General features: G+C 34.5%; 3 protein-coding genes and 2 long non-coding RNA genes across 13 annotated transcripts in view; 2 read left to right on the top strand and 3 right to left on the bottom strand.

Annotated features, from left to right (window-relative positions):
• LOC140039365 (uncharacterized) overlaps positions 1–1,690 on the top strand; it is a 3,805-nt gene extending 2,115 nt beyond the window's left edge. Inside the window, exons 2-3 of the mRNA XM_072084970.1 lie at positions 1–1,042; positions 1,153–1,690. The exon at positions 1–1,042 is cut by the window's left edge and continues 631 nt beyond it. Of these exons, the coding sequence (XP_071941071.1) occupies positions 1–1,042; positions 1,153–1,690 (1,580 nt within the window). The remainder of the gene's footprint in view (positions 1,043–1,152) is intronic.
• A 134-nt stretch (positions 1,691–1,824) lies between these two features.
• Positions 1,825–2,559, top strand: LOC140039364 (uncharacterized). Its single transcript, XM_072084969.1, has one exon. It carries the CDS (start codon positions 1,825–1,827, stop codon positions 2,557–2,559), a length of 735 nt encoding a protein of 244 aa, XP_071941070.1.
• A 9,372-nt stretch (positions 2,560–11,931) lies between these two features.
• On the bottom strand, positions 11,932–36,673 carry LOC140040722 (fibrocystin-L-like). Of its 9 annotated transcripts, none has more exons than XM_072086865.1 (20): positions 36,644–36,673; positions 36,160–36,249; positions 35,824–35,935; positions 30,831–32,943; positions 30,579–30,661; positions 30,049–30,393; positions 29,009–29,052; positions 28,096–28,253; positions 27,482–27,970; positions 26,861–26,999; positions 26,344–26,509; positions 17,497–17,727; positions 16,252–17,285; positions 15,901–16,102; positions 15,644–15,729; positions 15,170–15,514; positions 13,926–13,964; positions 13,471–13,518; positions 13,322–13,355; positions 11,932–12,741 (listed from the first exon to the last, which is right to left on the bottom strand). In XM_072086865.1, the coding sequence occupies exons 9-12, from the start codon at positions 27,566–27,568 to the stop codon at positions 17,640–17,642; spliced, it is 480 nt and encodes a 159-aa protein (XP_071942966.1). In that variant the 5' UTR covers positions 27,569–27,970; positions 28,096–28,253; positions 29,009–29,052; positions 30,049–30,393; positions 30,579–30,661; positions 30,831–32,943; positions 35,824–35,935; positions 36,160–36,249; positions 36,644–36,673; the 3' UTR covers positions 11,932–12,741; positions 13,322–13,355; positions 13,471–13,518; positions 13,926–13,964; positions 15,170–15,514; positions 15,644–15,729; positions 15,901–16,102; positions 16,252–17,285; positions 17,497–17,639. The 9 variants fall into 9 exon arrangements, with proteins under 9 accessions (XP_071942966.1, XP_071942965.1, XP_071942964.1 ...); XM_072086864.1 differs by lacking the exon at positions 36,644–36,673 and having other exon boundaries at positions 16,252–16,593; positions 17,071–17,285; positions 36,160–36,625; XM_072086863.1 differs by lacking the exon at positions 36,644–36,673 and having other exon boundaries at positions 30,831–31,532; positions 31,872–32,943; positions 36,160–36,625.
• A 5,528-nt stretch (positions 36,674–42,201) lies between these two features.
• LOC140039773 (uncharacterized) lies at positions 42,202–47,081 on the bottom strand. Its single transcript, XR_011842585.1, has 3 exons — positions 46,751–47,081; positions 46,402–46,513; positions 42,202–43,360 (listed from the first exon to the last, which is right to left on the bottom strand). It is a non-coding gene; the product is annotated as an uncharacterized lncRNA (long non-coding RNA).
• A 2,749-nt stretch (positions 47,082–49,830) lies between these two features.
• LOC140040721 (uncharacterized) lies at positions 49,831–63,320 on the bottom strand. Its single transcript, XR_011842764.1, has 6 exons — positions 62,987–63,320; positions 57,529–57,635; positions 56,403–56,568; positions 55,993–56,082; positions 55,648–55,759; positions 49,831–50,906 (listed from the first exon to the last, which is right to left on the bottom strand). It is a non-coding gene; the product is annotated as an uncharacterized lncRNA (long non-coding RNA).
• Between the last annotated feature and the right edge of the window lie 8,769 nt (positions 63,321–72,089).

Here is a 72,089-nt window from a genome sequence, read left to right as displayed (position 1 = left end):
GCCCAGACAAGAAAAGTACGCCACTTCGAATTGTGTTCAACTCGTCAGCCATATACCAGGGACATTGCTTGAATGAATATTGGATGAAAGGCCCTGACATGTTGAATGATCTGTTCGGATTGATTCTGAGATTCCGTGAGAACGAAACAGCCATAATTGGAGACATATCCAAGATGTACCATCGAGTACTTATTCCAATAAGAGACCAGCATGTACATCGATTCTTATGGAGAAACTTAAATATTGATTCAAAAATAGACGTCTATTTGAAAACCGTGTTAACATTTGGAGATAAGCCGTCGTCAGCCATGGCTCAAACAGCACTAAGAAAAACAGCTGAAGAAGGACGTCACCAGTTTCCTAAGGCCGCACAAGTACTCAAAAGGAATACTTACATGGATGATTTATGTGAGTCTGTAACAATTGTTGATGAGGCGAAAGTTTTAACGAAGAATCTTGATAACGTTTTGAAAAAGGGCGGATTTAAAGTTAAGGGTTGGTTATCCAACAGGAATCTGACGTCAACGGAATCGGATCGAGAAGTAAAGATTAAACTGCTTCAAAATTTGGAAGAGGAGAAAGTACTGGGAACTGTTTGGGAGCCCATATCAGACAAATTGAAGTATAGAGTAAACATCGAATTAAATAATTCAGAAACAATGTCAAATTTAACAAAGCGAAAAATCTTAAGTCAAATTGCAAAGATTTTTGATCCGATCGGGTTTGCAGCAGCCTTTTTGATTAGAGCAAAAATTGGAATGCAACACTTATGGCAAAAGGGTTATGACTGGGATGAAGATTTACCAACTTCGGTTCAAGATTGGTGGGTGAAGTTATTCAAAGAAATGAAAGAACTAAATACTATCAGTTTTGATAGGTGTCTAACGCCACCAACAACAACAGAAGAGCTTATACTATGTATGTTTGCAGATGCGTTAGAAGACGCATTTGGGTCATGTGCGTATATTCGCTGGAAAGTAGATAATAATCAATTTGATGTGAAATTTGTAGCAGCAAAATCACGAGTAACACCGCTCAAGAAGTTAACCATTCCTAGGCTTGAATTGCAAGCAGCATTGGTAGCTACGAGACTTCATACGATTATAATAGACAAAACCAGAATCAAATTCAATAAAGTAATCTTCTTAACAGACAGCATGATCGTTTTGGCATGGATAAGAAGCAAGCGAGAGGTTTTAAGTCATTTGTATCAAATAGAATTGGAGAAATACAGAGCATGTCAGAGCCGTCGCAATGGAGACACGTCCCCGGTGAACATAATGTAGCAGACGATGTATCACGTGGCATACCAGTTAAACAGCTTAACGGAAGATGGCGAATTGGACCAGAGTTCTTATACTTGCCTGAGGAGGATTGGCCTGTAAATACATCGATTGTTGATCAGAGGGAATTAGACAGAGAGAAAAAGACAGAAAGGAATGTTTTTCTAACTCATGCTTGTGTAGAAGTAATTGATCCAAGTAGAATATCTTCATGGAATAAGTTGATCAGAGTAACAGCATATGTACATCGATTCGTGAGGAACATGCGTTCTAAACAAACAAATGAGCTAGTGTTCACTGGAGGATCGCTTATACCTCAAGAAACGGAAGACTCGGAAAGATTTGGATTCGCAAATCGCAGCATTCGCTGCGCAGTCGAATACAGAAGGGAGAATTCAAAACGTTAAGCCCATTCGAAGAAGATGGCATCATTTACGTTGGGGGTAGAGCTGGTGGTGCAGAAAATAAAATTGCCTACGATAATAAACATCCAGTTCTTCTGCCAAAAGAACATCGTGTATCATATCTTATAACTTGTAAAATGCACGAACAAGGACATAATGGCGTTGCAGTTACGGCTGGCAAAGTGAGAGCAAGATATTGGATTATAGGAGTTGCTAAATTAGCGAAAACTGTTAAATTTAGATGTGTGAAATGCAGGAAAATGGATCATAAAACGGAAGATCAATTCATGGCTGAGCTACCTACTCAGCGTTTGGCACCATTCACACCACCGTTTCTTTACACTGCTTGCGATTATTTTGGGCCATATACAGTTAAAGTTTGTAGAAACAAAACGACAAAACACTACGGGGTGATATTTACATGTTTGAATACGAGAGCGGTGCACCTAGAAGTTGCGGTCGATTGTTCTTCTATGGAATTTCTTCAAGTATTACGGAGATTCTTTGCCATAAAAGGACGGCCATCTGTAATTTTAAGTGACAATGGTACCCAATTTGTGGGAGCGGAAAAGGAGTTAAAACAGATGGTAAGGGGTTGGAGTGAAAAAGAGTTAAAGGAGTTTTGCGCCGAGAAAAGAGTACAATGGAAATTTACAACGCCGTTGGCACCGCACCAAAACGGATGTGCCGAGTCACTAGTCAAGAGCTGTAAACTTGCTTTAAGAAAAGTCATTGGGCAACAAACCTTGACGCCGTTTGAGTTGCAAACTTGTTTCATGGAAGTTAGTAACTTAGTGAATCAAAGACCAATAGGAAGAATTCCAAATGACCCGGACGACGGTAGCTATTATGTCCAAATGATATTTTGTTAGGACGAGCATCAAGTGGAATATCAAATGGACCATTTCGACACCGATTCGAGTTTGTGCAACGCATCGTTGATAATTTCTGGAAATGTTGGATAAGAGACGTGTTCCCGTTATTAGTACCTCGGAAAAAATGGAATACTGAAAGGAGAAATGTGAGAGTTAATGATATCGTAATAGTTTCTGATCCCAATACAATTAGAGGAAAATGGATATTGGGAAGGATCATAGAAGTGTATCCTGGTGCAGATGGAAAAGTTAGAAATGTACAAGTCAAAACTCAAACGGGAAAATATCGAAGACCAATTAATAATGTAATATAATGTGAGTTGTTGAGGTACTAATGAAAGACTCTTACTCGCTTGACTGTCGTAACACATATATTATTTATTCAGTATAATACTTCAGTACAATATACAACTATAAGTATAGATAAGGAACGGACGATCAATGATGCTGTCAGTGAGGTGTGAAGTGTGTAGGTCTGCTTCTGAAGAAGTGGCTGTGAGGTGTAGATGTTCTTCTGAAGAAGTGGCTGTGAGGTGTAGATGTTCTTCTGAAGAAGTGGCTGTGAGGTGTAGATGTTCTTCTGAAGAAGTGGCTGTGAGGTGTTTGCTCCGTGAGGTGGCTGTAAGGTGTGTGCTCCGTGAGGTGGCTGTAAGGTGTGTCTGGGCCCTTCTGAAACTTGGGAGTATATTGGCTCAGTTTATTTGCATAATGTCATTACATCATTTATGGAGCTAATGATTGGTCCTAAGTTGATCCAGGGGTGTTTAAGTGGGAATGATTAACGGTATAATAAGGTATTTCTGTGATGGATGACACTGTCAAATCTGTACTTAAATAGTGTCAATCACTCCTGGTTTAACGATGGGAAAAGTCACAAAATTAAGCTAAGTGTTTTCTTTAGGGATTCTATTATAAACTAAATGGTCATTAAAACATCTGGACAAACTCTCCTCTGGACTTTCTGGGTCAAGTTTGTGAACCTATTTGAATTCCGATACAAAGGTCAATTTCTTAAATAGAAAAGTATATCGTTATATTACATCCCTCTGTTTCCCTTTTTTTTTCTAATCTATTTAACATATAAAAATGGTTATAATAGTGGCATGCAAAATTAAAGTTATATAAAAGAAAAAAAACATTATTATACATATATGCAAAATTGAGTTAGCCAAAACCATTGACTCTGAAGTGTAACCTTATCACTTTCACTCTCTCTCTCTCTTCTCTCTCTTAAAAAAAATTAAAAATGAATTTGGTATAAAATTAGCGTAAATCAAACAAAAATCGGTTAAAAATAAAAATACAAAACTTAAAAATAGAATGTTACATTGAACATACATCAAATTCGTGCGACAACTCATCGCGTTCTAATGGCCTTCAAACATAAATCATCAAATTAAAACATAAACTCATGAAAACTGTGGCTGATTAGCCTAAAATCAAAATATCAAACTTAATCACTTAAAACTTTAAAGAAACAAATGTGTGTGTCCCGTTGACACAAACTTATCCACAATATATCGTTATCATCACAACTTTATCGATTTAAGCATTTATATTCACAGGTAATTACGATTTCAATCAATCGACAAATTCGACTTTTGTACTTAATGTAAAAAAAAATTACAATTAAAAGTACTAAGAAAATCTTCTGTTATTGTATATCAATTAATTAATGCTTGAGATTAACGACTCAAAGGTTAAACAAAATATTTGTTACAAAATGCTTGTCGTTCTTTTCAATATCTCAATATATCGATCATCAAAATTCAAATTTAATCTTTATCAAAAAAACTCGTTACAAAATCAATACTTAATCAATTTTAATTCTCTTTTAACTGAAATCACATTATTATTGAACAAATCTCATCAAATACGTAGACTATGCTATCATTAATTTAGCAAATGTCGTAATTTAAAAATAATCTTGCAAAAAAAAATTTAAATCAGTAATTCGTTGCATTATACAAACGTTTTATGAATCGTTTTGGCGATCCACTTATCGGTATCTGTTTATCATTAATGATCTCTTTAATTAATTTATCTGTATCGTTATATCTGTCAATATTCCACCAAAATTTGCGATCATTAGATTCGTGTTTTGTTTTATCAGTGTTGCGTTTGGCTGAAGTCGGTTTAGAATATGAAACTAAAACTTGGAAATGTCCTGCTTTAAATCTACCTCGGTTTAATGTCATATTTGAATCATTAGGTGCTGTCATAATTAGATTAGTTTGTTCCTTAATTTCTTCCTCTTTCATTTGGAATGGGGCTGCTAATCCCATGTTATTCTCTACACAGTCAATGTAAGGTTGTACGTTAAGGGGTTCTACTTTAGTTGGATGTGTAAGGCCAGGGTATCTGATTGCAATTGGGTTGGTGTCCTATCATGTTCGTTGACAAATTAAACATTGTTTTCGTCATTTACTACGTTAACGGTGTTCTGAATTTTCTCATTATTATCGGTGGGTTTATTAAACAATTATTTTAACAATTTAAAAAAAACCATTTTAGTGTATATATATGTAAACTCTCACTTTTTCAATCAAGGTTACAAATCAAAAATCAAAATGGTTTTGACTTACCCCAAATGCTTCGGATCCAATTAAAAATGAATTAAAGGAATGCAAAAAGTGTTCAAAAATGTTTAAATGTTCAAACAACGAATTAAAGAAATGTTAAAGTGCTCATCAATGTTCAACTTTTCAAACAACGAATTAAAAAAAATGCGAAAGGTGTTCAATGTTCAAAATGGTCAAAAAAGTAAATGTTTAAAAAAAACGATAAAAAAAAAACGGCGTGAAGTTGAAAGTGTCCAAACGAAACGGTTCTTGTCTGCTTACTTCTGTTTTGATTCTTCTTGGGTCTTCCTCGATTATCTTCTTTGTCTTAATCCAATGGTTATAATTTGATAAAATTTCTGCTTGTCTCGATCTCATTCAAATATAATTTCAGCTTGTCTTTTGTGTCTTCCTCGATTATCTTCTTTGTCTTCATCCAATGGTAATAATTTGATAAAATTTCTGCTTGTCTCGATCTCATTCAAATATAATTTCAGCTTGTCTTTTGAGTCAAAGTAAATTTCTGGTTTTCTCCTTTCAAACAAATATGGTTATTTTTGTCTTCGTCTTCGTGTCTTGTTAAGTGTTTATTTCTTGTTTTCTCACTCTGTTCCTTATGAAATTTGGGTCTTCCACCATGTAATATAATGTGAGTTGTTGAGGTACTAATGAAAGACTCTTACTCGCTTGTGTGTCGTAACACATATATTATTTATTCAGTATAATACTTCAGTACAATATACAACTATAAATATAGATAAGGAACGGACGATCAATGATGCTGTCAGTGAGGTGTGAAGTGTGTAGGTCTGCTTCTGAAGAAGTGGCTGTGAGGTGTAGATGTTCTTCTGAAGAAGTGGCTGTGAGGTGTAGATGTTCTTCTGAAGAAGTGGCTGTGAGGTGTAGATGTTCTTCTGAAGAAGTGGCTGTGAGGTGTTTGCTCCGTGAGGTGGCTGTAAGGTGTGTGCTCCGTGAGGTGGCTGTAAGGTGTGTGCTCCGTGAGGTGGCTGTAAGGTGTGTCTGGGCCCTTCTGAAACTTGGGAGTATATTGGCTCAGTTCATTTGCATAATGTCATTACATCATTTATGGAGCTAATGATTGGTCCTAAGTTGATCCAGGGGTGTTTAAGTGGGAATGATTAACGGTATAATAAGGTATTTCTGTGATGGATGACACTGTCAAATCTGTACTTAAATAGTGTCAATCACTCCTGGTTTAACGATGGGAAAAGTCACAAAATTAAGCTAAGTGTTTTCTTTAGGGATTCTATTATAAACTAAATGGTCATTAAAACATCTGGACAAACTCTCCTCTGGACTTTCTGGGTCAAGTTTGTGAACCTATTTGAATTCCGATACAAAGGTCAATTTCTTAAATATAAAAGTATATCGTTATATTACAATAAGATAGTAGTCATTTACCCTACAGAAGGTTATATGTAATAACTCCTTTTTCTGTGAGGGGGGAGGATGGATCGTTATAGAACGATCGCTTGTATCACGCATGCGTAGAAAGGAAGAAACATTTGTATAATTAAAAGATGATTTAAGTTTTTAGTTGCAGCAAGTCATATGATAGGCAATAAGGTTGTCACTAGAAGGGTGATAGACAGCCATAATGTATAGTAATTTTAGCTATCCTGCCAAAGAAGTGAGTCTAATTATGTTAGTTAGTAGAATCTTAAGTGTGATTTTATTAAGCCGAGCTAGTAGGCTAGCCTCGATCATACTTCATAAGCTACAGCGCGAGTAGGCTCATACTGTGATTAACGCTGTTGTGCGTTGACGGCGTCGCATGTATTATCAAAGATAGTGTAGTAGGAAGATGTTACACTTCCTATTCGTTCAATGCAAATAAAAGCGAGACAACATGGAGCTAAATTTAAAGGGCGCCTCGCACGTCGAGTAGGGATACGGAAGGTTATTGTATAGGAAATAGGCTATTATAACAGAAGAATAATATGACTGTAAAATTAGGATTTAATACGAATTAACATATAATTATAAAATGTACTGTTATCTTTATAGAAAGGGCAAATGAATCATATTTTTGGAATACAAATTTGTGTTTCAATTACCTGGAATTGTTTAGGTACCTGGAATATCTACCATATTTTATTTCTTTTATATTTTAATGTTTTTATTTGCAAATCAACTTAACTTTTTAAATATTATTATTTACATTTAATTGTTAACATTGGACAGAGATAAAGAATGTAATACCTAGCTTTAGAAACACTTTTTTATCAGAGTGAATAAATATATTAGGGGCCTATTAGTAATAATAATAGGCCTACAATGTGTGCCTGGCCCTATATAATAATCGATTACGTATGGTTTATTTCTAAATGGGTAATAAAAGAGAAGGTAGTATGGTAATATGTGTAATCAATCAATCAATCTCTATTGTAATCAATAATATTATACAAATAGTCGTCTATAAGAGGAAACATATACAATGAATACGGTACCAGTAGACCGCAACATCCAATAGATAGGAATTTAGGACTACGGGTATGTTTTTTTTACTTTAAAAAAAAACAATTATTGTTAATTATCTATTAATTTAAATAATTTAATAATAACCAATAATTATTATATTATACTTGTAACACTCCAAACTTTCGTGCATTCATCGTAATTTGCCATGATTATGTAATGCCTAACATTATCGATAATTATTAATTATAAGCCGATGAGTTCATTAATATTGGTAAGGTATATCAAAGAAAAAAATATCCGTGGGAAGGCCTACTTTACCCCCTTTTATTATACTACCCTTACAAAAAATGTTCTATAGAATCTATATATAGAAGTTTTAGAATTCTATATCAATCTATAGAAACAGATAATTTCTACCTACCCCTAGAGTTTTTAGAAATTGCTGTATAGAAAATATTGAAATTGCAGAAGAATTGCTATCATTTATTCATAAATCATATATTGTTTGCCAACAACAATACTGTATACTGTAAAATTTGCATTATGACTTCAGACTTGACTGGGGTTTACCAAGATGAGTAAGAGTTTTTATGGGTACGGGTTGGTTTGGGTATGAGATGACCAGCATCCATTCATGATTGCGTCTACAGGCGCGCGTGAGCCTCCTCCTGATCCTAGCTCAGTGTTTACAGTCATGTCATTCCAAAACTCACTCCAAATAAATGTATTAACAATTAAAAAGATCCAAAAACAGTATGAAAACATCATATTAATTTTTAACTTTGTATAATAAAGAAAAAAAAAAGTTTGATGTTTTTTGTGGCTTATTTTTACAATTTATTGCCGAAAACACCATTTTCGTTGGGATTTGCCATTGCGCTCCTCATCTTTCAGATTCGTCTATCCCTACTCGTCGTGAGAGGCGCCCTATCTCGAGCTGTTCTCTAATTTTTGAGCGAAGTGTAATATCTTCCTACTACACTATCTTTGGTATTATGGAGCGACAATTATGCAAGTTAATTGTTTGATTGACGATAGTTTGTTTGTTGCATGATTCGCTAGAGTTGAGGGCGTACGTTAAAATTGTTATTATTGTTGTTCTGAATACATTTTGTATGGCTTATTTCTGTTTACTTACAGATTGAATAAATACACAAAGCTTATAAAAGGCTTTATATACAATTAGCAGGAGTTGTTGTTTTCTTACGTATTGAGTTTCCCTGACGTACCAATAATTTTGATATGATTTTGGGTCGTCCCTTTGGTCTCTTAACTTTTCTCATTGTTCCTCGAGCTGGGATATCAGAGTCTAGACGAAGTAGGTGTCCACAATATGTCAATATACAGTATGTATTTAACAATTACAAACTTTATTTTGTATACGAATAGAGATTATGGCACTCCTCATCTTAGAAGGTAGTGGGTTAAATAGAAGGAGACCTGCATTGAAAATTTGGTGTGGACTGTAGTCTTCAAAAAGAAGTTGCTCTTAGATTGGATACGTCACTATAGTCTGCAATTGATGGTGATTTTAGAATTATAATGCAGTATTAAATATAAGATCGATGGTTAATTAGAGAGAGAACTGCATTGACAATTTGAAAATGACTTATAATTAATTAAAAAATCACCAACCTTGGAATCCAGATGTTCTGCAATATCCATTATAAAATCTTCAATTAGATTAAACTGAACATCAAATTTCTCAAAAACTTTTCATTGATTGATACTGTTGATCTGCGATTGATATGTGGAAAACACCCTCAATGACAGAAAACTCCGTTGAGTTGATACCTTCTAGCGTGGATGTGTTAGAATAAACAATGCTGAATTCCAAGAAGTATCCACTTCCCGACAGATTAATGGCAAGATCAGTGAAGTTGGCCGAGTTATGGATTATATCTACAGTGTTGTTGCCGACGAGCTCTGCATCAGATAATATAATAATAATAATAACACGTACATTAGTAGGCGCCTTAAGGGGAAAGTGTGTAAATGTTGACCTTAAGGGGAAAATAAGGAAAACAACCGTTTTAAACCAAAATATCGGCTAAATATAATCTTTTTTGCGTTTTAACATATATTTTAATGATTCTAATTACGATACAATCGTTTGTTTTCATTTTGTAGGTAAAATGGCAGATATAACCTTTTTGGCCTTTCCCCTTAAGGTTTTCATACCACAATCGATGCCTTAAGGGGAATTTATTATATTACCCTTAAAGCCATTTTACACTAAAAAGGGGGAAGTAAAATCAACCGACTGACCCTATCTATGTTTATTTTGAGTGTCAATCCTTAAGGCTACAATTTATATAGAACAAATAATTAAATGTTTAAATTCTGTTTCACCAAATTTATAATAATTCTAGGTCCTAGAGACATGTATTTTAATTTTCGGTCAGTGTCTTCTATTCTAGGCCTAGCCTAGGTACGTCTAACTAAGTGATGCGGCTTTTGCCGCCTGGCTGGGCGTGAGGTGAGTTGGTACCAATTTTAAACAAAATGTTGCATAGGCCTAGTCAGCTAAGCTAAAAGTTAGGCCTAGCTGGACTATTATAGTCGCCGCATAGTACGGTATATCGCTATTAATTAGGGCCAAGATTAAATAACTAGCCTAGGCCTAGTCTAGGGGCCTAGCTAGGCTTATATTTAGCTTATCTTAGGCTATGGCCCTAGCCTAAAGCCTAACTAGGCCTAGGCCTCTAGCTAGCTAGCCTAGGCCTAGGTAGGCCTAGAATAGTAGATTTTCGCCCAGGATTCGCGTATGGTGTTAAAGTTAAACAGATGATCGGGCCCACTTTTGTATGCGCACCAAACAAAAGGAGGCCTCCAAATAGCCATAAATAAACACAGAACTAAATGGCCATTAAACTAGGCCTAGGCCTAGTAGAGGTATCAGCCGCGCAATGTGCCAAATACATTTTTTGCCGTTTGTATAGATTTAAAATTATATTATTTATTTACCAAATACTGTGGTCAAAATGAAAATGTATTAAATTTTTTATTATGTTAGTCCCAAAAAAAAAGATGCGCATGCATAAAAATGCATATTGTTTTATGAATATAGGGCCTAGGCCTAGTAAATATTAATTATTAACAGCCGATAAATACTATTCAATGTGTCGTAAATACAAAACAAAATTTTACTAATCTAACATCTAGTTTTAATGTTTTGTTCACTATAAAATTAATCGTAGGCCTATATTTCTTTTCTTTTTACGTCTTTTCTTATTTCTGCATATCATTATTATACATACCCCAAACAACAAGGCTCATCTCATAAACACAATATTTCCCGTTTTTTAATTGTACTTTTCCATTTCTTATGCACTTGGGAGTTTATAACAATATGTGATCCCAAACGTATTAAAATGTATGTTTGACAGACAAAAACAATTAGCTTGATAGGCGCGGCACAGAACCAATATTTCTGTTATCGATAAAATGAATATTACGGTAATTATTAATATTGGTAATGGTAACTAATTATAAAAAAAACTAATTTCAACATTTAAAAAACACAATTTGCAGAATAAAACAAAGACCAAAAGAAAACAACTTTATTTTCAAAATCACACATACTTTTTGGCACATGTAAAATAAATAAATAAAAAATGTACTGGCATAACTGACGCAATAACTGGTGGCTCAAATGATCCCAAAAGAGTTATGTTGTCTGGTACTCTTTGTGTTAACATTAACAATGTATTTTTCCTTTTCATATAGGCCTATAGTGTCTGATGTGTTGATGGAGTAAATGTTCTTGGGCAGCTGGTTGCAGTTTTTCTCATTTTCTATGGCTATATTGTTCTTAGTTGATGTCATAATCTAAATATGTAATTTGTATTGTCATGACGTTAAAAATATTTAAATAACAATTGTCCATGTGGTTTTTAACATCTTTAGATTCATCTACAATAACTCATTTTTAATAATTAACAATCAGGGAAGATTAGTATTGGATTATTTTATTGATGATTTGTTCTACTGTACAATCATGTAAGAATTAGAAATCTGGCTACTCGCTCAAAGCTGCTACAGTAATGTACTGTGTTAAGAATACTATTAATTGAATCGAACATACACTGGATAGTTCCTAATTTCAGTCTGTTAAAGTATTAATTTTAAGAATGTTATTAAGGAACAGACTACACTAATTGTGCTTCATATTTTCATATTCATACCGGTAATTTTGTTTAAAAACATTTGACGTTATTAACATGTATGAAATCTATCTCCAGCAGGATCAATTACAGGACAATTGTTCTTGTCTTATATGTGATGATTTTTATGTATAAATAAATGATCATAATGTAAAGAAAAATAAATTAGAAACATTGACATTTTAGCTGATAAGCATTAAACTTTGAAATATTTAATCACTGAATAACTTAATAAATTACACTTCAATATTGTGAACATTTCCAAATTGATCAGCTTTATACCATAATCATGTCAGGGCCGTATGCACAGGAGGGGTGCGTACCCCCCAAATTGCAAAAGGTCCACATTTTATAGGGTCATAAAATAAATAAGTACTCAATATTATGAAAATGGTCCAAAATATATAAATCCGCACCCACCCAAATCAAATCCTGCGTACGGCCCTGCATGTACCGTCAATTCTAATAGAAACACCCCTTCTAGTAGTAACCCAACTTATAAGTCAATCTATAATAATAACCTACTACTCTGATAGAAACCCATGGGGGAGGTTAATATTAGAGTCACAAAAACTATTGACAACATGACATTATAAAGACTGGTCATTTATTATGCAGTCGTCGTATTTTGAAAATAAGGAGATAATGCAAGTTGATCTCGGGAGGATTTAGAGTTTTTGAGTTTATAAAATAAAGTTAGAGTTCAAACAAATGTATTTATTTGTACTTTTTTATTATTTTTCTATGATTTGCTGACCGGAAAAGTTGGGGTGGGTTACTATTTTCAGGTGCCTAATTTAAGATTAATAATAATAACCCACTACACAAATAGTCACCCCCCCTCCCCCAACTTCTAATAGTAACACACTGTAATGTTATATCAATTTTCAAACCTTTTAAAATCAAAAACTCTGTCTTATCACTCATCATTTTTTCATTCTTAACTTTCATCCTTATAATTATCCAATTTTGGATTGGGAATGTCAACAATTTCGCTACCTCTTCCTTGCCTGCAAAATGAGAAAAACAAAAATGCAATTATTCTATCATCTCTTACAGATGTATTTGTCCTAAAAAAATAATTCTATTTTGATGTCACATAACAGCTATCCACTTAGAATCGAGAAATTGAATATTTGCGACCAACAACCGGCCTATATTTTATAACTACTGTAGTACTGTACTTGTTCAAAAATAACACTATATTGATCTCTTTCCCTTTAATGTTCAACAATATTCAAATTAAAATGCTTAAATACAGAAGTATAGGCCTACAGGTACATATGACAACCTTAGACTTCCATCCTACATTAGACTGGTTCCAGCTCGTAAATAGTAAACATAAATATTTTGGCACATATGGCGTTTCATACGTATAATATAATACTCAGATTTACGCACTGGGGAAATATGTGAAGAAATCGATTTGCAAGAATAACGTAGGTTATCATACCATATGTGCCAAATTATTTATCTTTACTATTTATGGGCTGGAACCCAGTCTAATCATACATACTGTATGCACTGCTCTTTAACCAATTGAATGCTCTTTGGCATGTGCAGAACGAACCTTTTTAAATATAAACTTACCTTGAGATCGTCATGATTGTATATAGGTCATCTCCTATAGTAGGAAAAAAAACCAATTTATAACATTAATATTTTATACATTTTCGATCTTGATACATTGTACATTTGTGTTTTACAATGTTTTGCTGCTAATATTGTAGTAGACTTACCTGATGTTGTGGCATTTTCTAGTTGTCCATAATTATCAGCATCATCTGCTGATGAACAACAACAATAAAATGTTAAGAATGTAATGTTTACGAAAATCTATTACCTAGCCGCCAAGGAGGTTATGTTTTCACCCTTGTATGTTTGTGTGTGTGTCTGTGAACAGCCTAGAGGCCACTACCTGCTGCTTACTTGGGCCCGAATCTAACCACTAACCATCAGCGCAAGCTCGGTGGTCTAGAGGTATGATGCCATATAATACATTCCTAATATCTATCTGTACATTAAGTGCTTTGATTGCATTGAAGAACTTAAGATATACCATAACATTTTTTTTCATGTTTTAACCAATAAATATATGGTCTTGATTTTATGGCACTCTGGAATTGTCTCTTCTATTAGCAAAAGAAGTATTCTCATTTTACATACTTGGTTTATAAACTATATTAAAGCTTACCTGTAAATGATTTCTACTTCTAGGCTTCTGGGTTATCTCCTATAAAAAAACACAATAAAATAATAAATTAAAAAAAATTAAATTAAGTTTTCTTATTCTTCTTACCTGTACAACTACAAGTGTTGCCACTTGTTAATTTGACAAAATTTGCTGATTTTTCAATTACTTACTGGCAGAACAGGCCCAGAGAACAGGTAAGTAAAAGATATGTACTGTGTTGGTAATAAGCTGTACGGACTATATAAAGGGCAGGAAATATTTTGGGATAATCTAGGTTTTGGCGAGATTCTGGTTTTTAAAGTGTTTATGCTTTGTGAGAGTGAAGATTGTACCAAGCAACAATGCCTATTTTTATTTAAAAAGATGTGCCGTGTTTAAAACGTTTTCACCCGCAACTACAGCAATTGCATTATAATTCTTCAAGGTTGATGTCCTTGGCTATTGGCTGTTCTTGTGGCCTTCGAAGTCTCTGCTGCCTGCTTTTTATTTTTGGCATATACCGCATCACATGCTTGTGCATATCTAGCACTTCCTGATCTCCTGAATTGTGATCATTGTCTGCTATTAAAAACAATCCACTTAATATGTTCCCTTATAAAAGTATTTTAACACAACTTGAGTACAAGAGAGTATAAGATGTTAATAAATTAATTATAACACCAAATTATTATTAAGTTGCCAAATAGTGAAATTATAGACTGCCTGAACCCAAAATAAATAAGTGCCACAATCGAATGAATAAGTGCCAGACAAAAACCTCAGGAAAAGCCTAGAATATTATATTTATCCTTGTTTGACCAATGTTTGACCAATATTTATCCAATTGTTCTGGAGGTTGTCTTTAATTTGAGGTGATTTATACAGCTGATGAAATCAAATTTGAAAGTAGTCTGCAATTGGATTTTTATGGGAGTGACTTGTACTTTTGGCTAGTCTTCAACATAAGTTGCTCTTAGAGTGGATACGATAGTCTACAATTGAAGATGCTTTTAAAATTGGGGTAGTGGGAAGTATTAAATAGAAGGTAGTGGGTTAAAAACAGGGAGACCAGCATTGACAATTTGAAATGGACTGTAGTCTTCAAAAGAAGTTGCTCTTAGATTGGATATACTAGTCTACAATTGATGGTGATTTTAGAATTATAATGCAGTATTAAATAGAAGATGGATGGTTAATTAGAGAGAGAACTGCATTGAAAATTTGAAAATGACTTTTAATGACTAATTAATTAAAAAATCACCAACCTTGGAATCCAGATGTTCTGCAATATCCGTTGTAAAATCTTCAATTAGATTAAACTGAACATCAAATTTCTCCAAAAATTTTACTGTTGATCTGAGATTGATATGTGGAAAACACCCTCAATGACAGAAAACTCCGTTGAGTTGATACCTTCTAGCGTGGATGGGTTGGAATAAACAATGCTGAATTCAAAGTATCCACTTCCCGACAGATTAATGGCAAGATCAGTGAAGTTTGCCCAGCCATGTATTATATCTACAGTGTTGTTGCTGACGAGCTCTGCATCAGATACTCCTGGGCATTTTCCATGGATGTGAAGAATGTCTAAGATTTTGCACAATTTCACCCTGAAAAAATCAAAAAATCATTGAATAATTCCTTTTTTTTTCATAGAATATTTGTATCAAACCTGTGGTGTATTACCAAAGCTTCCTATCCTATATTGGAGTTTAGAAAGAATTGCGTTAAAAACCTACAGTGGTATCCAATATAGAGATGCAAGGCTGAACCTCAAATGGATGATTTTCCGTAGCACCAGCCGCTTGCTTGCTTCTCAGAATACCTGTGAACCAATTAGTTATGTTGTTTTTGTAATGATATAGGCATTAGGGAATATGTTTGTTGCAAGTCACACATGAGAATACAATTTAAGACTTTGGACAAGACGATACAAGCCAGTTCTATACAACAGTAACTCTACAGAAAACGCATTACTTCTTAAAATGTGACTTACGTTTTATTGCCTGTACTTGGACCTCCTGTTCTATTTGTTGCTCTCACACTACCTGTTGAGTCTTCAGCTGGGGGAGAAGGATTGGTCATTGCTAATGATATAACCTCAACTTCAAGACTGTCGGACAAAGTACTGGTTTGTGCTGCATTAACAATTTCTGCTTGAAGGTTAACTAATTCATCATGTTCAAGGGTTGAATTGCCTGTAAGGAAGAAATATTCATTATTGCTTAGATATTAAAAAAATAGGCAATGAAATAAAATTCAACTCATTTCTAAACATACGAAACTGAAAATAAGAAATCTGGATAGATTATTTGATACTTTAATATGGTTAAAGAAAGATATTTACTTATTATAACAAACTGGCAAGATTGTTAACAAGATCTTCTTCATAGAAGTCATCAACATCAACAGGAGCCACACCAACGTCAACCATTATAAGCGGTGTAGTGATGATATCAATTGGGTCACTATCACATATAACTTAGTATCCAAAGAGTCTGCCAATTGCGATCAAAATAGTCCTTGCCATAAATGCTGGATTCAAGAGTTGGCATGAACTGATCGTTTGGATCTTCTGGAACACATATGAACATATCTCCATCCAGCTGCCCGTTATTTGGCATGATGTAGCGACCTTGATGGTACACATTAGCATACCAGATGCCGACAACTATTTTCTGATCTGGAGCTGTGTTCAAGAAATGAAGTCATAATGTTTGAGGATTTGTTGAACTCTCATATACATCTCATAAGTCTCTCCAATTGCAACGATAGACATAAATGTGCTGATGCGCTCTTGACATGTGTACCCATTTATTTATTTATTTATTCGACTTCTCACTAACTCAGTTAGTGAAGGATCTGGACCAACAGGTGGTAAACACCTCTAAAACGGTCCAGTCCCAATTTGCACAGTGGCTGTGTGTGACAGTGGCTGTGATTGTGTGTACTAGTACACCGGGGTAACCCCCTCCTCGTTTCGAAAGATGTACTAGGTTCTTTAAAGTGCGCATGAGCTGTGTGTACACTGGACCTACGGTTTATAGTCCTTATCCGAGAAGACTTGTTCTACCACCAGAACCATGGAGCGAGTGAGCCTCGAACCCTTGCCGATGTTATGGCTACTTAATTACGGTTCCACTGTCTTAACCGCTCGGCCACTCACCAGCCGTGATCTTGTGGTCTATTGATCAAATCAACATAACCGTAGACCCAATGACGATTCGATCAAATCAACATAACCGTAGACGATTTGTGAAAGACGTTGTACTTCTGTGTCAGGATCAAGACTTTCAATAATCAACATAGCGTAATCGTAGTCATAGCATTCAAAAGCCTGCCTAGATTCATGCCATATGCAGTCTTCTGTACCAATGATGCCTTAAAGAAAAGAGCAGGTTATATAAAAGATCACAGCTACAACACAGTGATTCTCCTACTCCTCAAAAACGGGATGCCACAATAAAATTGCGTGCCAGTCTCGGTGAGTGGACTGGTCTTGTTTCAAGAGTGCAACTTTAACAGGAGGAAAGATTTAGGGAAGAATCGCAGTTTACAAAGCTAAAATTCAGCATTAAAGCAGACAACTAACCTTTATGTGGACATTTTTCATCGTAAGGAATTTTACTACCATCGATGACCATCATGTTGGGAATTCAATAATCACCAAGTCTCCGTCTCGGATCTCTATCCCACTTGGAGAATCTGGAATAACATAACCGGGCCGTGATCCTCCTAGAATCCCACCATTTTCATCTCTGATTGCATTGCTTTCTTAAATGCATCACAATCCATGTCCACGCAATCAGAAGGATTAACTTTACTGTTAAGATTAAATGAAAAGTATTGAAGGTAAGTGTACTAGGTTGATGAAAATAATGCAACTAGCAAGTAAGGATACACAATGATTTACAATTACGTACCTAGGATAAATGCAAGTGGTCCATAGATACAGTATTGTAATATAATGTTGCGGTTCTTGAGGTACTAATGAAGGACTCTGACTCGCTTGACTGTCGTAACACATATATTATTTATTCAGTATAATACTTCAGTACAATATACAACTATAAGTATAGATAAGGAACGGACGATCAATGATGCTGTCGGTGAGGTGTGAAGTGTGTAGGTCTGCTGTGAGGTGTGTGCTCCGTGAGGTGGCTGTAAGGTGTGTCTGGGCCCTTCTGAAACTTGGGAGTATATTGGCTCAGTTCATTAGCATATGTCAATTACGTAATCTGTGAGGGTAACGATTGGTCCTAAGTTGATCCAGGGGTGTTTAAGTGGGAGTGATTAACGGTATAATAAGGTATTTCTGTGATGGATGACACTGTCAAATCTGTACTTAAATAGTGTCGATCACTCCTGGTTTAACGATGGGAAAGTCACAAAATTAAGCTAAGTGTTTTCTTTAGGGATTCTATTATAAACTAAATGGTCATTAAAACATCTGGACAAACTCTCCTTTGGACTTTCTGGGTCAAGTTTGTGAACCTATTTGAATTCCGATACAAAGGTCAATTTCTTAAATATAAAAGTATATCTTTATATCACATCCCTCTGTTTCCCTTTTTTTTTTCTAATCTATTTAACATATAAAAATGGTTATAATAGTGGCATGCAAAATTAAAGTTATATAAAAGAAAAAAAACATTATACATATATGCAAAAATTGAGTTAGCCAAAACCATTGACTCTGAAGTGTAACCTTATCACTTTCACTCTCTCTCTTCTCTCTCTTAAAAAAAATTAAAATTAAAAATGAATTTGGTATAAAATTCGCGTAAATCAAACATAAATCAGTTAAAAATAAAATTACAAAACTTAAAAATAGTATGTTACATTGAACATACATCAAATTCGTGCGACAACTCATCGCGTTCTAATGGTCTTCAAACATAAATCATCAAATTAAAACATAAAACTCAAGAAACTGTGGCTGATTAGCCTAAAATCAAAATATCAAACTTAATCACTTAAAACTTTAAAAGAAACAAATGTGTGTGTCCCGTTGACACAAACTAATATCCACAATATATCATTATCGTCACAACTTTATCGATTTAAGCATTTATATTCACAGGTAATTACGATTTCAATCGGTCGACAAATTCGACTTTTGTACTCAATGTCAAAAAAAATTACAATTAAAAGTACTAAGAAAATCTCCTGTTATTGTATATCAATTAATTAATGCTTGAGATTAACGACTCAAAGGTTAAACAAAATATTTGTTACAAAATGATTGTCGTTCCTTTTAATATCTCAATATATCGATCATTCAAAATTCAAAATTAATCTTTATCAAACTCGTTACAAATCAATACTTAAACATAAATTCAATTCTCTTTTAACTGAAATCACATCATTACTAAACAAATCTCATCAAAAATACGTAGACTATGCTATCATTAATTTAGCAAATGTCGTAATTTTAAAAATAATCTTGCAAAAAAAATTGAAATCAGTAATTTGTTGCATTATACAAACGTTTTATGAATCGGTTTGGCGATCCACTTATCGGTATCTGTTTATCATTAATGATCTCTTTAATTAATTTATCTGTATCGTTATATCTGTCAATATTCCACCAAAATTTGCGATCATTAGATTCGTGTTTTGTTTTATCGGTGTTGCGTTTAGCTGAAGTCGGTTTAGAATATGAAACTAAAACTTGGAAATGTCCTGCTTTAAATCTACCTCGGTTTAATGTCATACTTGAATCATTAGGTGCTGTCATAATTAGATTAGTTTGTTCCTTAATTTGTTCTTCTTTCATTTGGAATGGGGCTGCTAATCCCATGTTATTCTCTACACAGTCAATGTAAGGTTGCAAGTTAAGGGGTTCTACTTTAGTTGGATGTGTAAGGGTATCTGATTGCAATTGGGTGGGTGTCCTATCATGTTCGTCTACAAATTCAACATTGATTTCGTCATTTACTACATTAATGGTGTTTTGGATTTTATCGTTATTATCATCGGTGGGTTCATTCAACAATTGTTTAAGTTTTTGGAGATGTGTAAAATTTTTGCGTTCTTTAGGCGTTCTCATAAAACAGGGTTTCAGTCTGTTATAATTGAATACGTCGCGAAGTATTTCTCCTTTAATCGTCGCTAGGATGTAGTGTGTTCTGTCTAGTACTTCATGAATTACTAATGGTCCGACCCATTCTGCGGCGATTTTCTTTGAATTTGCCGTTAGTGATGATGATGTTGGCTTGTATAAATATACGAGTTGTCCTACTGAGTAAATTGGACTTTTTTCTAAGCGTTGGGAAATCTTTGAGTTTTGGACGTTTTGTTGTGTTCGCTGTAATTGTAGCATTGTCTGTGAAATGTTTTGAAATTTCTTCTTGAGATGTTCAAAGTATTCTTCATAGGAATGAGACAATCCTGAAATAGGGTTAAATGCTAATGAGGTCAAACTTGGAGGTTGGCGGCCAAAAACTAATTCGTAAGGGGAGTGGTTTCCTAGATGTGGGGATGAAAACGAGTTATAAGCATAACATGTTGTTGATACAAATCTAACCCAATCTGTTCCGAATTGGTTAAGGTTGACCTTTAACAGGTCCGATACGGTGCGGATATGACGTTCAACTTGTAAACTACCGTGATTGTGGACGCTGATGATTTTCCTATCAATATTAAGGGTGTTACATAATAGTGTTAATAATTTTCCTGTAAGGGAGGTTGCTGCATCTGAAATAAGACGAGATGGGGGTCCAAAAATACTGATGACCTTTTGAATTAGTGCTTCACAAATTGTTTCGGCATCAATGGATTTCAAAGGTACACAAATCAAAAATCTAGTTATCTCATCACATACTACCATAATATGTTTAAAACCTGAAGGTGATGTTGGCATACTCTTAAAATCTAGACTGAGTGTATGAAAGGGACGGTAAGTTGCTGGTACTCGATCGTGTAAAGGACGTAATTTATCGGTTTTGGGACGAAATTGTTGACATCTAAGACACGCTTGGGTATAATTGTTGACTTTCTCAAACATAAGGGGCATGTAAAATAATTTCCTAATAGTAAGGTAAGTACGCATCGTACCTTGGTGGCTACTTAACAAATTGTCGTGATACTGAGAAATAACAGTCTCTGCTAAGTTTTCAGGAACAGCTAATTGCAATACAAATTCTCCACCTTTATCTTGGAAAAATAAACGGAATAGTAAACCGTTGCACAATATGTACTGCTCTGACTTATTCTGAACTGCACGAGCTGCTTTCTTATCAGCTGGAAGGATATCATGAACTAAATAATCGTAAACTGGCTTAAAAAATGGTGAAGTTTCTTGCTCAACACGTAATTGTTTAACGTCTACTGGGAGGTTATAATCTCTAATTATCTTTCTTTGAATAACATCCATTAATCTATCTAAGTCTTGTTGTTTTGGGATGTGTGCTGACTTAAATTCAGTTATGTTTGGTACTAGTGGTTTGGGCGATGTATACAATTCAACTGGTACGTTTCGATGTGTAGTATCTTTGCTTTGCTTGTTTTTGTCTACTAGTCGTTCCTCTGGAGGTTGTCGAATGTTTACATTACGTATTGGGGGTGGTGTTACGATAGGTGGCGTTATGATAGGCGGTGATCGATGTGCGTTTGTTTGTTGTCTCGTGATTATTTGTGGTGTAGCGGTAGGTTGAGGTGTAGGTCGCGTGTTTGTTGTCACTGGGTTTTGATTAATGACGGGCGTTTGTACTGGTTTGGGTTTATGTAGGTCAGGTATATTTATTCCCATTTTCTTGGCGTATGACCTTGTTACTGGTCTGCTAGTAGATGTGTTTGTAATCGGGTTAAGAGATTCAGTCTCTGTAATATTAAATGCAATGGGTACAACTTGATCAATTTCGGAATCGTCATCACGAGGGGCTCGGGAGAGGAAATCTGCTAAAACTAATTCAGTTCCTTTCTTATAACCAATTTGGAAAATGTATCCGGACAATCGTAATATTAGTTTCTGTAAACGGGGTGTACATGGCTGATCTTTTGAATTCCAAATTTGTACAATTGCTGAGTGGTCTACGAATGCATCAAATTCGCAACCCTTTAGTAAATGTCGAAATGCTGAAACGTTAATGTAAAGTCCAAATAACTCTAATTCTGTGACGCTATATCGTTGACAGGCTTGTGGTAAGATTTTGGAATAATAACCTATTATGTGTTCTTTACCGTTTACTGTTTGTGTTAAATATGAACCTGTTGCGGTTCTTGAAGTGTCGCTATATAGCGTAAATCTACCTTCTTTTCTAGGCATTTGAAGAGTTGGTGGTTTAACCATTAATTGTTTAATTTCGTCAAATGCTTTCTGGTGTTCAGTAGACCAACAAAATTTTCGGCGTTTGCTTGCGAGTGTGTGTAACGGACGTAAAATTGATTGTATTTGAGGGAAAAAATGGGATACATAATTTACTGCACCAATAAATCGTTTAGTTTCTTTATGGGTTCGTGGGACTGGCAAATTTCGGATAGCTGCACACCTGTCGCCTAATGGTGTGATACATGCGTGTCCTGAAGAATTAATCAGGATGGTGTGTCCCATATATTGCACTTTATTCTTGAATAACTTACATTTCTTTGGACAAATTCAAAAACCATTTAATTGTAGGGTTTGTAAAACGGAAACGAGGTGCTGCTTATGAGAAAATTTGTCTTGGCTAAATAAAATAATGTCATCATGATGGGCGATACAGAATTCTCTAGAATTTGGGATTTCATTTAAAATTTCGTCAATCTTTGCTTGAAATATACCTGGCGAAACGTTTAATCCTTGTGCTAATCTCTTATAATAATAATGTTTTCCACCATGATATGAAGCTATACCTGTGTATTGTTGGGCATGTTCGGCTAATGGTACACAGTGAAACGCTGATTTCAAATCAATTACGCTAAGAATCTGTGCATTAGCGTTACCTATTGTTTTCAAAGTTTCGGCTAATAATGGGAATGGGTGATTAATACGTTTTATCCTGGAATTTAGATAGCGGAAGTCTGTGACAACTCTTTTATCTTTTGAATTTTTCTTTGAAACAAGAAGGACAGGGGAAGTATACGATTGGTGTCCTACTGCTAAGATTCCTAGTTTGACTAATTTGTTCAATTCGGCCTCAATAACATGTTTATCTTTGTCTGTCGCGAAGTATGGTCGAATAAAAAATGGTTCATCGTTAGAGAGGTGTATGTCAGCTTTGAAGTTTGGGCAGCTAGATAGTTCACCATAAAGTGAAAATGCGTTTCTGTTTTGTTGTAAGGTTTTATACAAATCTTCTTTTTCTCTATGTGTTAAAACGCTGTCTGTTAAATCAACTTGTTTTCTAATTATTTCTTCCTCGGTTAAAGTTAGCAATGGGTCTGTACGTTCTAAATGTGGGTACTTGTTTGCGTTGTCATTGGTCAACTTTATTCTATCAATTGGTAGGTCGTTAGTAACTGTTACAAGGTTGGTTAAATGAAGGCTCGCGATAGGTTGATGTGTATTTAGAGATACGTTTCTGTTTGTGTTGTTAGTGATATCAATGTTGGTTTCTCCTCTGTGTAATTTTACTAACATGTCTGATGGACAAAGTTTTGAAATATGGGTGGTTGCATGTAGAACAACATCGGAATTGCGTACAAAGGCGGGAACCCTTCCTTTTAATTTAACTGTTTTAGTATCACCGGGTTTAAGAAAAATCTTGTGTACTGGACGAAAGCTAAAAATCTTTGGTCTAATGCGAAATGTGTTTTCCTTAAAATTTAAAGTACCGTCGAGTTCAGACAATGTTTCGGTTCCAAGTATCAGGTCAATACCTATCAAATTTTTAACGATTAATGCTGAAATTTTAAATTTGTGTCCTTGGATAAATAATTCGAATTGCACTAAGTGGTTGGCATATAAGAAGTCACCGTTACCTAATCGAAATTTAGTTGTGTTCACTTTAACTGGCTTTAAACGCGATAAATAAAGTGAGGAATTAACGTACGATTGTGAGATTATAGTTCTAGTTGAACCACTGTCAAATAAAGTTAAAACATTTCTACCATCTGGTAAATTTCCTTTAACGTAATTTCTGTCGTTAAGTAACAAATCAATATTATCTGAATTCCCTAAGTATTTTGCCTTAAAATTGTCGTATTTAGTATGGGGGGCCAGATTATAGGCGGCATCTAGTCCCCTTTTTAAAAATCCTGCTGGTGGCTAGGGTAGTAATTGTTTGACTGTTGGTATGGGTATGGCGGGGGATAGTTTCCGTAAGAGCGGTTTTGTTGTCGGCAGTGCCTTGCTATGTGGCCTGGTTTCCCGCAGTAATAACAGGTTGGGGGAGGTTGTCTATATCTTGGGGTCGGTGGGGTCTGGAATCGGGGTTTGTATGGGCTTGGGCTTCGGTTTCGTCTTGGGATATAATTTCGGGTGGGGGAACGTGAGCGTCGAGTATCATCATTAAGGGATCGTTTTGTTGTGGCCATGTCTAACTTGAGAGAATTTATCTCATGTTGGAGCGATTCGAGACTATTAGGCCTATCTGTTTCCTTATTGATATTGAATGAAACTTCCCGTGTGGCATCATCTACGGAAAGGTCAAGGTAATTTTGTGTGCTATTTACAATATTTTCAATAGTGGCATCGATTGGGGTGGACATGGCTACAGCTGCTCTACATTTTGGTGGAAGGGTCGAAATAAATTTATTCTTTATCTGCTGGTCAGCGTATCCAATTCTGTCTGCAGCTTGTTTGATTTTGGTCAAGTGTTTTTCGGCGTTGTCGCCAGTGGTGTATGTAATTGAATCGTATTCTCTTATGTGCGCATAGATTGATTTGTTTTTACTAAACCTGTTGATGAATTGGGTTTTTAAGGATTCTAGTGAATCGAACTGCTTTCCCTCAATCCAGAGTCTAGCTTGGCCCTGAAGGCTACGTTTAAAAATACTTATTACATTAATTAATTGGGCATTGTTTACAGGGTTTTCTAACGTGTGGGCCTCAAGGTAGTCGGTAAACGATAAGTAATGTGCACTACATTGGTCGTGATCGGTTATGGAACCGTCATATCTTTTGGGAAGGAAATCGGTTTGTCTTAGGTGGGGCACGGGGTGAGGATTGACGGGCTCATTTAAAATTACTTCGTTATCAACAACGTCGACCATACTTTATAATATTAATTATTAATCAAATATCAAAAACAATTTAGTGTATATATATATATGTAAACTCTCACTTTTTCAATCAAGGTTACAAATCAAAATCAAAATGGTTTTGACTTACCCCAAATGCTTCGGATCCAATTAAAATGAATTAAAAGAATGCAAAAGTGTTCAAAAATGTTTAAATGTTCAAACAACGAATTAAAAAAAAATGCGAAAGGTGTTCATCAATGTTCAAAAAAGTAAATGTTAAAAAAAACGATCGAAAAAAAAAACGGCGTGAAGTTGAAAGTCTCTAAACGAAACAGTTCTTGTCCGCTTGCTTCTGTTTTGATTCTTCTTGGGTCTTCCTCGATTATCTTCTTTGTCTTTATCCAATGGTTATAATTTCATAAAATTTCTGCTTGTCTCGATTTCATTCAAATATAATTTCAGCTTGTCTTTTGTGTCTTCCTCGATTATCTTCTTTGTCTTCATCCAATGGTAATAATTTGATCAAATTTCTGCTTGTCTCGATCTCATTCAAATATAATTTCAGCTTGTCTTTTGAGTCAAAGTAAATTTCTCTCCTTTCAAACAAATATGGTTATTATTGTCTTCGTCTTCGTCTTCGTGTCTTGTTAAGTGTTTATTTCTTGTTTTCTCACTCCGTTCCTTATGAAATTTGGGTCTTCCACCATGTAATATAATGTTGCGGTTCTTGAGGTACTAATGAAGGACTCTGACTCGCTTGACTGTCGTAACACATATATTATTTATTCAGTATAATACTTCAGTACAATATACAACTATAAGTATAGATAAGGAACGGACGATCAATGATGCTGTCGGTGAGGTGTGAAGTGTGTAGGTCTGCTGTGAGGTGTGTGCTCCGTGAGGTGGCTGTAAGGTGTGTCTGGGCCCTTCTGAAACTTGGGAGTATATTGGCTCAGTTCATTAGCATATGTCAATTACGTAATCTGTGAGGGTAACGATTGGTCCTAAGTTGATCCAGGGGTGTTTAAGTGGGAGTGATTAACGGTATAATAAGGTATTTCTGTGATGGATGACACTGTCAAATCTGTACTTAAATAGTGTCGATCACTCCTGGTTTAACGATGGGAAAGTCACAAAATTAAGCTAAGTGTTTTCTTTAGGGATTCTATTATAAACTAAATGGTCATTAAAACATCTGGACAAACTCTCCTTTGGACTTTCTGGGTCAAGTTTGTGAACCTATTTGAATTCCGATACAAAGGTCAATTTCTTAAATATAAAAGTATATCTTTATATCACAGTATATAGGATAAATACTATTAGTACTTACCCTAAATTAGGTATATGTATGTAAACCCTGTTCTCCTCTCTGACTGTTACCATCTTTGTACCTACAGCGGACATGAATGGGTGGATACCATCATCACTTGATGGATTGGTCATAATAGCGTAATGATCTTTATTACACGCAGTATCTAAATGAGCGAATGTGACATCTATTGATAAGAAAGAACAAAATAACTTTATTTGTAAATGAATAAGTATGTTGAAATATATTCATTTGGTAAGTTTCACCAAAAATGTATTCTGATACTAAAGACATATTTTATGATAAAACAGTTACTAAGGGACAACCTCAACATTACGGTGGTGATAACTTGGATACAATAGCATTTTTATGTTTATCCAATTAAGCATTCAGCTTCATGTGTAAACAGTATGAGTATAATACATTGTAACCTTGCATTTTCCTGCAATATAATTCAAACAATGGCAGTTGTTGGTTTGTCCAAGTAAGGACTAGGTTTGTCCATGTAAGGACCAGATTATGTCATGCTTTTACATACCTTGCAATCTTGTTCTTCCAGCAATAGCTGGGTAATTATGTATACCATGAAATGGAAAAAATGGAGCACCATTATCACCGTTGTCTGGACCACAAGGTGCACGCTGTTTTGCACTTTGACCGGCATTCTCCTGTTGATTCTGAAATATTTACATGAAAATGTTAATGGGAAAATGTAATATTTTAATCAGAATTTATAAATTACGTGACTGATTACACAATTGAATGGCATTATCAGTACACGTTAAGAAAAAAGAAGGTAGAAGAGTAAGAAAGTCCTTTGACAAATTTCCTTTCAAGTGAAAGTCAAGTATGCATATATAATATCTATACATTAATTTTATTTGACACAATGCAAAATATAGTTCCCCAAAATGACAATATAATAACATTGAAAAAAAGAAATAAATACATCTTTTAAAATGAATAATAAAAAAGTTTATATCTTTTTTTTTTTTTGGCGTTTCCCACTTTTATTTCATCGTCATTAACATTGTTTCATTCATTATGAGTTTTACATTTATACATTATCTAATCTAATTCATAATAATTACATAATATATACAGTATTTGGTTTGTAACATTCTACATGCTATTTAATGTTAAATCTTACTGAACCTACCTGTAACTCATCGCAATCAAAGAATATAGGCTTGTACCAATTATAAACGATGACTCCATTCTCACAAATACTTATCAACAGCTTCATGACTAAGAGAAGATGGCTCAATGACAAATGGCATCACCCCGATGTTGTTGTCAGCAAGAACAAGATCAGTCATTACAATTCAACGGACCTCGAAATTTGGAAAAGGCAATCTGTTTGCAGTCTCCTTGACCATCATAAGATGAACACCGTGCAAAGAAGTATGGCCTTTGTTGTTGCTCCATTGACTTTCAACGTCACATATCTCCCCACTGATATGATACAGCACCCTTTCAGAGCCGGCCACAGTGTTGTCTTGTAGGATGACATCTCTGGAGCTCTAGATTTGTAATATCTGCTGCCCACGATATATCCTCAGCATTGTAGCGGTCTTGATATGTACCAGGAAAGAATGTGTTACTAGGTTTTGCAGGATTTGATGATCACTCCCCCATTCAATAATACCTGAGTAATATCAAAGTTACAATTAAGAAACAGTCACCTAAATAAACAATTGCTACAGAACAGCAGATTAATCTAAAATTTAAGTTACTATATAAGGAAAAGAGAAGTATTTTGGCATTGCTTACCTGCTCCAACTGTGTGGTGAATTACATTATCCTGAATTGCATCCCGATAGCAGGACTGAAGCCATTATGAAATGTATATTCACGTACAAACGATGGACTTTCTACAGTAACTTCTCCAATATCCAAGAAAACAACTGAATAATGTGGCTCATAAAAATCTGAAAGAAATAAATAAGTGTCACAATCGAATGAACAAGTGCCAGACACAAACCTCAGGAAAAAAAAAGTTACAATTATAGTACTTTCCAATGTGAGAATGTTCCTTTATTTTAACACAACCTGTACAGTTTAGTTTTGTTGTTAATGTTTAAACATGTATTATTGTGGTCCTCAAGCTTAACTGGAAACTGAGGAAATTTATATTAGGCCCTCCACGGACCCTCGACAGCCAGCAGTGCAGCGCCTACCAGATCAGCACACCAGGAGACAGTCCCCTACTTTTTTCAAACAGTGTACCACGTTCTTTAATGTGCACTGTTAAGTACACGGGACCAACAGCTTTACATCTCATCCGAAGGATGAGGCAATGAGAGTAAAGCATCCTGCCTAAGGAACCATGGTGGTCTATTTATAATTATTTTCTCTTAATCTATTAACAATCATTGCCATGATTCAACAAATTGTTTATTAATTAAAAATATAAAAATCATTAGCATTAATGACCAGATATAATGAGTGATAAAGCTGTTAATGTTAGTTTTCCCAACGATTATATAATCTTGTTAAGTTTCTAAAGAAGGCAAATAAAGAGAATCCTAGAAGTTTGGACTGGCAAACAGATAAATATTCTTAATATTTTATTTCTTTAGGCTTAATACTTTCAATAGTTGATTAGATCCACTGCTAGCACTCAGTGAAGTCTTTTCCTTAGATTCATTCGCATAGTCTGACATTTTAACATAAGATACTGTACCTTTTCAGTCAGTGCCATTTTCTCTATTTTAGAAACGTTGTGCTCTACAAACAAACATAAATATTTAATATAACTCACAATATTAAAAAAACTTACATACAGTACATAAACGTATACACGGTAGGTGTATGATCAAAGTATTTGACATATTGTTGCATGATGAAATCAATATGAAAAGAACGGTTCCATTTTTCTCCACATTTCAATCAACGCTGAACATCTTGTGACATAGCGCACTTAACAAGACTTTCCCAATCAGAGCGATTATTGTCCAAAGTGTGCATAGACTTGTTTATTTTTGTTTTTTTGTCCACACTATGTCAACATATGTATTTAACAATTAAAATCTTCATTTTGTATATGAAGACAGATTATGGCACTCCTCATCTTAGAGACTCGATACACAGCCTGCCTTTAAAACGGATAGATTTTAAGTTTTAAGCTGTGGGTGCTCAAAGGAAAACTGTCAAATGGATGTCAAAGTTTGAAAAAGCAATGCGTTGCTCAATTTCTAATCAATGACCCTGTCGTACACACATTTGACTAGATATTTGTTTAATTAATGTACAGTATGTATGTCATGTATGCATGTATGAACATGTTTGTCTGCATCTCAAATTGAGAGGATCTGTGTGTGTAGCATCCAATAAGAATTTAGTGAAGTTCGAGAAGCTGGGAAGAGCAACCATGTGTTGATCTGGGCCTCCGTGGATAAATTGAACTTATTAGGCCTATTCATGGTAACAGTAACTATTGTAGCTCTTAGAATGGATACGATAGTCTACTATTGAAGATGCTTTTAAAATTGGGGTAGGGGGAAGTATTAATAGAATGTAGTGGGTGAGGGAGACCTGTATTGAAAATTTGAAATGGACTGTAGTCTTCAAAAGAAGTTGCTCTTAGATTGGATATACTAGTCTACAATTGATGGTGATTTTAGAATTATAATGCAGTATTAAATAGAAGATGGATGGTTAATTAGACAGAGAACTGCATTGAAAAGTTGAAAATGACTTATAATTAATTAAAAAATCACCAACCTTGGAATCCAGAGGTTCTGCAATATCTTTTGTAAAATCTTCAATTAGATTAAACTGAAAATCAAATTTCTTCAAAACTTTTACTGTTGATCTGAGATTGATATGTGGAAAACACCCTCAATGACAGAAAACTCCGTTGAGTTGATACCTTCTAGCGTGGATGGGTTGGAATAAACAATGCTGAATTCAAAGTATCCACTTCCCGACAGATTAATGGCAAGATCAGTGAAGTTGGCCCAGCCATGTATTATATCTACAGTGTTGTTGCTGACGAGCTCTGCATCAGATACTTCTGGGCATTTTCCATGGATGTGAAGAATGTCCCAGATTTTGCACAATTTCACCCTGAAAAAAATCATTGAATAATTCCCTTTTTTCCGTAGAATGAATATTTGTATCAAACATATGGTGTATTACCAAAGCTTGATAGCTATATTGGAGTTTAAAAAGAATTGTGTTAAATCTACACTGGTAGCCAATATAGAGATGCAAGGTTGAATCTCAAATAGCATCAGCTGTTGTAAACGTACTATACTCATTGTGCTTGGGAATTGATAGATGATTTCTACTTGGGTCACTAGACGCTGCTTCTTCAGCTTGCTTCTCAGAATACCTGTGAACCAATTAGTTATGTTGTTTTGTAATGATATAGGCATAGGGTTATGTTTGTTGCAAGTCACACATGATAATACAATTTAAGACTTTGGACAAGACGATACAAGCCAGTTCTATACAACAGTAACTCTACAGAAAACTCATTACTTCTTATTAATTTGACTTACGTTTTATTGCCTGTACTTGGACTTCCTGTTGTATTTGTTGCTCTCACACCCCTTGTTGGGTCTTCAGCTGGGGGAGAAGGATCGGTCATTGCTAATAACTTCAACTTCAAGACTCTCGTACAAAGTACCGGTTTGTGCTGCATTAAAAATTTCTGCTTGAAGGAAACTAATTCATCATGTTCAAGGGTTAAATTGCCTGTAAGGAAGAAATATTCATTATTGCTTAGATATTAAAAGAATAGGCAATGAAATAAAATTCAACCCATTTCTAAACATATGAAATTGAAAAATAAGAAATCTGGATAGATTATGTGATACTTTAATATGGTTAAAGAAAGATATTTACTTATTATATATAACAAACTGGCAAGATTGTTAACAAGATGTTCTTCATAGAAATCATCAACATCAACAGGAGCCACACCAACGTCAACCATTATAACCGGTGTAGTGATGATATTAATTTGGTCACTACCACGTATAAGTATCCACAGAGTCTGCCAATCGCTATCAAAATAGTCCTTGCCATAAATGCTGGAGTCAAGAGTTGGCATGAACTGATCGTTTGGATCTTCTGGAACTCATTAGAACATATCTCCATCCATCCATGTTTATTTGGCATGACATAGCGACCTTGATGGTTCACATCTAAGCGTTAAGGATTGGCATACCAGATGTTGATAACTATTTTCTGATCAGGAGCTGTGTTCAGGAAATGAAGTCATAACGTTTGAGGATTCGTTGAACTCTCATATACATCTCATAAGTTTCATAAACGTGCTGATGCGCTCTTGACATGTGTACCCATGACACCAGCCGTGACCTTGTGGTCCATTGATCAAATCAACATAACCGTTAGACCCAATGAAGATTGGTGAAGACGTCAGGATAAAGAAAACGGAATGCCACAATAAAATTGCGTGCCCAGACTTGGTGAGTGGACTGGTCTTGTTTCAAGAGTGCAACTTTAATAGGAGGAAAGATTTAGGGAAGAATCGCAGTTTACAAAGCTAAAATTCAGCATTAAAGCAGACAACTAACCTTTATGTGGACATTTTTCATCATAAGGAAATTTACTACCATCGATGACCATCATGTTGGGAATTCTATAATCACCAAGTCTCCGTCTCGGATCTCTATCCCACTTGTATGGAGAATCTGGAATAACATAACCAGGCGTGATCCTCCTAGGATTCCACCATCTTCATCTCTGATCATTGCTTTCATAAATGCATCACAATCCATCTCGATGCAATCAGAAGGATTGACCCCTTCCCTACAATTTAGGACGTTTGGTACAAATAATACATATATATTCTCGCGGCGAATGACCTCTCGTGGACAGCTAGGCTGAGTTTTGTAGGCCTAGCTGGTAAACATCGGTAACGTACGAACATCGTACGCTAGCTATATACCTAGCCTGACATTGTATAGTTGCTGCATTAATTGTCTTTCTATATTTGCCAGACTCCGTTGATACAAATTGGGGAAAACCTGGTATTTTCGGTGAAAATTTAGGAGTCTTCCATTTGTTTTGGCCTCACAATCAATTAAAAATTGAGTGAATTACAGAAGAAAAACAAAAATATCAATCCGCACGCAAGGCATGTTGGGATTTATAGCGGGCCGCTAAAAGTACTAGAATAAAATTATTTTTCACATTTTTAACAGTTTAAAGACAAAAAAGTTACCATATAATATTTATTTTTACATTAATTGTAGTTTGGGACCTTAAATTAGATCTAAAAAACGTAGGGAAGGGGGTCTTTAACTTTACTGTTAAGATTAAATGAAAAGTATTGTAGGTACAGTAAGTGTAGCCTACTAGGTTGATGAAAATAATTCAACTAGCAAGTAAGGATACACAATGATTTACAATTACGTACCTTGGATAAATGCAAGTGGTCCATAGATACAGTATATAGGATAAATACTATTAGTACTTACCCTAAATTAGGTATATGTATGTAAACCCTGTTCTTATCTCTGACTGTTACCATCTTTGTACCTACAGCGGACATGAATGGGTGGATACCATCATCAGTTGATGGATTGGTCATAATAGCGTAATGATCTTTATTACACACAGTATCGAAATGAGTGAATGTAACATCTATTGATAAGAAAGAGCAAAATACCTTTATTTGTAAATGAATAAGTATGTTGAAATATATTCATTTGGTAAGTTTCACCTAAAATGTATTCTGATACTAAAGACATATTTTATGATAAAACAGTTACTAAGGGACAACCTCAACATTACGGTGGTGATAACTTGGATACAATAGCATTTTTATGTTTATCCAATTAAGCATTCAGCTTCATGTGTAAACAGTAGGCCTATGAGTATAATACATTGTAACGTTGCATTTTCCTGCAATAGAATTCAAACAATGGCAGTTTTGGTTTGTCCAAGTAAGGACTACGTTTGTCCCTGTAAAGACCAGATTATGTCATGCTTTTACATACTTTGCAATCTTGTGCTTCCAGCAATAGCTGGGTAATTATGTATACCATGAAATGGAAAAAATGGAGCACCATTATCACCAGACATGAAATTTGCCCACACGAATCCAGCATTTCCGTTCTCTGGACCACGAGGTGCACGCTGTTTTGCACTTTGACCTGCATTCTCCTGTTGATTCTGAAATATTTACATGAAAATGTTAATGGGAAAATGTAATATTTTAATCAGAATTTATACATTAAGTGATTACAAAATTGAATGGCATTATCAGTACACGTTAAGAAAAAGAAGGTAGAAGAGTAAGAAAGTCCTTTGACAAATTTCCTTTCAAGTGAAAGTCAAGTATGGATATATAATATCTATACATTGATTTTATTTGACACAATGCAAATAGTTCCCCAAAATGACAATATAATAAAAATTGAAAAACAGAAATAAATACATCTTTTAAAATGACTAATAAAAATGTTTATATCTTTTTTTCTTTTTTTGGGGGTTTCCCACTTTTATTTCATCGTCATTAACATTGTTTCATTCATTATTATGATTTTTACATGTATACATTATCTAATCTAATTCATAATAATTACATAATATATACAGTATTTGGTTTGTAACATGCTACATGCTATTTAATGTTAAATCTTACTGAACCTACCGGTAACTCATCGCAATCAAAGAACAGGCTTGTACCAATTATAAACGATGACTCGATCCATTCTCACACATACTTATCAACAGCTTCATGACTAAGAGAAGATGGCTCAATGACAAATGGCATCACCCCGATGTTGTTGCAAGAACAAGATCAGTCATTACAACGGAAAAAGACTCCATAATCCCAATTCTTCCAGATGAAGAAATTGGCAATCTGTGTGCAGTCTCTCTTACCATCACCATCTCAGAGCCTGCCACAGTGTTGTCTTGTGGGATAACATCTCTGGAGCTCTCGATTTCAATACCTACTGGCCACGATATACCTTCAGCATTGTAGCAGTCTTGATATGTACCAGGAAATACAGGACAGCAGATTAATCTAAAATGTAAGTTACTATATAAGAGAAAGAGAAGTATTTTGGCATTGCTTACCTGCTCCTACTGTGTGGTGAATTACATTATCCTGAATTGTTAGTCCTGAAGTACCAAACATCCCGATAGCAGGACTGAAGCCATTATGAAATGTATACAACTGCCGGACTTTCTACAGTAACTTCTCCAATCTCCAAAGAAGCAACCTAATGGAATATTACTTACCCGTTGATTAAGTTAATTAACAATTTGGATGAAATATTTTACAGTACTTTGTACTTAATTTATTATTAACATTTAAAACATATTTTAATGTAAATTAAAAATAATTTTATTTTATAGTTGTTTATTTATAATTTAATTGAGCATTTACCTAAATTATAGGCTTAATATAATTAATTAATTAATTACAAACACAATAACTAATAGGAAGGATGAGCAAGGCTAAGAAAAAGGTGTAACATGCCAGCAATCTGTGAGTCTTCAGGCATAGATATAGATATCAACTAAAGTAGGTTATGTATCTAGGCAGCTGGTTGCATGAGAACAGAGAACTGAAAAAAGAAGACTGCAAGGAACAGGAAGTGAGGAAGAATGTTAGAGGAGTGATATATGACGAGATGCCAAGGAAGTTCGAGCCAGGTTTAAGACTATATGACTAGACCAGTAGGCATGCATGGGGGCGGAAACTCGATGGCAGATAAAGAAACTGGAGGCTGTTGAGATGAGATGCATGAAAGGTGTGAAACTATAAGTTAGACAAATGAGGGATAACATTCATGAATGCAGGCTAAGATAGAATGGGATATGAAGATGAGGGAGAAAAATGCTATAATCGGATGGATAGCAGAAAGAGTAGGAGTGGGTAGAAGACCAATAGGGGGTGGCGAGAAAGAGATGGTTACACTGTATTAAGCATAATGGAAGAGAAGTGGACCTAGGTATAGTACTGTAGATGGGGATCGAAAAAAAGGTGGAGAACAAGAAGGCCTGGCACCATAAGTGGACAAACGAGATTATGATGATTAAGATATTGCTAACGAAACTCTTTGATAGTGGAAATTGCAACACACTATAAATTAAAGAAATACTGACAGCACAATAATATTTAGTTTGTTGTATTTAATAATAAAAGTCAATTTAATCCTATTCACAAGACAAACATACAGAAGATGCTCTACATAAACAAATTCTTATTACAAGTCTTTGGGAGTGGAGTTGTAATTTGTCATTAGAAAAAATCTTGACATCTGACAGGACTTGAACCAAGGACCCTTGAATTGGTAACCAAGCATCATAACCACCCAGCCACAACTCCACTCCAAATGAAGGCTGTGATCATTCGTTCAGCATTAAATAGAGCAACTAACCTTAAACTCAGTTTCACTATTTTACTGCACTATGTAATTCCGGACAAATATACAAGGCGTAAAAATGATTAATTTTGAACACCTATTGTAACAGAAGATAAATTGTAAAATGAACTTGATGAATTACCTAGGATTCTTTTTGCCAGAGATTGTCGCAATTGATCTGGAAAACACAGACGATCGTTTGGTGGACACATCTGCTAAACAATCGCCATGTTTACGTAAAACATCTGGCAGATCTACAGATAATAAACAGAAAAACACATGTATGTGAATATGTACACAACAATAGTCAACATTTATAATAACAGACAAATCCCAGAATTAGGTAATTTGCTGACAGTAATATCCAATTTAAAAAAATATGAAATAGGAGTACTGTATATCAAAACATACATCACATGAATGTGGGTGGAATTTATTAATTTCAATATCAAATATAAATATTAAACATGAAACTTACAATTACACTCCATACAGCAACCACTTCATTCAGTTTGTCAATTTGTTTGAGAAGCTTTTCATTCATCAACTCTGCTCAGCTCCACATTTTCTGATTCATATCCATATCATCAATCAATAGAGAACAAAAATATATCAAATCATAGTTTGGCAATTAATAGGTTTCCTGTGTCAAGACACAATGACACATTACTACACCTACACCCAAGTTACATAGCAGCATTTTAAAATAGCATTTTTTTTTAAATCACAACAACTAATTTGATATTAACTATGATCAGCTAATATGATTTACAATATTATAATAATATAACACCTTGTCTATAATACAATTAAGGATTGGTTTTTCCAGTTGCGACAACATTCTGAACATTCTCCTGAATATTGTAGAGAAAAAAATCAAAACAAAATGAATTCATGCTCATTAATGTGAAATTTAAAAATCTGGTTTACCAAAAGAGAAATGTATATCAAATGAAAAATACCTTGAAATGACCTCATCTTGTGAACATCGGACACAGATTAAAGCCCCATTCCCTACGTTTTTTAGATCTAATTTAAGATCACAAACTATATTTAATGTAAAAATAATACTATATGGTCCTATTGCGATAACTTTTTTCGTCTTTAAACGGTTAAAAATGTGAAAAATAAATCGATTTTAATAATTATAGCGGCCCGCTATAAATCCCAAAATGCATTGCGCGCGGATTGATATTTTTGTTTTTCACCTGTAATTCGCCCACTTTTCGATCGATCGTGAAGCCAAAACAAATGGAAGACTCCTAACTTTTCAGCGAAAATACCGGGTGTTCCCCAATTTGTATCAACGGAGTCTGGCAAAAATAGAAAGACAATTAATGCAGCAACTATACAACGTCAGGCTAGGTATATAGCTAGCGTACGATGTTCGTACGTTACCGATGTTTACCAGCTAGGCCTACAAAACTAAGCCTAGCTAGGCTAGGCCTGAGACCGTCCACGAGAGTTCGATCGCCGCGAGCTACTTAGGTAGTGCATTGTTTCTCACTTTTTATCATAATTTACCATAAAACGTACATTTAAGACAAGGAATGACATGGTTTAATGTTTTTAAAGTGATATATATGTATTATTTTCCAAAAAACGTCCAAAATTGCAGGGAAGGGGTCTTTAACAAGGAATTCCATATGCTCCCTTGAAAAGAAATAGGCATCTACTGTATTTTTTGTAAGTTACCCTTGTTCACATTTTCACAACATATTTTGGTGCCTCAAGACTTCCTGACAATTTAATCTGAATAAACAAAAACGAGTCACATAACCAATTTATAACTAACTATAATTATTATAAATACAGAGTGATAGAATATTAATTGTTTGATATAGTTTATTATATAATTTATTTATTGTTAATATCAAGGAAGTTCTGCAGCTGCTATGTGTGTACCTTAAATAGATGATTGCCAACACATGGTTTAAGAAGCAAGACTATAAAGCTATACACACATATAGAATTGGTGGACAGCAGACACACATTGATATGCCTTTAATGAAGCTATAGCTAAACAAAGATCTTGTATTATAAACTACTGAGAGGTGCCAACGTAGATGCCACCAATTCCATCCCATGGGGAAGATAATGGCAGAGACCAAATAGAACCAGTTCAGAATTATTATAATAGAGGCAGCAGTTAGGAAAGAAAGGGAACACGGATTAACAATAGCCAGTAAATCGGTGTTAAAATTCTGAATTTTCCACTGATGCAGCTGAAACTGAATTGCACTACACTGCATAAAATATTAGTAAGCCTATTATATGATTACCTTTTCCTTCAAATAGAATACAGCAAAATGTCCATCCGGGTCTTTGTATTGTAATATGTGAAGCTTCAAAACACATATCCAGTCGTCTTCTGTTGGTCATTTTGAGATTTTTTTCTTCTGAAGAAACAATAACAATTCTACTAATGTTAAATTAATTATTAATTATTAGGTCGTACAGACAGTGACCAACGGTTTTGTGTCTTGTCTGAATAATCACCCAAGAACACAGACAAGTCAGCACAGATATCAAATTATTAAATATTGTATATTGAATCGATCAAATAAGATGTGTATGCGTAACAGTTAGCGTTATTTAAATATTCTTTGTTTTTAACTATATAAATATTGACTTTTTGGAACTGAAGTTGATTTATAAAAAGCATATAGGCCTATATCTACATCCGTTTGCTAGTACTTGTTACATATAACCCTGAATAGTCTTGTTTGGTGTTTAATAGGACATGCGGAGAGATTGTACTGTATTTATTAGGTATCGGTAGGCCTATAGGCTAATAGTAATACTAGGATGAACATGTAGGCTAGCCTGCTGGGCCTAAACAAAATAACTCTTAAACCAAAATTACATTTCCTAGTTAGAAAGCTGTCAACTGAAAAACAATTTGCTATCTAGACCTAGTAGTAGGCCTAATTAATATAGAGTCTTAGGCCTAGGCTAGCTTGATACAGACTAACATTGCAATGTAGGGCCTCCTAGCATATGCCTCTAGTAGTACTAGTAGGCCTAGGGCCTAGGTAACTAATACTCTAGTAGGCCTAGGTAGGCCTAGCCTACCTAGGTAGCCTAGCTAGGCCTAACCTATTCCCATAAAAGAAAGAAGAAGAAAACAGATCTGTCATAGGCCTAGCCTAGGCTTATTAGGCTAGGGCCTAGCTAGGCAACTAGGTCGGCCTATAATAGGCTAGCCTATAGGCCTAGGTGGCTTAGCCTACTAGTTAGGCCTAGCTAGGCCTATATAGGCCCTACCTAGGCCTAGGCATAGGCCTAGGCCTAGTTAGGCCTAGCCTAGGCCTATATATGAATTATGATTGTTACAACCACTTAAAAAACAGTTTGTATCCAAAGCTAATTTGATACGAAGACATCCTTCCACATTCTAAGAAAAACTAGTAGGCCTATCTAAGTATAAAAAGTGTATATTGCTAGGCCTATACAATACAATACAACAGATAGGCCTACCTAGGCTAGGCCTAAATCAAATTTCCCCGCAGGTTCGTGCCCAAGGCCGGCTAAGGCCTACACTTTTTGAGACTCGTCAACTTATTGTTTAAGAATGCAGATATTTTTTGCTCCGTCGATAAATTTGTTCCCGTAGAAGTAATTATTAGTTCATTACTAATTTTTCTGTTAAGGTATATTCAAGTAGGCAAATCCTATAATAGGATTTGGTAAATCATTTAATACAAATAAATATATATAGGCCTAAGTAGAACCACCAAAACTATTTCCTTTATACAGCCCTATTTAAAAATGGCCTGGTCTAACTTAACATTCTACCTAATTAGGGAGGCCGAGGCACTCTACTTGACTTGCTAGGCCCCCCACACTACAAGTCCTAGGCCTACCCGTTAGGCCAATTTCTCTCGCGGAGTGGTGATAAGGATACGCAGCTAAAGTGAATTTCCTCCGCTACACTGAACCACGAGCTAAGCCTACATATTTACCGAGACTTGTCAATTTATTTTTTATGGCATCAATGCTACATATTTTGCCCATTGATAATACATTTTATCGTACTAAAAGTACTTTTTAATTTAATTCATTATTTCTATACTTTATTTATTTAGATATTTAGTTTCCGTTTCTTGTTGAATAAACTACAAATAAATAAAGCTATTGTATTTCTAAAGGTTCCTTTAGCAAAATGGAATCACCTTTCCTATAGTATAAGAATACAAAAATATTTAGGATCTCGTTATCTAAACGATGTAGTCTGTGGGGTTAAAGAATACTCGAGCGGAAGAATAGAACACACAATAACCATATCTATTACCAGTAAAACAGCGTCCTCTCTTATTATTTCGCGTATGTTTCAAATAAAAGGGGAAAAAAAGTCAAATAATATCGAATTAATGACTAATAATTACATTACATTTAATATTTAATAGCATAAGTGTGTTCCACTCATAAAAGAGTATTTAATTCCAAAATTTTAATACAGTATATCGGAAAGTTAGATTTTTATTAGTAATAGATATTTAGTATTATTTGGATAAAATAAAACTGTAAAACATCATTAAAAAAACCATCGCGGAAAAATACTTAACCAATGTCAATTTTGTTCAAATTTGGTACAATAATTTTATATGTATTTATTGATCTTTAGTATAAAAATTGGGTACTTTACTAAATTTTTAGATGATTTGGACATTTTTTATTTTTCAAAATATGATGCCTATGGTTCTATAATACATTTACAACATTTTTTTACTAAAAGTGCGCCTAAGTTAATTTAAAAAAAAAATTGACACTAGTATTTTTCTTTTACATTATAACATTGTGTAGTAAATTTATCTTCTCATAAGCTATTAAGTGTAGGGCCTATACATTTATATTATAGGAGAACCCCTCGTTTGGGGTGGGGGGTAGCTCTTTCCAGGGGAATGTTTCCCGATAAACGAGTTTTTTTTTATGTTTTAACACTATAGCCAACCGCTATTAAAGGGACATGGACAGCAATTGAGTCGTCAAATAGTATTAAGGGACAATATCACAAAAAAATAAGACAAATTATTATAGTCATTTATATCATTATTAATACAAAACATGATTATATCGTAATTATTAATAAAAAGTAGGCCTATGATAAATTTTCTTGGGTTCGACAATAATTTTTATTGGTGAAACGTTGGCTGCTAATTCAATTTTCTTAATCAAGAGATCAATTATTGTTCCTTTTGGTATATTGACTTCAATATATTAGGGGAGAGTGAGATCAAGCAGTCGAGAATTAAAATTTCCATAATGTTCCATTACATTCGCCATTTACATCGCATAAATAGTATTTTATAGTGGATTTGGAATAGCTATAGATCATGTGTGTATTTTAAACTAATTACACTATATCAGGAGACAGTGAGATTAAAGCATTCGTGAATTAAATTCCATCAAATTTGTCATTTTGCAATTTCGCCTTAACGTCTGTTTTTTTTACATTCACCATTTACATCGCATTGTAAATGGTATTATTAGTTTTTAGTGGATTTGGAATAGCTAGAACATGTGTGATAGTAGTTTTGACTACATTATATCAGGGAAGAGTGAGATTAAAGCAGTCGTAAATTAAAATTTCAATAAAATTTGTCAACAAATATAATTTTACTATTTCGCCTTAACGTCTGTTTTTTTAACATTCGCCATTTACATCGCATTGTAAATGGTATTATTATTTTATGGTAGTTAGAATAGCTAGAACATGTGTGATAATAGTTTTGACTACATTATATCAGGGAAGAGTGAGATTAAAGCAGTCGTAAATTAAAATTTTAATAAAATTTGTCAACAAATATAATTTTACTGTTTCGCCTTAACGTCTGTTTTTTTAACATCCGCCATTTACATCGCATTGTAAATCGTATTATTATTTTTTAGTGGATTTGGAATAACTAGAACATGTGTGATAGTAGTTTTGACTACACTATAGGCCTATCATCAGGGGAGAGTGATATTAAAACAGTCATTTGTCAACAAATATAATTGTTATATTTCGCCTTAACGTCTGTTTTTTTTTACATTCGCTATTTAGGCCTAGGTATACATTGCATTATACTGGATATGGAATAGCTAGAACAAGTGTGTAGTTTAAACTACACTATATCAAGGGAAAGTAATATTAAAGCAGTCGTAAATTAAAATGTCCATAACATTTGTCAACAAATATAATTTTGCGATTTCGCCTTAACGTCTGTTTTTTTTTACATTCGCCATTTGCATTACAAATGGTATTATTATTTTTTATAATGGATTTGGAATAGCTAGAAAATGTGTGTAGACCTAGTTTAAACTAATTTCCATAGCATTGGTCAACAAATATAATTTCATTAGTTCGCCATAACGAACTGTTTTTCACATTCGTCTTTGCATTAAATGTAATTATTTTTACAGTGGATTTGGAATAGCTAAAACAACAGCAAGCTATATACCGCATATATCATTAAATTTTCTAAACAAAACACATTTTTCAAAATAATATAAAAATGACAATGTTGTTATACATATGTATCTGTTACTTTATTTCATAAAACAATACAACACATGGTGGCTCAAAGGGCCAAATTGCTTGTAATGTAATAAGAATATTTACTATTAAAAAAATTACAATATAAAAATTGCAATTTAAATATCAATGAATCAAGGAGAAATACATAAAACAGTAAACTTAGAGGCGTATGGCATCATCCTTGGAAGATGGCCAACAGAACACCAATCAGAAGAGTGGCTGCTCTGTGTAGTCACTACAGGTATACAATATATAATTCATGAGTCATTAAGTAATTGAATATAATATGGAATTGGGCTATTAAAGAATCAGGTTTTGTATAAATTGAGTGATTTTATTACAATTAGGTTTTGTCTATTATGTTTTTGGTAACGAGCGGGAGGTACGAGGTCAGAAGAATGAGGCTTAGTTATCAAACCCTTTAAGAGCAGAATGAATTTCTAGGACTAGTTTAAATTCCAAGGATAATACAACATACCCATTTCTGTATAGTTTCAATAGTATTACTTAGACCTGGGTGCCACACAACATCTGCATCTTCTTATATATCCTTTGTGGACGGTTGTTTTGTGAAGCCCAGATTGTTTAAGGGTTCGCAATATAAATAGTTTTCTACTGGGCCTGGGTAACAATGTTATCAATTGTTTGTTTGACTTAAGATTATTCTGAAGGGTACCACCAAAAAATAAAGTCTAAACAATAGTAATTGGTTAATTATCATTAAAGCAAAATTGTGTTTATGGTGGTTTTTTTTCAAAGCAGACATGCAATTCATGACTTTTTAGTTAAGCAGCAGAGAATTTTGAGTACACACCAATCAAATAAAACATTAAGGGTGTATATTAGTCGTGAATTAAAACTTGTTTTGTCAACATATATGTTTTTTATTTTACCTTAACATAGGCCTACTGTTTTTTTACATTCGCCATTTATATTGCCATAAATATAATAAATACTAATATTATGCTATAAATAATATTATTTTTCACATTGATGTTTTATGTATATAAATATATATATCTTTTTTATTTCTCTAGCCTAATAATACGCGAGAAATTAGTCTGCGGGATTGCTATGTTGACGTTGCTACAGGTTACTGCTGGATAGCCGTCTGTATACATATTTTTGTCCACACCAAACTCTCAGCTTTTTAAAAGATCTAAATGAGAAAACAATAATTTATAAGTTATTGTATTTTTTATTTATTTATTGATTCTCCTTTAAAGCAGAGAAATGCTCTAAGAAAAGATTCGAACCATAAAAATATATATATATATATATCTGTATCTTTTCGACAAATTAAAAAAAAATATCCACAATTATGTATAATGACTGCTTTCATGACAACAAGTTTCAATACAAAACACACAACATATAACATATGAATAAGTATGAGAGCCATTGGAAAAAATATTTCCTTGAACATATCAGTACTAGGTGATGGGTTATACAGCTGTATCAGATATGTCATAAAACCTCCAGTTACAGCTACCAAATCAATATGTCTTATTTGATCAGTAATTGAACAATAAAACTTGATGATAGATGCATTTGAGATGAGACTGGAGAAGAATTCTAAGAGTTAGATGTACAGAGGGAAAAACTAATGAATGGGTGAGGGGACAGGTTTGTCTCGGAGAAGTTTCCTACAGGAGGTACAAAGAATGAAGGCTAGAAATACAGAATTGGAAGGTGTGAATTCCATTGAAGGAAAGACGGAAAGGAATTGATAAACATATTGTCTAAATCAAAATGAAAAAAAGATTACAATTAATTATTCTAGTGAAAGACTGCCACAAAAATTGTAGTATTATATGATATCCCTTTGTCACAAGAATGCTTGCAGATGGTAAAACCAAAAAGGTGGAATAGACATTTACCATTACCAATCAGGTAAAACAATATCACTAGCTAATACTGGTTTATCTTTATTTCCGGGTTTTCAATATGGACCATTACATTACCGTGGGCTTGAAAAAGACAAAATCTATGCACTGAGACTAAACAAGGGCCACTTTGATAGAAAAATGGCCATCACACAAACCGCTAAAAGAGATCTCAAATGGTGGATTGAAAATGCTAAATCGGTAACAAAGAAAATAGATCATGGGGTACCCTCTGTAAACCTAACTAGTGATGTTTCGGGCCTCGGATGGGGTGCGTCAAACGGTTCTAATCACATAGGAGGGAGATGGGATTCAAAGGAAATTAAAAAAATCAAGTCAAATGAAATAAACTATCTAGAAATGAAGGCTGCCTTGTTTGCACTAAAAGCCTTTTGTGTAAATAGTTCAAATAGCCATGTTTTGATAAAAATTGACAATACCACTGCAGTGGTGTATATAAATAACATGGGTGGGGGGGGGGGGGGAATAAAATCACAGGCTTGCAATGCTATGGCAAAAGATTTGGGAATGATGCATACCCAGAGACATATTTGTCACTGCTCAATACATACCTGGAATTCAAAATGTTATTGCTGATACAAAATCTAGGAAGTTTAATGACCAAATAGAATGGGAACTTGATGGGGCAGTTTTTCAAAAACAGTTGTTAAAAACAGAAGTTAAATGACCTCATATTGTGTACATCGGGAACAGATTAACAAGGAATTCCATATGCTCCCTTGAAAAGAAATAGGCATCTACTGTATTTTTTGTAAGTTACCCTTGTTCACATTTTCACAACATATTTTGGTGCCTCAAGACTCCCTGCCAATTTAATTTGAATAAACAAAAAACGAGTCACATAACCAATTTATAACTAACTATAATTATTATAAATACAGAGTGATAGAATATTAATTGTTTGATATAGTTTATTATATAATTTATTTATTGTTAATATCAAGGAAGGTCTGCAGCTGCTATGTGTGTACCTTAAATAGATGATTGCCAACACATGGTTTAAGAAGCAAGACTATAAAGCTATACACACATATAGAAGTGGTGGACAGCAGACACAAATTGATATGCCTTTAATGAGATCTTGTATTATAAACTACTGAGAGGTGCCAACGTAGATGCTACCAATTCCATCCCATGGGGAAGATATAATGGCAGAAACCAAATAGAACCAGTTCAGAATGATTATAATAGAGACAGCAGTTAGGAAAGAAAGGGACACGGATGATTGGTGGTACAAAGGAAATACAGGAGGGTGAAATGGAAATAAGAGATTAGAAGATAACTTGAACTCCAGCCAGTAAAGCACGAGAATGATATAAGCAGGCTATGTCAGTTGCAAGGTACGCTAAGAGAAAGCAAGTGAAGAGCTGTATGAACAGTTACAAACCCAATAACTGATAGGAAGGATGAGCAAGGCTAAGAAAAAAGGTGTAACATGCCAGCAATCTGTGAGTCTTCAGGCATAGATATAGATATCAACTAAAGTAGGTTACGTATCTAGGCAGCTGGTTGCATGAGAACAGAGAACTGAAGAAGAAGACTGCAAGGAACAGGAAATGAGGAAGAATGTTAGAGGAGTGATATATGACGAGATACCAAGGAAGTTAGAGCCAGGGTTAAGACTATATGACTAGACCAGTAGGCATGCATGGGGCGGAAACTCGATGGCAGATAAAGAAACTGGAGGCTGTTGAGATGAGATGCATGAAAGGAGTGAAATTATAAGTTAGACAAATGAGGGATAACATTCATGAATGCAGGCTAAGATAGTATGGGATATGAAGATGAGGGAGAAGAATGCTATAATCGGATGGATTGCAGAAAGAGTAGGAATGGGTAGAAGACCAATAGGGGGTGGCGAGAAAGAGATGGTTACACTGTATTAAGCATAATGGAAGAGAAGTGGACCTAGGTATACTACTGTAGATGGGGATCGAAAAAAAGGTGGAGGACAAGAAGGCCTGGCACCATAAGTGGACAAACGAGATTATGATGATTAAGATATTGCTAAAGAAACTCTTTGATAGTGGAAATTGCAACACACTATAAATTAAAGAAATACTGACAGCACAATAATATTTAGTTTGTTGTATTAATAAAAGTCAATTTAAACTTGGGACTAACTTCTAAATTACTTTTATACTGAGAAAAGAATGAATTAATAAAATTCTTTCTGTATTTAGGGAAATTGCCAAGATTAACCATAAGCGAATTCATTACAAGGCGTAAAAATGATTAATTTTGAACACCTATTGTAACAGAAGATAAATTGTAAAATGAATTGATGAATTACCTAGGATTCTTTTTGCCAGAGATTGTCGCAATTGATCTGGAAAACATGGACGATGGTTTGGTGGACACATCTGCTAAAAAATCGCCATGTTTACGTAAAACATCTGGCAGATCTACAGTACAAGAAAATAATAAACAGAAAAACACATGTATGTGAATATGTACAAAACAATAGTCAACATTTATAATAACAGACAAATCCCAGAATTAGGTAATTTGCTGACAGTAATATCCAATTAAAAAAAAAATATATGAAATAGGAGTACTGTATATCAAAACATACATCACATGAATATGGGTGGAATTTATTAGTTTCAATATTAAATATAAATATTAAACATGAAACTTACAATTACACTCCATACAGCAACCACTTCATTCAGTTTGTCAATTTGATTGAGAAGCTTTTCATTCATCAACTCTGCTCAGCTCCACATTTTCTGATTTTATATCCATATCATCAATCAATAGCGAACAAAAATATATCAAATCATAGTTTGGCAATTAATAGGTTTCCTGTGTAAAGACACAATGACACATTACTACACCAACACTCAAGTTACATAGCAGCATTTTAACATAGCATTTGTTTTTAAATCACAACAACTAATTTGATATTGACTATGATCAGATGATTTACAATATAATAATATAACACCTTGTCTATAATACAATTAAGGATTGGTTTTTCCAGTTGCGACAACATTCTGAACATTCTCCTGAATATTGTAGAGAAAAAAATCAAAACAAAATGAATTCATGCTCATTAATGTGAAATTTAAAAATCTGGTTTACCAAAAGAGAAATTTATATAAAATGAAAAATACCTTGAAATGACCTTATCTTGTGAACATCGGACACAGATTAACAAGGAATTCCATATGCTCCCTTGAAAAGAAATAGGCATCTACTGTATTTTTTGTAAGTTACCCTTGTTCACATTTTCACAACATATTTTGGTGCCTCAAGACTTCCTACCAATTAAATCTGAATAAACAAAAACGAGTCACATAACCAATTTATAACTAACTATAATTATTATAAATACAGAGTGATAGAATATTAATTGTTTGATATAGTTTATTATATAATTTATTTATTGTTAATATCAAGGAAGGTCTGCAGCTGCTATGTGTGTACCTTAAATAGATGATTGCCATCACATGGTTTAAGAAGGAAGACTATAAAGCTATACACACATTAGAAGTGGTGGACAGCAGACACAAATTGATATGCCTTTAATGAGGCTATAGCTAAACTAAGATCTTGTATTATAAACTACTGAGAGGTGCCAACGTAGATGCCACCAATTCCATCCCATAGGGAAGATATAATGGCAGAAACCAAATAGAACCAGTTCAGAATGATTATAATAGAGACAGCAGTTAGGATAGAAAGGGAACACGGATTAACAATAGCCAGTAAATCATGGTCTGGTGTTAAAATTCTGAATTTTCCACTGATGCAGCTGAAACTGAATTGCACTACACTGCATACAATATTAGTAAGCCTATTATATGATTACCTTTTCCTTCAAATAGAATACAGCAAAATGTCCATCCGGGTCTTTGTATTGTAATATGTGAAGCTTCAAAACACATATCCAGTCGTCTTCTGTTGGTCATTTTGAGATTTTTTTCTTCTGAAGAAACAATAACAATTCTACTAATGTTAAATTAATTATTAATTATTAGGTCGTACAGACAGTGACCAACGGCTTTGTGTCTTGTCTGAAGAATCACCCAAGAACACAGACAAGTCAGCACAGATCTCAAATTATTAAATATTGTATATTGAATCGATCAAATAAGATGTGTATGCGTAACAGTTAGCGTTATTTAAATATTATTTGTTTTTAACTATATAAATATTGACTTTTTGGAACTGAAGTTGATTTATAAAAAGCATATAGGCCTAGGCTATATCTATATCCGTTTGCTAGTACTTGTTACATATAACCCTGAATAGTCTTGTTTGGTGTTTAATAGGACATGCGGAGAGATTGTACTGTATTTATTAGGTATCGGTAGGCCTATAGGCTAATACTAGGATGAACATGTAGGCTAGCCTGCTGGGCCTAAACAAAATAACTCTTAAACCAAAATTACATTTCCTAGTTAGAAAGCTGTCAACTGAAAAACAATTTGCTATCTAGGCCTAGACCTAGTAGTAGGCCTAATTAATATAGAGTCTTAGGCCTAGGCTAGCTTGATACAGACTAACAATGTAGGGCCTCCTAGCATATGCCTCTAGTAGGCCTAGGCCTAGCTAGGTAACTAATACTACTAGGCCTAGGCCTCTAGCCCTAACCTATTCCCATAAAAGAAAGAAGAAGAAAACAGATCTGTCATAGGCCTAGCCTAGGCCTAGGCTTTTTAGGCTAGGGCCTAGCTAGGCAACTAGGTCGGCCTATAATAGGCTAGCCTATAGGACTAGCTAGGTGGCCTACTAGCTAGGCCTAGGCATGGAGGTATGGCCTACCTACTACACTATCTAGGCCCGGCCTAGCTAGGCCTAGGCCTACCTAATTATATATATGAATTATGATTGTTACAACCACTTAAAAAACAGTTTGTATCCAAAGCTAATTTGATACGAAGACATCCTTCCACATTCCAAGAAAAACTAGTAGGCCTAAGTATAAAAAGTGTATATTGCTATACAATACAATACAACAGATAGGCCTACCTAAATCAAATTTCCCCGCAGGTTCGTGCCCTAGTAGGCCGGCTGGCTGCGTACACTTTTTTTTGACTACCTTATCAATAATAGAAGCGTCCAAATCAAGTGGTAAACAGCTGCAGCTCGCGTACGAAGTCTGCAGTGAAATTGCGCACTGCAGTTTGTACTGAATTAAAATTTAATTGCACTAAAATAAATGTAAAACGATAAAATTGATATGATAAATGGTACTATTATTTTTAAAGTAGATTTGGAATAGCTAGAACATGTGTGATAGTAGTTTTAACTACACTATCAGGGAAGAATGAGATTAAAGCAGTCGTGAATTAATATTTTTAAGATTTGTTAGCAAATATAATTTTTCTATTTCGCCTTAACGTCTGTTTTTTTACATTCGCCATTTACATAGCATTATAAATGGTATTATTTTTATAGTGGATTTGGAATAGCTAGAACATGTGTGATAGTAATTTTAACTACACTATCACTGATCAGGGAAGAATGAGATTAAAGCAGTCGTGAATTAATATTTTTATAAAATTTGTTAGCAAATAGTTTTCAAATATAATTTCATTATTTCGCCATAATGCACTGTTTTTCACATTCGTCTTTGCATTAAATGTAATTATTTTTACAGTGGATTTGGAATAGCTAAAACAACAGCAAGCTATATACCGCATTATATCATTACATTTTCTAAACAAAACACATTTTTCAAAATAATATAAAAATGACAATGTTGTTATACATATGTATCTGTTACTTTATTTCATAAAACAATACAACACATGGTGGCTCAAAGGGCCAAATTGCTTGTAATGTAATAAGAATATTTACTATTAAAAAAATTACAATATAAAAATTGCAATTTAAATATCAATGAATCAAGGAGAAATACATAAAACAGTAAACTTAGAGGCGTATGGCATCATCCTTGGAAGATGGCCAACAGCAACAACAATCAGAAGAGTGGCTGCTCTGTGTAGTCACTACAGGTATACAATATATAATTCATGAGTCATTAAGTAATTGAATATAATATGGAATTGGGCTATTAAAGAATCAGGTTTTGTATAAATTGAGTGATTTTATTACAATTAGGTTTTGTCTATTATGTTTTTGGTAACGAGCGGGAGGTACGAGGTCAGAAGAATGAGGCTTAGTTATCAAACCCTTTAAGAGCAGAATGAATTTCTAGGACTAGTTTAAATTCCAAGGATAATACAACATACCCATTTCTGTATAGTTTCAATAGTATTACTTAGACCTGGGTGCCACACAACATCTGCATCTTCTTATATATCCTTTGTGGACGGTTGTTTTGTGAAGCCCAGATTGTTTAAGGGTTCGCAATATAAACAGTTTTCTACAATGTTATGACTGAGATTATTCTGAAGGGTAACACCAAAAAATACAGTCTAAACAATAGTAATTGGTTTATCATCAAAGCAAAATTGTATTTATGGTGTTTTTTTTTGCAAAGCAGACCTGCAATGCATGGCTTTTTAGGATTAAGCACCAATCAAATAAAACATTAAGGTCATATATTAGTCGTGAATTAAAATTTGTTTTGTCAACATATATGTTTTTTATTTTGCCTTAACATACTGTTTTTTTTACATTCGCCATTTATATCGCCATAAATGTAATTAATATTATTTTTCACATTGCTGTTTTATGTATATAAATATATAATTATCTTTTCTATTTTCTCTAAATCTCGCCTAAATACGCGAGGAATTAGTCTACGGCTACAGGTTACTGCTGGATAGCCACCTGTATACATATTTTTGTCCACACCAAACGCTCAGCTTTTTGAAAGATCTAAATGAGAAAACAATAATTTATAAGTTATTTTATTGTATATTTTATTTATTTATTGGTTCTCCTTTAAAGCAGAGAAATGCTATTAATTAACGATGAGTCAGTTTGGTGCAAAAGAAACACCCAGACCGTGTTTGATGTTACTATGGGTTACTTTGATGGAGCAGAAACATGCACATTAATTGGTTTATTCATACTAGCCAAACTTGAGACGAAATATGGTAATAACATAGGACTCTACAGAGATGATGGACTTGTAACACATTCAAAGAATACAATTTGAAAATCACCATCGAGGCAAACAAGAAGATAAGTAACTATCTAGATGTTACACTCAACTTGAATGACGGAACCTACAGACCTTTCCTGAAAGAAAATAACAAACCCTGTTATGCCCACTGTAAGAGTAACCATCTGCCTTCCATATTAAAAAACATCTAACGAAGAGGTCTTTAACATCACAAAGAAACCTTACCAGGAAGCCTTAAATAAAAGCTGATTCGACTACAAACTAACAACACGCGAGAAAACAAGAAGAGAAACAGACACCGGAACATTATATGGTTTAAAACTAGAATCGGCCATGAACTGTAGAGGCATATAGATGGGAAATGCTTAAAAAGTGGTGTAGTATACCAGGCCACTGTCAGAAGAAACGACACTTAACAAAGTTGAAACATATGTTGGACTGACAGAAAATACTTTTAAGTGTAGATACAAGGGGCATATAAGCTCATTCCGTATTGAAAAGTATAACAAATAGTACATGGCGGGTATTAGCCAAATGTAAGCCTTATAATCCAAAAAAAATATTTCATTATATATAAGCCTGATATTTGCTCTCTTAAACAAATTATTGAGCACATGCAGGCATAGAAGAACATTCTTATTGAAATACCACGATCGCTTGCATATATTAACTACTAGCAATTATACCCGCCCCAGGGCGGGATTCCAATTTAGTATAAAACCATCTCAATGAAATTCCAATTAATTAGATGCACCTCATAACCCCCTGGATGCAAGTATCTCCCTATACTCACCAACTCAATCACACCCAACACTCGGGTGATCAGTACAAATATTACTTCAAGAACTTTAGCTTCCTAATAGGAGGGCGATACATAGCTGATAGGCATGGTTTAAATACTTTGCAAACTGTATAAATGAATAGGTGTCATATTGGGTAATGATTAAAATATCTAATTTTGATACCGCTGAATTACCTCTTCAATAGCCTTCTTTTTCCTCTCTCCATCCCACCTCAATCAACAAACCTTAACTCCTCCGTAGGACAGTTCAAATGTAGTAACTTTTCCAAGTACAATTCCAATTATGTCGTACTACATTACCCCCAAATGCCAGTATCTCCACCTTTCCCCCTCCCAACACACCCCATACTGGGTGATGTGTTTAAGACTTTTCCAGTACAAATTGTTTTAGGTTATTACTCCCAACCCATACACTCTCTCTCACTCTCTTTTTTAAAAACAAATTCTTCCCAGTGCAGGACAAATTCAATTCAACTTTAGCTTCAAAATGAGAGGGCTATACATAGCTATGATAGGCATATAGTACGTTGTTAACTGTGTAAATGAATAGGTGCCATATTGGCTGATATCTAATATCTAATTTTTATACTGCGGTCCCCCAATCAACAAACCTTAACTCCTCTGCTGGACAGTCCAAATGTAGTAAATTTTCCTAGTACAATTCCAATCATATAGGCTACTTAATTTCCTCCTCCATCACAACACACCCCAGATACTGGGTGATGTGTTTAAAATGGTTCCAGTACAAATTATGTTAGCCATCACTCCCAACCCATAATCCCTCAGTGGCAGTTTTCAAATGTAGTTTAAAACATTTCCAGTACAGTTTCGGTCATCGGAAATAGGCTACATCTCCACCCCAAACTCCCAACCCCTTCCCAGCGATAATTAAAATACTTTAACATTATTCAACCACAATTCTGGTCAATTTGTTTGATAGCCTACTATCCTTAACCTAAGCAAAATCCTCACTATCCCCTCAACCCCACACCTGACCCTATTACCCCACCCCCTCTCCCACTTGAATCCAAGATGGCGGATGATGTTGAAATATAGTTTAGAACTTTCCAGCTACAATTGTGGTCATTTGATACCAAACATTTTAATTCTTCTTCGTCTTAATAAGAGGGTGATGCATAGCTGTTTAAGGCATAGTTTAAGTACTTTGCAAACTATGTAAATGAATAGGTGTCATATTGCCTAACCCTACAGCCCCACCCCAACCTCCCATCCCTTCCCAGAGATAACTAAAATACTTTAATAATGTCGTTTACAATTCTGGTCAATTTGATAGCTTACAACCACTAGCCCAAGCAGAAATATCCCCACCATCCTCTCAAACATGTGATGGGTTTTTATACAGTAGCTGTATCGGATATGATCATCTCCAGTTACAGCTGCCAAATTAATATGTCTTATTTGAGATGAGACCGTGTTGGACGATTCTAAGAGTTAGATGGACAGAGGGAAAAACTAATGAATGGGTGAGGGGACAGATTTATGTCGGAGAACCAAGGTTTCCTACAGGAGGTACAAAGAATGAAGGCTAGAAATACAGAATTGGAGGAGAAGAGGAGGGCATAAGGTGTTGAATTCCATTGAAGGAAAGATGGAAAGGAATTGATAAGCAATATCATTACTCAGGGGCGGATTTATATATATACATATATATTATGTATCCATTTACATACAATTTTGTCAACGCTTTTACAGGAAAAGGGTGTACAAATGAACATTAAAAATCGTTTAAATCTGAGTTCAACTTCAACATTACGATCGTTAAAAGACTGACGGATCAAATGCTTCATAAATTGAAGTTGAAGCATCAAAACCCATAACTTTTCCAATTTTTACGCGGGCCCCGCCGCACATGACCGCCCTTGGCTTCGCAAAAACTTCACATCTATCTGTCTCAGCAACGCTCGAAAGAACCAAGAAACCATTAACGATCGCGTAAAAAATGTGTAAATAGGCTATGGTCTATAAAACCCACTATATTCAGATAATTATATGACAAGAATCGACTGGCAAAAACACCTCAGATGCTACTGTATCTCCGGGCATCTAGAAAAACGATTATTTTCTCATATCGGCCCCCCCCCCCCTATTTATCAAAATCCGCCCCTGTTACTTGGGAAGGAAATAGAAATGCCTGGGAAAGAAGATCTCCATTAGATGGCTATAAAAAAATGAAAAAAGACTACAATTATACTAGTGAAAGACTGCCACAAAAATTGTAGTATTACATGATATCCCTTTGTCACAAGAATGCTTGCTTGCAGATGGTAAAACAAAAAAGGTGGAATCATTTACCATTACCAATCAGGTACAACAATATCACTAGCTAATACTGGTTTAGTGCATATCGGACACAGATTAACAAGGAATACCATATGTTCCCTTGAAAAGAAATAGGCATCTACTGTATTTAATTTTTTAAGTTACCCTTGTTCACATTTTCACAACATATTTTGGGGCCTTCCTGCCAATTTAATCTGAATAAACAAAAACGGTAGTTAGAAACCAAATAACTGATAGGAAGGATGAGCAAGGCTAAGAAAAAGATGTAATATGCCAGCAATCTGTGAGTCTTCAGGCATAGATATAGATATCAACTAAAGTAGGTTACGTATCTAGGCAGCTGGTTACATAAGGACAGAGAACTGAAGAAGACTGCAAGGAACAGGTGAGTGAATGATATATGACGAGATGCCAAGGAAGCTAGAGCCAGGTATAAGACTACATGACTAGACCAGTAGGCATGCATGGGGTGGAAACTCGATGGCAGATAAAGAAACTGGAGGCTGTTGAGATGAGACGCATGAGAGCTATCAAAAGAGTGAAACTATAAGTTAGACAAATGAGGGATAAAATTCATGAATGCAGGCTCTGATATTATGGATATATGAAGATGAGGGAGAAGAATGCTATAATCGGATGGATAGCAGAAAGAGTAGGAATGGGTAGAAGACCAAAAGGGGGCCGAGAAAGAGATGGATACACTGTATTAAGCATAATGGAAGAGAAGTGGACCAAGGTATAGTACTGTAGATGGGGATCGAAAAAAGGGTGGAGGACAAGAAGGTCTGGCACCATAAGTGGGCAAACGAGATTATGATGATTAAGATATTGCTAAAGAAACTCTTTGATAGTGGAAATTGCAACACACTCTAAATTAAAGAAATACTGACAGCACAATAATATTTAGTTTGTTGTATTAATAAAAGTCAATTTAAAGTTGTGACTATAACTTCTAAATTACTTCTATACTGAGAAAAGAATGAATTAATAAAATTCTTTCTGTATTTAGGGAAATTGCCAAGGATAACCATAAGCGAATTCATTCACTATCCTTCTAAAAGGTGGTAATCCTATTCAAAAGACAAACATACAGAAGATGCTCTACATAAACAAATTAGTCATTAGAAAAAATCTTGACATCTGACAGGACTGAAAACCCAGGACCCTTGAATTGGTAACCAAGCATCATAACCACCCAGCCACAACTCCACTCCAAATGAAAGCTGTGATCATTCGTTCAGCATTACATAGAGCAACTAACCTTAAACTCAGTTTCACTATTTTACTGCACTATGTAATTCCGGACAAATATACAAGGCGTAAAAATGATTAATTTTGAACACCTATTGTAACAGAAGATAAATTGTAAAATGAACTTGATGAATTACCTAGGATTCTTTTTGCCAGAGATTGTCGCAATTGATCTGGAAAACACAGACGATCGTTTGGTGGACACATCTGCTAAACAATCGCCATGTTTACGTAAAACATCTGGCAGATCTACAGTACAAGAAAATAATAAACAGAAAAACACATGTATGTGAATATGTACACAACAATAGTCAACATTTATAATAACAGACAAATCCCAGAATTAGGTAATTAGCTGACAGTAATATCCAATTTAAAAAAATATGAAATAGGAGTACTGTATATCAAAACATACATCACATGAATATGGGTGGAATTTATTAGTTTCAATATTAAATATAAATATTAAACATGAAACTTACAATTACACTCCATACAGCAACCACTTCATTCAGTTTGTCAATTTGTTTGAGAAGCTTTTCATTCATCAACTCTGCTCAGCTCCACATTTTCTGATTCATATCCATATCATCAATCAATAGAGAACAAAAATATATCAAATCATAGTTTGGCAATTAATAGGTTTCCTGTGTCAAGATACAATGACACATTACTACACCTACACCCAAGTTACATAGCAGCATTTTAATATAGCATTTGTATTTGATATTGACTATGATCAGCTAATATGATTTACAATCAATTCATGCTCCTGAATATTGTAATGTTGTAGAGAAAACCAAAAAACAAAACCAAAAAACAAAACAAAATGAATTCATGCTCATTATAATGTGACATTTAAACAGAGAAATGTATATCAAATGAAAACTACCTTGAGATGTTCAACTTCATATCCATCTGTCCCAGCAACGCTCGAAAGAACCAAGAAACCATTAACGATCTTGGTCCGGCTCTTTCCAACTTTAATGATTTGAAAATTCGACACAACTTAACGCAACTAGTCGAAACGTTTCGTTAACAGGAGAACAGGCTTTATGCTATTGGCACAAAAAAGAAAAAAAAAACCAGTTTCGTATATTTAATAGGCTATGGTCTATAAAACCCACTATATTCAGATAATTATATGACAAGAATCGACTGGCAAAAACGTCTCAGATGCTATCTCCGGGCATCTAGAAAAACCCCCCTAGATGATTATTTTCCCATCGGCCCCCTATTTATCAAAATCCAAGATCCACCCCTGTTACTTGGGAAGGAAATAGAAATGTCTGAGAAAGAAGATAAGATAACATATTTTCTAAATCAAAATGAAAAAAGACTACAATTAATTATTCTAGTGAAAGACTGCCACAAAAATTGTAGTATTACATTACATGATATCTCTTTGTCACAAGAATACTTGCTTGCAGATTGTAAAACAAAAAAAGGTGGAATAGACATTTACCATTACCAATCAGGTACAACAATATCACTAGCCAATACTGTCAATGGCTTTTGAGGTACACCCACTGCTTTATGTTTTCCTTACTTTTAATAAATATAATATACAATAAAATATATGTTTACAATTTAACAAATGCTGGAAAAAGAAAATTTAATTATCAATATTAACAAATTTTTAAATTAAAAAATTTTCTTTTAATAAAAAAAAAAAATGAATTATATATTATATGAATAATGAAATACATTTTAAAAATAAATCTAAAAAAAATACAAATCTTGTTAACATCATATTTTCTTTCTGCTGATTCATTGTGAATATGTTTACTAATTACAACATCAACATTAATTGTCTTAGTTGATCAAATTAGCAATTGAAATGACCTACCTGTATGTCTGTTTTAGCCTATCTTTACAACAGTAAGGAGATTACAAATGCACCCTCTACATCATCATCGATTTACAATTGAGGTTGTACAATAAAAGTTTGTGCAAAATAAAAAATTGTGAACACTTTTGAACAATGTATTTACATTACATTTTTACAATAAACTTACTCAGTCAATTTCCCCTTTAACATAGCAAAAACCACTGTGCCTGAGAACTGCTTTCTGAAATTCCTCATGGGATGACGAATATTTCTTTTTTTTCTCCTCATTGGTTCCTATAAAAAACAATCAGTCAAGTAAATTAGGAATACATGGCCAAAATTTATACTGTCAATGAATTTATACCGTAGGAAGAGTTTGAAAACAAGACAGTGTTGTTGCTTATCTCATTCTCATCTTCACTTGATGAATCCAAGAAACGTTTGTTGGGACTCTTCATTCCATTTCATTTACTAAGGGGTGTTAGTAATGTTTTTGGTTGAGGCATACTCTTTCATCTAAAAACACACTGTTTATTTGTAGTACTAGCTTAGTAGCTAGTTGGAAGTCTTTGGTAATGCACAGTACTTTCATTTAAAAAAACGAAGCACTTATTATAATGGAAAGGTTTGTAATTGGATGGGTAGGGTTAAATAATCCTAAAACAATGGCATGTATTATGTTGGCAATAAACAAAATGAGAGAAAACAACAGTCTTGTTCACATGTCTCGCTGATTGTGAGCCACACTTGACCCATGGATTATTTTAGGAATCTGGTAAAAATAAAGAAAAATGTTATTGAAAGGTTATTGTGGCAAATTATCTTAGGCTTTAATTGCAATTCAATTTAGCATTGAAATAAAAAAGTCCAGCAAAAAAAAAAATTAAATGCTGGCAAATTACTGTAATAACAAATGTATCTATTTCTTAGAACTAGTTGCTGAACTGACAACTTGAAATTATCAACAATTATAATTAACAATTTATGGAACATTTCATTTAATTATAATATTTTGTAAATCATGGTTAGCTCAGTGAGTAAAGACTTTTGATATCAATACTCACTCAGTTAGTACAGTCGAGTTCGAATTTGCGAAATTTGTAAATAATAAAATAAATGCAAAATGTCAAAAAACCATCAAAATTTAAAAAAATGTAAATGAATAAAAATAATCATTACACAAAAAAAAACACCACAATTATGGAAAACAGATTATTTAAAATTATCAATTGTGAGCAATATGAGGTCATTTGTATAATTTGCTTCTTACCCTTCTATTCGACATGCATGTTGTCACTTTCTAATGCGCACCCTAGATTAATGTTCAAACAGCACAATTTTTCTTTATTTTCTTTTATTTTTGTAAATTCTTACTGTAAGACAATGAAGTTCCACATCCAGTGTTGCTTTCATTTTTAAATTTACAGACATTTCAAGGTGAAGGAACAAAAAATCAATGACTGTATTGTAAATAGTTCCGAATTTATTCTTGATACAATAGTTTGTCAGCGTACTTTTATCAGGGATATTATACAGTACTTACTCATCCCATGCGAATTAGTATAACCAAATATTAAGGCAGACGGAGCACAGGTTACTGCTAGTAGTACTGTACTATAATAGTGCTAGGCTTAAAATAAAGCCATACACACTTTTTCTACATAAACAGTAATTATTGGATGTTATTACAGTAAATGCTATCTAGCAGACTTAGGCTTACAACTAGACTTAGAGTTACTAATTTCCAAGTTATATATTATTATTGGTTATCCGCACTTGGCGGATAACCCCTTGTTATTGTCAGGATCTTTTTTTTTTTTTTTTTTTTTTTTTTTTTTTCTATGTTATTCTTCTTTCTTTCCCAAAATTTTGTGTCACGTGTATCTCAAATTCTGATCAACATTACATCGTATAACTTTGTCAGAAGATTTACCTCTATCTGTAGAAGTGCAAGACAGCTCGTTTTTTTTCTTTAGAGTCGCGCAGCGTAAGCTACGCGGGATTTTATGAATTTTGCGTATTTAACATAGACTAAAAACCAAAAGTCATTTTGTAATGACACTTGGTGAACATTTAAGTCATATCAAGGGCAAACTTTCTATGGATTAAAAATGGCATGTTTGACATAAAGTTACGTGCGCACGCGCGTTTAAAATTTCAAATTGCGAAATATCCATTTCTAATCAACTTTCTACGCGTTTCAGGGCATTTTAAGCATTTCAAAAATTCCCACGCGTGCGCATTTTTTTTACGCGCGCGTGCGCACTTAGCGCAAAAACATCTTTTTTTTGCTTGATTTTTGTTTTTTCAGCCTTTTCTAGTAAATTTACCAATTTTCAATCAATTTCGACTTAAAATCACGTCATACGAGCACGTAGAATTCAACAATTTGCGCGCGTTTTTGAAGAAAAAGTTGAAAAATTCGTCAAAATTATGCCTTTTTTAAAACAGTCATAGATTGTAAACTACGAGGTGAACTTCTTTTAAATTACACATTCTGGAAGTTGATGATTTGTAGATATCGAATCATGCATCGATATGGCTAACAAGACATAGTGACGTCATCGTATGGCCACTCAAATATAAAATATAGGATTTTTGTCTCTTTCGTCATAGCTCATCACATTTAATAGAGCGCATCTCCACTTAACCGAATTTCATTTCCCCCCATTTTTTTATATTGTCTATGCCAATCAATTATCTTTCGTATAATCTACCATTTTTTAAATTGTGATGACGTCATCATGTCCAGAAGCGTCAATAACTTGGGTCCCTTATTTTCACCTATTCTGCACTGTATGTAGTACGTATACAGAATATAGTGTATACCGTATATACTTTGAGGTGACACAAAATAGAGAGCGCACTAACATTTTTTCAATGGCATAATCGTTTTTCTGCGCGCAATATTCTAACGTATGACGCGCTGCGGATAACCTAACTCGTCCGTAGTGACGAGTTCAAATCTAGTTAGTATTATTAGTGTAAATATTCATCTGGATCTCTGTAGAGTATTCATTAAATTGTCTTTTTTTAAAGAAATGTTATGAATATATTATATTATTATATTAATGAAAGAACACTACTGCTTTATTTTTAACTCGATAAAGGTTGTGCCTTTTTTTTCTAGGCTAGTAATCCCATTCCAAACAAAAACAAAGCCTACTGCATATAGTAGGCTTTCTTAGTATAGTCCCTAGGCTTTTAAACACAGCTAGTCGGCATAAATTATACATGCTTTCGGTTTAGTACATAGTAGTGTACCTGTGTAAGTACTACTGTAGGCTTACTACAGTAGGTTAAGGTCCAGATAGTAAGTACAGTAGTAGCCTAGCCATTAAATAATTGCTCTGGACGAATAATTTAAAGGCAAATAGCTGCCATGTATTTTGTAATAACCTTAGTAACGGCCGGCCTAGGTTAGGTTTATTTGTCGCTAATGCACCCAGAGTTGTTTCGCTAGGTTCCAGATTTGTGTCGACGTTCGGTACCACCTTCATTAGACTATCAGGCCCACTTAAAAATAGGGAAAAAGACGATCAGGTCCACTCTAAGTTAGATATACAGTATACTTGTTCAAAAAGAAAACACTGAAAGGCTTAATTAACTGATACAGTATCTAGACCATATCACTTTGTGTGTGAATTCATGTTACAGATATTTTTTGTATTAAATATATTTTTACTTGCTTGTAACTAGGCCTAGGATAGCCCTGCATCTATAAATACTTTGTTTAAACAGTAGGCCTAGGCTGTATATGGTCATTGAGGCAGTGACATTTTAATTATTTTAGGGTTTTGGATAAAATAATTTTTTTCAAATTAAAAGGTAGGTCTTTTTTTAACTTTAATAAATAATGATTATGTACTAGGCCATTAATTCATGCACCTGATGAAGTGAGATTACACACATAGCATATAATTTGGCACATTTTATACCATTTAAAACACTGAATTAATTGAGCTATGGATTTTTGTATGAATTCATTTTACATACTGTATGTCTTTTCCAGTATGTAACATAAATAAGTAGTAGCGCCTAGCTTATTATTTGAATACCACAGTATCTATCAATTTCATTTGTTTAAAATGTACCGTATGGAATTATGCACCTAGGCCTACCTGGTGAAATATATATAATAATATATTATTTTATAAATACTAAGCATCTTTTTAATAACAATTAATAATAGGCCTATGAGGCTATGTTGTTAAAGGGTGTCTTTGTGGGTATTCCAAGCGTCTCAAAAGATGACCGAAGTAAACTCCCAACTTTTATTTTATATTTGGAAAGAGTATACTGTAGGCCTAGCCTACTAGATACAGTAGGCACATAGATACAGTTCATCACATACAGTATCAATCAATCAAATTCAGTCATCACTACATTATGAACTTCATGTCATATATGCCTAGGTAGGCCAGGGAGTTGTCTAATTAACAACTCCCTGGGTAGGCTAGTCCTACTACTGTAGGCCCTAGCCTATTCACTATATTATATAGTATAGGCCTAGCCTAGGCCTAGCTAGTATTAATCTAATGTCCGATTGTGTGTCACCATAATTATTAAAAAAATATACAAAGATTCACAATCATAGTTGGATAATAATTTAACCATATTATAGAGAAAATAAATAACATAAAATGCCTAGGCCTAGTTAGAACGGTTAAACCTGATCGTCCGTGGAGCTGATGGTCTAGGCCTACTAGGCCTAGGCCCGATCGAAATTCGTCCGTGAACGAGGCGAGCGAGTGCAATCACTCACTACATTATAAACTTCATGTCATATAGGCCTAGGTAGGCCAGGGAGTTGTCTAATTAACAACTCCCTGGGTAGGCTAGTCCTACTACTGTAGGCCCTAGCCTATTCACTATAGTATAGGCCTAGCCTAGGCCTAGCTAGTATTAATCTAATGTCCGATTGTGTGTCACCATAATTATTAAAAAAATATACAAAGATTCACAATCATAGTTGGATAATAATTTAACCATATTATAGAGAAAATAAATAACATAAAATGCCTAGGCCTAGCTAGGCCTAGGCCTAGTTAGAACGGTTAAACCTGATCGTCCGTGGAGCTGATGGTCTAGGCCTACTAGGCCTAGGCCCCTAGGCCCGATCGAAATTCGTCCGTGAACGAGGCGAGCGAGTGCAATCACTTCCCTACTACCGTACGTATAGGCCTAGGTAGGCTAGGCATCTAGGCCCTACTATCTAGCCTTAGCCTAACTAGGCTAAACTGCCGGGAGGCGATGATTTACAACACAGTTAAATAATAAATTTGGTAAACTTCTAGCCTAGGCCTACACACAGTACACACCAAAATACAAACGTCACACACGCAGCACCCCTGAAAAATGTATTCAGGAGTGCAATTTGTAGCACACCTACAATTTTCAAAAGACAAGGCCTGGCCAACCTAGGCCAGGTAGCCGCCTAGGCCTAGTCTATGAGGTTCCGGTAGTAGCCTCGGCTAGGCTAGGCTAGGCCTAATAATACTTCTCGGCTAGGCTAGGCTAGTAGTAGCAGTTGCCAGTAGTAGCTAGGCCCTAGGTCTTACTCTTGCCGCCTTACACTTTCTTCTTGTGATAAAAAAACTTACCAATACAAACTCCAAAACCCATAATGGGCTAGGCATACTTACTTTGATCATGGAGTAGGCCTAATGTAATAATTCTAGTCGCCGCTTGTCAATCAGGTCATGAGTATACCAGGCATTATACACACAAATTCTACCGCTCGCTATTTCAATATGGCGGGCGACGTTCCTTCGTTTCGAGAAGAAGTGCGCTTGCGTCAAAAATAATTTTTGTGAAAATCACGAAAAGCAATTTTGGACTTTAAACGGGCAAAATCACGGTCGGTTTTTTTGGAAAATCAAGAAAAATGCACCAATTAATATGAAATTCATAACAGCGGTAGAATATAATATGTGAATTGTTTTGGCAAGGAGATAATGAAGATATAATCCCAATTTTGTTAGAATTTGGATGAAATGCGTATTCTCCTTAAGGTCGTGTTTTTTCGAAAACAACATATAACAAAAAAATTTTCTTTTATACATAAAAATTCATATAGGAATTAAACACACCTGAATTATCATTTATTTAGGAGATTTTAATCAAATCTGCCAAATTTCTGAGTTTCTAGTAACAAACTGTCCGAATTTGGCCAGTATTGACACTGCAAACGTTAAGGGGAAAGTTATATTTCCCCTTAAGTACGATTTCCCCTTAAGGCCATGTTTTTTACCACGCATTTTCCCCTTAATCCACTATTAGCGACATAACACTAACACTAATAACAATAATAATAATAATAATAATAATAATAATAATAATTTAGGTATTTGTATTGCGCCAGAATCAACTAAACCGAAGTAAAAATCAAAGGCGCTTATATTGGATGTTAAAAAGATGCGTTTTAAGTTCTTTTTTAAAAATAGCAATAGAAGTTGATTTAGTAAAATGACGAGGGAGAGAATTCCAAAGAGAAGCAGCAGAGAACATAAAAGAACTTTGTCCATAAGATTTGCTGTTAATTCTAGGAACAAGTAGTAGGTTTTGATCAGCCGAACGAAGACAAGCAAGAGGGGTGTATGAGGGACGAATATCAAGGAGATAAGTAGGTTGTTTAAGAAGTAGCGCTTTAAATGTTAGTAAAAGGATCTTATATTTTATACGGGACACAATAGGTAGCCAATGGAGGTTATATATAATAGGAGATATGTGTGAGGATCTTCTAGTAAGAGTTAGAATGCGTGCAGCAGTGTTCTGGAGACGTTGAAGCCGATTCATTAAAGATTTCGGTAGGGCAAAAAAAAGAGAGTTGCAAAAATCAAGGCGAGAAGTGACAGAGGCATTTATTAATGTAGAGGCAGTACGCTTTGACAGATACTTTCGAATGCAAGCAATGTTTCGTAGATGGAAGTTAGTAGTTTTTAACATGACTTATATGTTTGTTGAAAGATAATAATTCATCAAAATAAACCCAAGATTGTTAATAAAAGGTGATGGAAAAATTGTACAGGAATTAAAAGAAATTGAGGGAATATTGAATTTGGAACGTAGGTGTTTGGTGGAAAAAATGATAAATTCGGTTTTAGAATTGTTAAGCAAGAGCATGTTGGATGATAGCCAGGATGATATTTTAGAGCTCCTGGGTCACTAGACGCCTCTTCTTCAGCTTGCTTCTTAGAATACCTGTGAACCAATAGTTATGTTGTTTTGTAATGATATAGGCATTATGGTAATGTTTGTTGCAAGCCACACATCAGAATACAATTTAAAACTTTGGACAAGACTATACAAGCCAGTTCTATACTACAGTAACTCTACTTCAACTCATTACTTCTTAAATGTGACTTACGTTTTATTGCCTGTACTTGGACCTTCTGTTGTATTTGTTGCTCTCGCACCCCTTGCTGGGTCTTCAGCTGGTGGAGAAAGATCGGTCATTGCTAATAATCTCAACTTCGGACAAAGTACCGGTTTGTGCTGCATTAACAATTTCATTTCATTAACAACTCATCATGTTCAAGGGTTGAATTGCCTGTAAGGAAGAAATATTAATTATTGTTTAGATATTAAAAGAATAGACAATGAAATAAAATTCAACTCATTTCTAAACACATGAAACTGATAAAAGAAGAAATCTGGATAGATTATTTATATATAAAGATACTTTTATATGGTTAAAGAAAGATATTTACTTATTATATATAGCAAACTGGCAAGATTGTCAACAAGATCTTCTTCATAGAAGTCATCAACATCAACAGGAGCCACACCAACGTCAACCATTATAACCGGTGTAGTGATGAGGTCAATTGGGTCACTACCACGTATAAGTATCCAAAGCGTCTGCCAATCGCGATCAAAATAGTTCTTGCCATAAATGCTGGAGTCATGAACTGATCATCTGGTCCATTTGGATCTTCTGGATACCATATGAACATATCTCCATCCATCCATTTTATTTGGCATGACATAGCGACCTTGATGGTAGACATCTAAGCGTTGAGGATTGGCATACCAATGTCAACAACTATTTTCTGATCAGGAGCTGTGTTCAGGAAATTAAGTCTTAACGTTTGAGGATTGGTTGGACTCTCATATACATCTCATAAGTCTCATAAATGTGCTGATGCGCTCTTGACATGTGTACCCATGACACCAGCCGTGACCTTGTGGTCCATTGATCAAATCAACATAACCGATAGACCCAATGGCGATTGGTGAAGACGTCGTACTTCGTACTTTGTTGTCAGAATAAAGAAAACGGGATGCCACAATTAAATTGCGTTCCCAGTCTCGGTGAGTGGACTGGTCTTGTTTCCAGAGTGCAACTTTAATAGGAGGAAAGAGTTAGGGAAGAATCAGTTTACAAAGCTAAAATTAGGCATTAAAGCAGACAACCAACCTCTATGTGAACATTTTTACTACCATCGATGTCTGTAACCATCATGTTTGGAATTCTATAATCCTATAATTCTAAGTCCACGTCTCGAATCTCTATCCCACTCGTATGCAGAATCAGGAATAACATAACCAGGCTGTGATCCTCCTAGAATTCCACCATCTTCATCTCTGATCATTGATTTCTTAAATGCATCACAATCCATCTCCACGCAATCAGAAGGATTTAATTGGCAGTTGTTGGTTTGTCCAAGTAAGGACTAGGTTTGTCCAAGTAAGGACCAGATTATGTCATGCTTTTACATACCTTACAATCCTGTTCTTCCAGCAATAGCTGGGTAATTATGTATTCCATTAAATGGAAAAAATGGAGCACCATTATCACCAGACATGAAATTTTCCCACACGAATCCAGCATTTCCGTTCTCTGGACCACAAGGTGCACGCTGTTTTGCACTTTGACCTGCGTTCTCCGGTAGATTCTGAAATATTTAAATGAAAATGTTAATGGGAAAATGTAATATTTTAATCAGAATTTATAAATTACGTGACTGATTACACAATGGAATGGCATTATCAGTACACGTTAAGATCATATTTGAAACCGTTTTAGACCATTTTGAGCATTTCGATAAAACTTTTCACACAAAAATATCAAAGTGTACAAAATAGTTTAATATCGTATTTGGAAACGTTTTAGACCTTTTTGTGCATTTCGACAAAACTTGGTTACATAAAAATATCAAAGTGCACAAAATAGCTTAATATCTTATTTGGAACCGTTTTAGGCTTTTTTGAGCATTTTGATGAAACATGGTTACACAAAAACATGTCAAAATGCTCAAATCACATTTCAAACCGTTTTAGACCATTTTGAGCTTTTGGATAAAACTTTTCACACAAAAATATTAAAGTGCACAAAATAGCTTAATATCTTATTTGGAACCATTTTAGGCTATTTTGAGCATTTTGATGAAACTTGGTTACACAAAAACATCGAAGTGCTCAAAATGGTTAAAAACTTGTTAACATAAAAACACCAAGGTGCTTAGAATAGCTTCAAATCGCATTTGAAACCGTTTTAGACCATTTTGACCAAACCTTTTCACACAAACATCAAAGTGTACAGAAAAACTTATTATCCAATTTGGAGAAGTTTTAGACCATATTGAGAATTTCGAAAAAACTTGTTAACATAAAAATACCAAAGTGCTTAGAAAAGCTTCCAATCGCATTTGGAAACGTTTTAGAGACCATTTTGAGCATTTCGACAAAACGTTTTTACATAAAACATCAAAGTGTACAGATTACCTCATTATCCCATTTGGAGACGTTTTAGACCATATGGAGCAGTTCGAAAAAACTTGTTAACATAAAAACACCAAGGTGCTTAGAATAGCTTCAAATCGCATTTGAAACCGTTTAAGACCATTTTGACCAAACCTTTTCACAAAAAAACATCAAAGTGTACAGAATAGCTTATTAATCCAATTTGGAGACGTTTTAGACCATATTGAGCATTTCGGAAAAACTTGTTAACATAAAAACAACAAAGTGCTTAGAATAGCTTCAAATGGCACTTGGAGACGTTTTAGACCATTTTGAGCATTTCGATCTAACTTTACACTAAAAAATATCAAAGTACATAAAATAGCTTAATATCGTATTTGTAAACGTTTTAGACCATTTTGAAAAAACTTTTTCCCAAACAACATCAAAGTGTACAGATTACTTTATTATCCCATTTGGAGACGTTTTAGACCATATTGAGCATTTCGGAAAAACTTGTCAACATAAAAACACAAAAGTTCTTAGAATAGCTTCAAATCGCATTTGGAAACGTTTTAGAGACCATTTTGAGCATTTCAACAAAACTTTTCACACAAAAATATCAAAGTGCACAAAATAGTTCAATATCGTATTTGGAAACGTTTTAGACCATATTGAGCATTTCGAAAAAACTTGTTAACATAAAAACACCAAAGTGCTTAGAATAGCTTCTAATCGCAATTAGAGACGTTGTAGACCATTTTGTGCATTTCGATGAAACTTGGTTACACAAAAATATCAAAGTGCTTAAATTCACATTTGAAACCGTTTTAGACCATTTTGAGCATTTCGATAAAACTTTTCACACAAAAATATCAAAGTTCTTGAAATCACAATTGAAACCGTTTTAGACCATTTTGAAAATTTCGATAAGATTTTTCACATAAAAAAATCAAAGTGCACAAAATAGTTTAATATCGTATTTGGAAACGTTTTAGATTTAGATATTGAGCAGTTCGAAAAAAATTGTTTAAATAAAAACACCAAAGTGCTTAGAAAAGCTTCCAATCGCATTTGGAAACGTTTTAGAGACCATTTTGAGCATTTCGACAAAACGTTTTTACATAAAACATCAAAGTGTACAGATTACCTTATTTGGAGACGTTTTAGACCATATTGAGCAGTTCGAAAAAACTTGTTAACATAAAAACACCAAGGTGCTTAGAATAGCTTCAAATCGCATTTGAAACCGTTTAAGACCATTTTGACCAAACCTTTTCACAAAAAAACATAAAAGTGTACAGAATAGTTTATTAATCCAATTTGGAGACGTTTTAGACCATATTGAGCATTTCGACAAAACTTGTTAACATAAAAACAACAAAGTGCTTAGAATAGCTTCAAATGGCACTTGGAGACGTTTTAGACCATTTTGAGCATTTCGATCTAACTTTACACTAAAAAATATCAAAGTACATCAAATAGCTTAATATCGTATTTGTAAACGTTTTAGACCATTTTGAAAAAACTTTTTCCCAAACAACATCAAAGTGTACAGATTACCTTATTATCCCATTTGGAGACGTTTTAGACCATATTGAGCATTTCGGAAAAACTTGTCAACATAAAAACACAAAAGTTCTTAGAATAACTTCAAATCGCATTTGGAAACGTTTTAGAGACCATTTTGAGCATTTCGACAAAACTTTTCACACAAAAATATCAAAGTGCACAAAATAGTTCAATATCGTATTTGGAAACGTTTTAGACCATATTGAGCATTTTGAAAAAACTTGTTAACATAAAAACACCAAAGTGCTTAGAATATCTTCAAATCGCATTTAGAGACGTTGTAGACCATTTGGTGCATTTCGATGAAACTTGGTTACACAAAAATATCAAAGTGCTTAAATTCACATTTGAAACCGTTTTAGACCATTTTGAGCATTTCGATAAAACTTTTCACACAAAAATATCAAAGTTCTTAAAATCACAATTGAAACCGTTTTAGACCATTTTGAGCATCAAAGTGTTTAAAATTACTTTTTAAACAGTTTTAGAAAATTTTGAGCATTTCGATCAAACTTGGTTACACAAAAACATCACAGTTCTTAAAATCACATTTGAAACAGTTTTAGAACATTTTGAGCATTTCGATCAAACTTTTAACACAAAAATATCAAAGTGCACAAAATAGCTTAATATCTTATTTGGTACCGTCTTAGACTATTTTAAGCATTTTGATGAAACTTGGTTACAAAAAAACATCAAAGTTCTTAAAATCACATTTGAAACCATTTTAGACCATTTTGAGCATTTCGATCTAACTTTTCACTCAAAAATATGAAAGTGCACAAAATAGCTTAATATCGTATTTGGATACGTTTTAGACCATTTTGTGCATTTCGACAAATCGTTTTCACACAAAACATAAAAGTGTAGGAGAATAGCTTATTACCCCATTTGGAGACGTTTTAGACCACATTGAGCATTTAGGAAAAACTTGTTAATATAAAAACACCAAAATACTTAGAATAGCTTCAAATCGCATTTGGAGACGTTTGAGACCATTTTGAGCATTTCGATCTAACTTTTTACTCAAAAATATCAAAGTACACAAAATAGCTTAATATCGTATTTGGAAACGTTTTAGACCATTTTGACAAAACTTTTTCCCAAACAACATCAAAGTGTACAGATTATCTTATCATCCACCAAAGTGCTTAGAATAGCTTCAAATCGCATTTGGAAACGTTTTAGGGACAATTTTGAGCATTTCGACAAAACTTTTCACACAAAAATATCAAAGTGCACAAAATAGCTTAATATCGTATTTGGAAACGTTTTAGACTATATTGAGCATTTCGAAAAAATGTGTTAACATAAAAGCACCAACGTGCATAGAATAGCTTCAAATCGTATTTGGAGACGTTGTAGACCATTTTGTGCATTTTAGTCAGGTGGCTTAGCAACAATTTTCAGAATTAACGTTACCGGCCGGACAAAAGTACCAAAATTGGCATGGAGTTTCCTTTCGACCTATCTATTGATTTTATCCGTGGAACCCACTTGATCGGGTCCGATTTTCCAAGATGGCGGCCAAAATCCAAGATGGCCGCCAGAAAAAAGGAAATGCCATATATCTGGCTGTAAGACTCATAAATCAACAAATGGGGTGTCAATGTCAGAGTTTCTGGGTGTCACTGAAACAGAATCTGGTCATGTCATGTTGCTCAGACCACCAATTTCCAAGATGGCGGCCAAATTTCAAAATGGCCACCAAAAAAATCAAATGTCATATATCAGACTGTAAAAATCAGAAATGAACAAATGAGGTGTCAATTCAGGGGTTTTTGAGGTTACTGTAATAGATGCTGGTCAAGCCATTTTGCTCAGGTCACCCAATTACAAGATGGCGGCCAAATTTCAAAATGGCTGCCAAAAAAGAAAATATTGTATATAAGGTTGTAAAAATCATAAATTAACAAATAAGGTGTCAATTCAGAGGTATCTGAGGTTACTGAAACAGATACTGGTCAAGCCATTTTGCTCAGGTCACTCATTTCCAAGATGGCGGTCAAATTTAAAAATGGCCGCCAATTCTACAATGAAAGAAGGATCACTCAGGTGAAATGGTAAGGAATATTTAATTGTATTGATTTTGTACATCGGCAGACAATAGAGTACCTCAACCCAGGACAAATCCCAGTGATTACGTTTGACCAGCCTCTGTTCACGCTCGCCAAGTATGTACAATGAAAATGGCCAGATCTCTATGGTGAGAAAGTCTACGTAGTTATGATGGGCGGACTGCACACTGAGAAGGCGCTATGGAACAGTGTTGGTGATTTATTAGATGGGTCAAGTTGGACAACGGCTCTCACTGAATCTGACGTTGCTTCATCTGGAACAGCCGATTCATTACACATTACCAGAACTCGACATGCCCATCAAGTCACTGTTCTTGTTCTTCAGCGGCTACTGAATGAAGCATTCAACCAGAGATCTAATATTGATGAGAGTTTGAACAACTGGCTGGAACAAATGTGTAAGAAATCTCCCACATTCAAGTTCTGGAACGCACACTATGAGATTCTGATTCTCATATTTGTTAGAGCCCATCGGGAAAGAGACTTCCTATTGTATGTTTCTGTATTAGAGGCACTCATGCCATTGTTCTTTGCGTTAGATCATGTGAACTATTCTCGGTGGCTGCCTGTACACATTAGAGACATGAAGGCATTGCCACAAGAGATCAAAATAATATGAGTTTGAAACTCGGAATCACTGGACAATCGCAAAGTCGTTACACAGATACTCTGCGATTCCAATCGCATGAGCAAGAGAATAAAGTGGTGAAAGCATCCGATGGTGTAGTAGGACTTACAGAGAATCCAGTTGCCTTCAGACGCTGGATGACTGCTGGACCCGAGCTTGCCAGACTTCTGAGACAGTATGAGAATGAATATATTATTCATGACGATGATCCGGAAAACCAAGCTAACTTTGAACACCATTAACAGGGACTTGCAGCACAGAAAACCTTCCAGCGACAGGTTGATAGTCTATCTAACACAATACGCAAGATGGGAAATCCCTTCCTGTATGACTTCCCTGAGTTGGTAACTCTTGATAGTCGTAACTGCGCGAATGAGGCAGTAGTGGATACAATCCGTACACTAGAAGATACAGGCACAAAGAAGTATCAAGAGTATGTACATACTCTTGATACTTCTTTGTGAAGACCGTGCTCGTGGATCGTAGTCGTTCCATACATGATACGATCTCAAAGAATTCACTACCCTTGCTCTCAACAAAGCTCAAAGTCAAATCAAAGGATTGCAAGAAAGTAAAGGTGCTTGAGAACAATGTGGCACTCTTCGGCCAGTTATACATTTCCTTACAAAATAGAGATGGTGACATCAGTGAATTCTTTGCACACGAAGTACAGTCGTATCCTCCATCCCTGTCTGAGTTTGGAAAGCTTAATCTGTCTGGTACCAAATGTCATCTGTTACAATGTATCGAATCAAACCACACAGAGGCACCTGTATTTTATGA

This window comes from Antedon mediterranea, chromosome 2 (genome assembly GCF_964355755.1).
Source record: "Antedon mediterranea chromosome 2, ecAntMedi1.1, whole genome shotgun sequence".
Lineage (NCBI taxonomy): Eukaryota > Metazoa > Echinodermata > Crinoidea > Comatulida > Antedonidae > Antedon > Antedon mediterranea.
Note: the sequence above shows the minus strand (reverse complement) of the source record. Positions and strands in the feature narration are given on the sequence as shown.

What these genes read in the sequence shown, in the direction of transcription:
- LOC140039364 (XM_072084969.1), top strand. Translation starts at nt 1,825, where the DNA reads ATGCACGAACAAGGACATAATGGCGTTGCAGTTACGGCTGGCAAAGTG.
- LOC140040722 (XM_072086865.1), bottom strand. Translation starts at nt 27,568, where the DNA reads ATGAAGCTGTTGATAAGTATTTGTGAGAATGGAGTCATCGTTTATAAT. An exon ending in TGGAAGAACAAGATTGCAAG is followed by an intron (nt 26,510 to 26,860) that starts GTATGTAAAAGC and finishes TCTTATCAATAG; the next exon opens with ATGTCACATTCGCTCATTTA. An exon ending in ATACATATACCTAATTTAGG is followed by an intron (nt 17,728 to 26,343) that starts GTAAGTACTAAT and finishes TAATCTTAACAG; the next exon opens with TAAAGTTAATCCTTCTGATT.